Source organism: Macaca mulatta, chromosome 1, assembly GCF_049350105.2.
Source record: "Macaca mulatta isolate MMU2019108-1 chromosome 1, T2T-MMU8v2.0, whole genome shotgun sequence".
In the NCBI taxonomy this organism is placed as follows: domain Eukaryota; kingdom Metazoa; phylum Chordata; class Mammalia; order Primates; family Cercopithecidae; genus Macaca; species Macaca mulatta.
Window position 1 is genome coordinate 130,403,763 of NC_133406.1, and position 60,948 is coordinate 130,464,710.

A 60,948-nucleotide genomic window follows, 5' to 3' on the forward strand; every position below is an offset into this window, starting at 1 on the left:
ACTGCATTTGAGAAACTGAAACAAAACAAAACTCAGTGTGGACCTTGTGGGCTGGGCTGAGGACTTCAAATACAATCTCTAAGAAATGAGGATTGTCCGATCAGATAAGCCTTGGGAGGCTGTGAGGGAAGAGGCTGGGGTCGGGAGGCTACTGGACACTTTCTCTGGGTTGGGGCTGTGGAGATAGAAGTGCTAAAGTTCAAGAGATATTTGGGAGGTGGTTGATAAAATTTAGAGGGAAAGAGAAACTTGTTAAGAGAAGAGTCAAGGATGAAACACTAGTGAGCTGATAAGTCTATGAGTAAATTATGATGTCATGGCCAGAGGAAACAGACGTGGCCAAATTCAAAGGGAGCTCAGAACATAGAAAGGGGATTAGGTTTGCTAGTAGGTGCCTTTGAGCATGCCATCTTCCACGTCTTTGTCTAGAATGTGAAAATTATCATGACTCCGTCTATGCTACAGGACTCTTTTAAGTATAAGGATGATGCTTGCATTCATTCACCTAAAAAAACTTGTGGAGAGTAGTGCCTACAATCTACAATAAATAAGATTGGCTAGGTGCAGTGGCTTATGCCTGTAATCCCAGCACTTTGGGAGGCCAAGGTGGATGGATCACTTGAGGTCAGGAGTTCAAGACCAGCCTGGTCAACATGGCAAAACTCTGTCTCTACTGAAAATATAAAAATTAGCCAGGTGTGGTGGTGCACACTTTTAGTCCCAGCTACTCAGGAGGCTGAGGGATGAGAATGGCATGAACCTGGGAGGCAGAGGTTGCAGTGAGCCAATATCATGCCACTGCACTCCAACGCCTCCAACCCAGGTGACAGTGCAAGACTCCATCTCAAAAAAAAAAAAAAAAAAAAAAACTACAATAAATAAGATTAATACATAAAGTATATAGTGTATTCATGAGAAGTGCCAAGGAGAAAAAATTAAGTGGTGGTGGCTAGAAGGAAGAGTAAATTCTTAGGTAGAATGTTCAAGGTATATACTCACTAGCAGGATGGACCTAGGTTCTGTGGAAACTGAAGTTTATACAATGAGGGGATGCGAGATGCTCCTTTATTAAAAGAAGATAAAAACATCTTACCTTTGCAAATTTTACAAAGATATGTGACCATCTGAATAGATTTCTAGGGCCTTGGAAAAGGCCCCTGTGAGTGCAGGGCCCCAAAGCACAAACCTGCATATTTCTCCGGGCGTCCACCCCTGCTCAGGAGTAATGGAGCTACAGAGCAGGGCAGGGGGTGGGCTGTGGGTATCACAATAAGAACCTGTTTTCAGGCCGGGCGCGGTGGTTCACGCCTGTAATCCCAGCACTTTGGGAGGCCGAGGTGGGCGGATCACGAGGTCAGGAGATGGAGACCATCCTGGCTAACACGGTGAAACCCCGTCTCTACTAAAAATACAAAAGAAATTATCTGGGTGTGGTGGCGGGCGCCTGTAGTCCCAGCTACCGGGGAGGCTGAGGCAGGAGAATGGCGTGAACCCGGGAGGCAGAGCTTGCAGTGAGCCGAGATCGCGCCACTGCACTCCAGCCTGGGTGACAGAGTGAGACTCTGTCTCAAAAAAATTAAAAAATTAAAAAAAGAACCTGTTTTCTGTGACTTAGAGCAAATCATCCAACAATTCTAACCCTCAATTTCCTGATCTGTAAACAGGGACCACAGTATCACATCTTTACAAGGTTTTAAGGAGTAAATAGCGGTGTGTATGTGCTCAGCTCATAGTAAAACGTGGTAGCTATGTTTAAAACTTTTAATTCCTACTAAATACAGATGGCAAACTACAGTCTCAGTCTCTGGGAGGGACCAGAAAGAACTCAAATAAAAAGGGAATTGCAAACTCTGAGAGCAGGCAGGCAGGCCCCAGGCTGCCTGTGAGTGCTGGGCTCAGTGGCGCCAGATGTATACACTGTTTGCGTGGCCTCTGACATGTGGAATGGGTCTGTGGCAATGACCCTCACATGCTCCACTCTGGAACAGAATCTTATGGAGACCAAACATCCAGGAAAGACCCAGCTGTCCCCGTAGGCGTGGGTGTTCGCATGGAAAGAGCAGAAAGAGCAGAGGCTGTGAGCTCAGGAGGACCTGGATCAGAATCTTGCCTCTGCCTCTGCCAGCCTTTGAGCACCTGTGAGCGCAGCCAGTGACTGCCCGGTCTGGGCGGCTGCCTCCTCACCTGCAGCCTGGCAAGACAGTCCTATCACTGCTGCACAGGGGGTTGTGAGGATACGATGAGGTGAAGTGGCAGGCACACACAGAGTGAGATAAATCCTCCTTCCTTTCTTCCTCTTCCCCATCAGGCATTCCAGGGTCTGCAGCAAAAAGGCCAAGCTGTGATGCCTGGAGCACTCGGTGACTCTGGAAGTTCTCCTCAGGCCCTGGGTGTGTGGCTGCCTTGGCAAATGCTCACTGGCAATAACAAAGCCAGTTTGACCCGCAGTGGGTGCCCATGACGTTCAATGACCTAAAACAATTAAACCCATAATCAGAGAGTGCTTAGACTTGGCTGCTGTGGGTTTGCCTACCCACAAGTCACAATCATCTTGCTGGGCTTCTATGTCGGCCGTTAGCCCTCAAAGTCCTGTTGCTAAGAGATTATGAACCAAATGATGTTTCCAAAAAACAACCACTACAGAATGTCCCAGGGGAGAGCCATAATAACAGCCTAAATGGAATGGACCTGCTGTTATTGATAAAACCTTATAGAGTTGAAGAATGGGGTAACTGAGGTAGCCTCGCCATACACATCCTATGTAAATTACTGGTTTGCAAAGGTTTTGAATAGAATAAAATGGACTCAGTGATACAACTGTGATGGATGTAGTCTAATGTCTTCATAATTCCAAAGGTTCTTCAGTCAACCAAGATGTATTTGTTGGTGGTCTATTATTTCATGCATATTTACGACCATCTCAGCTACATTTAGTTGCAGGCAGTGACTAAGTCTAACATAGCTGTAACCACCCCCGTTTGGCAGAGTGCCTGTTTGCAATAATTAAGTGATTTAACATAGCCATTCACACCCCCCTCCATTATTGCTCTGTTGCTGAGGCAACAGGAACCAGTCAACTAACAGAAGCCAGGTTAGAGTAGGACAGAAGGAAGTCAGCAAACCGGGCACTTGCCAAAAACTGGCTGTTATCTGGCAGCTGGAGTCGTTTTGCCCATGGGATTTTCCTGGGAAGATGCAGTCGTTTTGTTCTGTGTCTTCACCAAAGGCTGCTGGGTCACCCCCAGATGATCTCTATCAGGCAGATGGATTAGTGCAAAGTAGCTGTTCCATAATCTGTTATGAAAGGAAATCCTGATCTCTGCTGGCCTCTCTCCAGACCTGGGAGCCTAGTAGTGTGATACCAGCCCCCGACACTCCCTTCCGGCCCCCGGCCCTGATCTCCTCCCCTCTCCACCCCCGCCATCCACTGCTGATTTCCATCTTCTCAGGCCCCCTGGCTGCAGCCGACTTAGGGTCTACATTTGATCTCCCTGGGGCAGGTCATGGAGAGAAAGTTTTTGTATTCTTCTCTTCTGTTTTGTAGATGAGGGAACCAAGGGGGAGACAAAGCTAAGTGTCAAAGTCACACAGCTAGTAAGTCAGGAGACAGGCTCATGTCTTCTAGCCCCACATCTCAGGATCTTCACTGCTCACGAGACCCAAGCCCCCTGTGGTAGGTGTGCAGGAAACTGCTGGATGTTGCAATGCCTCCTAGAAAGGGTCAGTGTTTCCATGGGCTGGCCCTGGTGACCCTCAATCACTGCGTGGCACCCAGGGGAGGGGGCAGAGCCACAGGAACTCTACACTTTTTCCTTCCTCCAAGAGGTAGACGATCACGCAGAGCATTTAAGATCCCAGTCTTGGAAATGTATTCTGCCACAACCAGAGTGAACTTGGACAAGCTACTTACCCTTCTGCAAGGCAATTTCCTCTGCAGAAAATGAGGGTAATACTGGTACCTACCCACCTGATAAGGCTGCCCTGGGGAGCACCTGGGTTTAAACAGGTAGCAGCGGTCAGCAGGATGTGTGGGAAACAATGAACGCTAGCAGCTGCAGCCTGACTCTCACAAGATGCGCATTTTCACCACCACCATCATCATCCACTTCTGCTCAGGACCTGAGGTGCAAAGTGGGGCAGGAGCCTGTGTTATGAGGGGCCTCTGGTGACAAGGAGACAGATTTCCCAGGATTCCTGAGATCTTTAATCCTTGGGAAGCTGGGCTGGAAGAAGCAGCTTTGTGGGTTCCGTGCCCATCTAGAAACACGTGCTTCCAGTTGGCTCTCCTGGGCTGGAATTCCCCAGGGCCCGGCCCAGGCCAGCTCCTGCCACTGCCCCATGCACCCCTCACCCCGTACTGGACTCCCTTGGCAGGCCTGGGGGGTCTCGAAGGCTGGCTGCCTCCCTTCACCAGTTATCCATTCCAGCCTCAGGACCCTTCCCAATTCTGTCTGAAAGTTGGTGGAGGGGGTGAGTTCTTGCCGCTCTGAGAGTCTGAAAACCCCAGCCCAGAGAATGGCTTCTAAAAGAGGGCTGGGGGAGTGGGAGGCGGGATGAGGTGTGGGAGGGTGGAGATGAAGCTGAGGCGGAGGGGTCATTAATTCAGCAGCTCTGCCACTTGGCACCAGCCCCCAGGGCAGCGGCTCCAGTTGTCCTGTGGGGCCAGGAGGCTGTTTCTGCCGAGTCATCCTTTCTTGCCCAGAGGGATCCTGGCCCCAAGCCACATTCCTAGTGGGGTCTGAGTGCTGCAGAGTAGGAAGCTTCCTTTCTCACCAGCCCCCAGCGCTCCAGCCATGCAAACAGGCTGGTCTCTCAGCAGCCTCTGCCGGCCGCGAACATGCTTCTCCAAGTTTGTCTGCATTCCCCCAGCCCCCCAGCCCACCTGGATCCCAAGTTCTGGGAGCTAAAAACACTCCCCAGGGAGGTACAGGAGGCGAGGTGGGGCCTAATGGGAGGGGGCCAGAGGGAGATTAAGGAACGATTTTAAATGTCTGCCTTCCCACGAGGGGCCCTCCTGCTATAAGGGTCCAGTAGCCCCATTGAAAAGCGCTGAATCTCAGCCCAAAGGCAGAGGCAGCAACCCCAACCTCTCTGTGTTGTGTGAAATGTCAGCGTCCCCAGACAAGCAAGGTAGCCACACCTGCTGCAGAGCTCATGTATCAGGAACAGGTTCAGAACACCTACTATGTGCTAAGCACTGCTCTGGGCACTGGCCTTGCAGCAGTGGGCAGGGCAGATGCGGCCCAGACCCTGGCGTTTCTCCCAGCCTTTCCAGTCCCACCACCACTGCTTCCACTTGTGGTCTCCTCCCAGATTGCCCAGGTTCAAATCTTGGCTCCCCACTTCTAGCGATGTGATCTTGAGCAAGTTACTTTACCCCTCTGTGCCTCCATTGCCTCATCTGTAAAGTGGAGTGAAGTAATGCCTATCTCATGGGAATGATGAGAGAGGTAAATGAGTTACTCTTTGTAAAATACTTAGAACAGTTTCTGGCACAGAGCTCAATCCATTCCTGTGTGTTCTGGACTCTGTGCCTGGGCTCAGCCCTCCCTCGTCCTGGAATGCCTTCCCCTCTTCCGGAACCCATAAATCCAGCCTCTTTGCTGAGTTTCCAGGTGGGAAGACCAATTAGGGGCAGGCCCACAGTCAGCCCACAGCCTTACTAGGGCCACCAACACTGGCTGAGTGTTTTCCTATTTGCCCAGGGTTTTAAACAGCCCTGTGAGGTAGATAGGGAAGGGAATTCGGGGAGGGAGACACGCGCCTGAGGGTGCAGAACCAGCGAGTGTTGAATCTGAGAGTGGAACTTGGATCTTCTGACTGGAAGTAGCACTGTCTCTGTCCCACCCAGTGGCGTTGGTCCTAAGGAACCTTCAGACATCCTGAGGCTATCACCAGGGTCTCTGAAGCTAACCCAAGGCTCGGCACCCAGAAAATGGGGCCTTCCTGGCCCTTCAGAGGCCCTGGAATCAGTTGAGCTTCTCTCAGAGCCAGCTGGGGCCCACGAAGGCCTCAAGACAGGGGGCGCTGGCTAGCAGAGCCCTGAGGAGGGCCCTGCAGGAAGAGCTCAGCGGAAACTCTGAGCAATGCTGGCAGCCACAGGCCTCCGGGCTTCCTGCACCCTCCACACAGGCTGCCCTGTCAACGTCAATGTGTTTGTGAAACCCTGCTGGGTAGGCAGTAGGAATTCAAGGGGCCCCAAGGGTTCATAGGCTGTGGTCACCCTGTTCCTTTGCAGCCCGGGAGAAGGTGGCTTTCTAAAGACTGCTGTCCACAGTGTAATGGGATCCAGCTGCTGCCGAAGACAGCTACCTGAAGGAGGCCCTACGGTCTCCTTAGGCCTTGGGCCTCCAGATCCCATGGCTTCTCCCTGCGGGTCCATATCTTCCGGAGTCCCCATAGATTCAGGGAACCCCCAGACAGAGCAATAGAGTGAAACTTGTGGTTGAAGGACTTTGGAGTGAAAGATAATGTGGGTTATAAGCCCAATTCACAGCTTTGCTAGCTGTGTGACTTTGGGAAAGTTAGTTAACCTCTCTGTAGAGAGCCTCAGTTTTCTCATCTGTAAAATGGTGACAGAAAGTACCTACCTTGTCATGAAGATTAAATAAAACAATGTAAATGGGAGATTTGGCACAGTACCTGGCACACCACAAGCTTTTGATAAACAGGAACTGATGATTTTGTGACCACTGAGTGACAGCAGTTATTGGAGGTACAAATACTATTGCATTTCTTTGATTTGTATAATTTTAATTAAAACCATCCAGACCTAATTTACTATACTTGAAAGAAAAACATACCTTCCTCTGGAATCTTCCTCTCTTTTCAAATTGCCCAAGAACCTCCAGGTCTCACGTACTCAAAAAGTGGAAGGGGAGGTGGAGGCTCCAACTTCTGCACCTCGGCCAGAAGAACAAGGACGCTGACCCATTCCCACTGAGGTGGCACCTGTTGATAACTGCTCCCACGTGGTCAGAAGGCGGAGTGTCCCGTGCCAACCAGAGCACCACACAGGCCACGTGCATCTTCTGGGGGCTGACTCCAAGGATGGCTGAGGATGGCTGACAGTTTGCTGGGGCTTCTGGGTCCACCCCTTGCGGTCAGAGTCTGGGTCCCTTTTCCTTCCCCAGGATCCACACTGGGGTTGGGGCTCCTTCTTTACAGACCCCAAAACACAAATGGCCTCCTTACGCCTGTGTCTGAAAGTCCCCAGAAAGCTGCTCCCCTCTGCCACCCCCAGACCCACCCTCCACAGTAAACCCCAGTGCTGAGTCACCTAACTGAGGACTACCAAGGTAACTCTTGCACAGAACAGAGGGGAAAAAAATGGTCTATATGGGGCGTCCTGCCGTATTTTTTTCTTCTCAGTAACTAGGCAGCGGGGAGAAGCCAAAGTGAAGCCAGCATCCAGTGGTGGAGTCTTTGCCTTTTCTCTTTACGCTCCAGGTGCACCAGAGGTGAGCAGGGGATGGGAGGGTTTCATTTCTGTAGCCCCAGGCGTCAGGCTTCAGAGCCTTAGCTCTCAGCCAGGACGTCTCTACAGCTCAATGAATGCTTGCTGACTGACTGAAAGCACAGTGATCTCTCTGAGGGGGTGGGATCAGGCGGAGATGCTGGGATGGGCAGAGAAGGGGAAGTAGACCAGGGAAATGGCCAGGGGTAAGGGAGATAGGTCTGCAGAAGGGCCGGGAGCAGCCTTGTAGGAGCAGAGGAAAGAGGGTGCAGTTCTAGGGTGGCCTGAGGGTAAGGGGCAGTGAGGGAAGCGGCCACTAGGGTTGCTGCAGGACACCAGAGGCATCTCTGGGAAACCTGTGGAACCTGCTGGATGCCTCCAGGTGCGCAGTGGGGGCCGGGGAGCAGAGGCCTTATGGATGTAGCAGCACCGGAAGGGCAGGTGCATGGGGGGTGGTCCCCGGGGGAGTTCAAAGGCAAAAATCAATATGGCAACTCCCTCTGTGAAGAGACCACTGGGTATGGTCCAAACTGATTCAACAGCAAGCACATTGCCCTTGACAATGTCCAGAGCCCAGGTTCCCACCACCTAGAGGCCGCACCAGCACTCTCTGGGCCCATCTTGGTGCCCTATGCCCAGACTCAGGCCCCTGGAGGCATAAGCAGCCTGGAGCTGACCTGGGCTTCCTCAGGAGCAACGGGCACATGGAGTGTCTGAGAGGCACAGGAGCAACAGCCAGTGCCCCCTGCAGAGGACTACTGGGGTCACGGACTTCAGACCTGACGACCTGGGCTCAAATCCCAGCTCTGCACCTACCAGCCGTGTGATCAGGTGCCCTCTCTGAGCCTCAGTCACACACTCCCTTAACAGTTGGGCCTCATGGAGCTGTTTATGAGGATTAAATGGGAAAACATAAAGCACTTAGCACAGAGCCAAGGACATGCTGAATAGTATAATAGCGGCCTCCTTTGGCATTGTGCTGGTGCAGGTGTGCCGAGGAACTGGGCAGGGGTGACAGACACCTCTTCTAACCTAGTTCCTTTCCAAGAACCTAATTGGTGTCTCTCCCTCCCCCAGGCAATTGGAAGGAGGAGGCTGGGCTCCAGCCCCGGAATATGGGAGGTTTCTCACCGTGGTAGGGAAATTGCTGGGTTGGGGGTGTGGGCAGCCACAGTGACCGTCTCTCTGCAGGACGGATGCGGCTTTGCTGACAGAGAGTCTGCGGCCTGGACATGCCAGCGGTGCAGGTCTGAGGTCAGCACTGGGGAGCCGGGCTGGGCCCCACCAGGGCGAGACATCTGCTTTCAATCAGCTGCCCTTCTGCCCGAGAAGGGGATGGGGGCTGAGACCTCCCCCCAGCTCAACTTCTCACCACACAGAATGGACACTGAGGGCAAAGGAGGCAGGAGAAGCTCTAGGGACCCAGGTCAAAGAGATAGAGGTTATTTTTGTTAAGCCACTTAAACTAAATCCTTCAATAGCTCTCTTTTGCAAGGCCATGCCCTGTCCGGCCATTCAGCCCCCCAGCCTCCCCCCGCACCGCCCTGGCTCATGCTTCCTTGTCGCAAGCCTCTGGCTTGTCCCCCACTTGAGGGCTTTGCACTCACGCCCTGGGGGCCCCTGCCCTGCCCTGCCCTGTGCAGGCTGACCCGTCATCCTTCAGCTGAAATCCCGCTTACTCAGGAAAACTGTGGACCCATGCTCCATCCCTGTTAACAATCTTGTTGAACACAGTTTGCTTTGTACCTATGTGTTCATCTGCATGACTACTGAATGTCTGCCCCCCACCCTACTCTAGACTGTAAGCCCCATGCAGGCAGGAGCTAAGGCTGTCTTCCTTAGGACAATATCCCTAAAATTCAGAGCAGGGCCTGCCACAGAGTATGCCCTCAATAAATACTTGCTGAATGAATGAATGACTCAAGCCTCTAAATATTTATAGTAGTTTCCTTCTGTAGTCTTCAAAGGTTTGAGCTCCGCTAGATCCCTGCAGGATAATCAGTGTTTACACCCATTTGACAGGCCCAGGTGAGTTAATGACCTTGGCTCCCAATCCAAGCTGACTCACAGTATCAGGCTACCTTTGTCTAGGAGGAGGAGGAGGGGGGATAAACTGGGAGAAGAGAGGCACGTGCCACAGAGTCGGAGACCAGAGAGGGGGCTGGGTGAGAGCCCAGCAAAGGGTGGGGGTGCCACGGGGCCACACACCAGCAGCCAGGCCCATCACACCGCATATCAGCCAGTGCAGAATCACTCCCCATCCTGGAGAAAGTCCAGGAAGATGTCCAGTGGGGATGTGCCCCAGCCACTACCCCCCCATCCCTGCCAGTTCTCACACCCTACTCCTGAAATGGCCGTGCACTAAGTGGGCTTGCAGTCAACCACCCCAGGGTCAAACCAATGTGCTGCCTCTGACAGCTAAGCAATCTCAGACAGTCTAGTCAACTCTCTGAGCTTCAGTCTCCTCAAATGTGAAATAGTACCATAACAGAGCTGGCTTTAATGGGCGGAGGTGAAGCACCCATGAGCCCATAAAAGTTAAGCACGCAGCACTAAGAATTGGGTCTCTATGTTTCCACGGCCCCCACTGGCTCATGGGGACTATCCATCGGGTATTGAGTGGTCTTGCTCTTGGTGGTAGACAGGGCTTATTCCCCTATACCTGGGAGTGCCTTGAGGACAAAGACCCTTGCATCCTGCAGGCTCCCAGGCCAGCCCAGACCCAGGTTGGGCTCTCAGCTAGGTGCATGAACACATGAGTGTTTGTTTGGATCCAGAGTAAAAGCTCTGCAAATTTCCTGCTGATGACAAGAGCAGGAGAGCTGGGGAAAGGAGAGCTCCTCTTCTGCCACACCCAGGCACTGAAGGATGGGTGTGCAGAGGGCAGAGCTGTGAGGAGCAATAAACGCCAGAGAAGAAGAGGACAGAGCACGACTGGAGTGGGGGCAAAACCCAGAAAAAAGGCTGTGTTGGAGTTCAGGAGGCCCTGCAGAGAGCAGATTTGGCCTGGGACTGAGAAGTGTAGCCTCAGAGCCTGGGAAGAAAGGACAGGAGGCCTGGGAAGGCATGGCAGAATTAGCCTGGACCTTGATCTGTGGGTTGGAAACAGGCTGGGTGTTCTTTAATAGCACCTGCTTACCACAGTGCCTGGCACACAGCACATGCTCAATAAACACTTGTTAAATGAATGAATGAAGAATGAGATTTTTCCATAACTTCTGTACTGGTCTCTCCAGCTCTGTCCATCCAGCTGTTTGTACAGCCTTCCTCAGAATGCCCACCACAGGAAGCAAACTCTAACCCACCCACTCCCACTTGGAAGCTGTGGACACATCCCCCACCATCACAGGCAGTGGCCACACAGGGCCTGAGCGCCCAATGAGACACCCAGACCTTTCCTGGTGGGCCTGAGCCATGTGTTTTGTTTCGTTATGTATTAAATTTGAATTAATTGCTAACGTTTAAAAATAAATGTGCCCATGTAAAAACCCAGACTGCCAGCTTCTCTGTAAGAGCTAGTTAGGTGACATATTACTCTGGGCCTGTCCCCCCAACCTGGGACAATGACTGAACAGAGGGGACAAGGCCTGCCTTCCCCAGGGTAACCTCTTTCTGCACTGGCATCTTCATGCCTCTCCTCCTAGTCTGGTCCCTGCAGACAGCTGAGTTTAGGACCCCTGCCCACAGGCTAAAATCCAAACTCCTCAGTCAGGCCCCCAAAGCTTCAGTGGTGACCCTCAGGATAAGCTTCTCATCTCTCCCCACTGTCCTTGTCCCCAAGGTTCTGGCTACCCCATGCTACATCTGGTTCTCCAATCACCAGTGTTCTTTTATGCCTCTGAGTGTTTGCACCAGCAGCGCTATGGCTTGTGGTGCCTGTCCCCACTGTGGGGACTGCACTGGTGCCTACCTGGTCTTTGGTGCAAGCTCAAGCCCTCCTTAGCAGTGGAGCCTCCTGCAGCTCCTCTCTGGGCCACCACAGCCCCCAACCCCACAGCCACCCAGGCATAGGACTCCCCACACTCTGCATTGCACCACGGGGCCGTGGGCTCGGGGGCATGGAATCACGTCTTATTCTTACTTTATCTCTGGTACCCAGCACAGGGCCAGCCTCTGGATGTAGAGCACGGCCTCCTGGGCCCAGCTCAATACATTCCTTGAAAGAATGAATTAAATAGATGCCCTTGGTTTTGTGGATGGCAGAGGCATAAAATATCCGTAAATAACCCCAGAGAAATTGAGAAGCCTTTGTTTTATGGCTTTTTCAAGGGCTACGTTTTGTCACATCTACCCTCAGCACGCACAAACAAACACACACACACATGCTCCTGGCAGTCCTAAGACAAACCCTGCTTCAATCCAGCCAGCTCTAGAAAAATGAGAAAATGAGACAAATGTTATTTTGAAAGACTACTTCTCACTTCACACACACACACACACACACACACACACACACACACACACACACCATGTCAACTACCATCAAGCACCTCCTCCTCTCTCACTCCCAGCAGGAGGCCCACGCCACTTGCATGTTCCAAGCCTTTTCCGACCCCTGTCCTACCGACACAACTGTGTCCTGAGTTCTCGGCATAAGCCTACTCCTTGAACCCAGCCTGCAAAACTATGAAGTTGGACAACCCAGGCCTGAGTCAGTGATCAAACTTCAGAGCTGAAAGGGACTTCAAGACCCAAGTATTTTATGAAGGGGAAAGAAGGTCAGCCAAGTCATATCTAGAGGGGCCTGATGGTCAGGCCTGGCTGGAAGGACTTAGCTCCCAGAGGAGGCGAGAGAAGGGCCTCCAGGAGAGTGAGAGCATAGGCACTGAGCCGCTCCTGACTGTAGCACTGGTACACCTGCTGGAACTTCATCTCTGCAGCAACCTGAGCAGAGCGGTTCCCACTTACAGATGGGGAACCAGTCCATGAAGCCAGCTCCCGTGTGTGGCCAAGTCTGCCCTTCATCCGCTTGGCTCAGAAGCCACATTCTTCACTACCATGTCCCAAATATCAGGACTGGTGTTCCCTCAGTCTGGCTGGGATGGTTTTGCCAGGGCCCAGGATAGAGGAAACGGGAATAATACACCTATTGCATCGCACTGTACATGGGAGGGCCATTCAATTGCATTGTCAAGATAGATTTGTGTATTTAGTGAGACAATTTTCCTGCAGACCAAAGCAGAACATTTGGAAGAAGGAGCAGCTCTTTCTTGCTCCCTTCTCAGAGACTCGATTTGGGCTCAGGCGGGGCAAATGGAGCCAATGAAACAAGGTTTCATGGAAGTCAGAGCAGGCACTGTCTATGTCATCTCACCAGCCCTGCTTTAAAGAAAAAGTAACATGGAAATTAAAGTGAAAAGACCTTTACATGGAGAAGTAATTTGCATGCGTAATATAGGAAGGTGCTCCTTAGGTATGTTACAGGATTACTTTAAATCATTTGACTTATGCTCCAAAGTAACTGTAATGTTGGTAGTATAACAAATTCTGATGAATAGCTTTAATTGCATGTTTAAAAGTCTCATCATGTGTTCACATGCTTAAATCCGGGTATCAGAATTTAAGCAATTCTTGAAATGTATCGTCTCCTTAAGATACTAATTACAAAAACAAAGAAAAAAAAAGAAAGAAAGAAAAAAAAAGCTCAGGCAGCTCTGGGGAGTCATTTGCCACTGAGGCATATTTCCAGGGGACAGACCCAGGTCTGCCAGCCTCAGCCCTTACCCTTTCTGTGCCCACTCCCAGGCTTGGGTTGCCCCAATGGGGCAGGAGAGCTGTGCCCTGAGGCAGAGAACAGGGCAAACCAGAAAGGCTGGAGGATATTCATGGGAAGAGACAAGGGGATTTTTCAGAGCCCAGGGTCTCCTTCCCCACCCACTAGGGTCAGCGGGAGTACCAGTCCTCCGACAGGACGCGTGGCCACAGCACTGGGAACCTGGGCTCCCGGGTGTCAACTTCGAGTTCTTGTTGACTTCCTCAGACTCTGCCTCCTGCCAACCCCATTCATCACCTTCACTTGCCAATCCCTTAGGAATGTGGCAGTCTCTTAAAAGGCAGCCCTGGGTTAAAACAACAAATAAACCTGGAAGCCTCTAAGTCAGCTGCAGAGGCTCAGACAGGTCAGGAATCAGGGGCAGGCTTCCGGCCTCTCTCCCTCTCCTCCCACCCCAACACCTGCAAGCTCAGCACTACCACCCTCACCCCACACACATTCCCGAACAAAGTGAAGCTGCTTTTAGATTGGGGGTGAGTGTCCAGAAGCCCGAAAGCTACCTCCCTTCCCCAGGACACCCCCTCCCCACCACCCATCTATGCCTCTAACTCCTACTTAGGACACACAGGCCCATATTTGGAGAGTGGTGTCCAGCCCTCCACTCTCCAATGTGGGGCTCTGCAGACCCCCTCCCAACCTGCCTGGAGGCCTACACCTACCCTCAAGGGAATAGAACATGGGTCTGGCAACATTTCTTCAAGGAAGTAGGGAGGCTGAAGGATGGGCAGCGGGGGTGCGGGCCAGCTGAGCGGCTCTAAGGGTGAGCCCCATTCTGTCCGCCCCACACTGTACTCCTCCATCTCCTCCTTAACCCCCAGTGAAGTCCCACTGGGCCTGGCCTAGGGCAGGTTCAGTGCTGCCTCAGGGACCATCTGCTAAAGGGAAAAGGGACCCACACCTATAAGTGCCTATAAACAAAGGGGAAAATATGCAAACACCCGGCCCATTCACCAGAACAGAAGAATCCACAGCTGGACAGTGGGGTGCACACAGGTGCTGACCACACTGCTGGCTCAAGTGAGCTGGGCTGGCCCAAGGAAGTGCCAGCTAAAGGGCTAAATCAGAGGCTGTGGCTCCCACTCCAGGGCCCCAGGCCTCTAGGGTTCCTTGAACCACTTAAAATATTTCAGAAAACCAATGGATACTCTACATTTAGCCATGGTGAGATTTCTGGGATTAACAAAAATTCCAGTGCTTTGCTTTTGGCTGGAGTTACATCAACTCAATGCAGAAACATTGGCTATCTGAGCAGATAAATATTTGAGGTTAAGTATACATGGATCAGATGGAGAAAACAGAAAAAGAACTAGTAACTTGGCAACTGCTACTTAACAAAACCTTTTCAAACATAGAATTTGTAATGAAAGAGCTAAGAAAATGAATTTTAGACACATTTCCTTAATACACAAAGAGCTTCTACAAATCAATGAGAAAAAGATTAGCCATCTCAAAAAATCCCTCTGCACGTGGGTTTCACAAAAAAGAAAGAAAAAGAAGTTTAAATAGCCAGGATATATTTTTTTAAATGCTCACCCTCACTTTTAAAGGCATTTAAATTTTCAAAATTTAAAAATTTTTACCATTTTTCATCTGTCAGATTAGCAAAGATTTAAAAGTTTGATAGTATTAATGTTGGTGCTAATATAAGGAAATGGGCACTTTCATACACTGTTAGTGGAACTATAAATTGTTACAGTGTTTTTGAAAGTCAATCTGGGAACACATGTTCACATTTTAAATACACACATTATTAGTCAGCTGGCAATTAATCTACAAACATAGTTGTTCATCTTAGAACTGTTTGCCTTAGCAAAACCTAAGCAGCATAAATCTCCATTAAAAAAGGAACTGGTCAGTCATATCTTTACAATGAACTTTTTATAGTCACTAAAAAAAAAAAAAAAATGAGTAGATCTACAGATATCAACATGAAAAAGAGGTCCAAGATCTGACATTAAGTGAAAAAAGCAAGCTGCAAAATAACATGGTTACACTATGGTTATGATATGATCCCACTTGTATATATTTTTTACAAAGCACATACAGTGACTTGTAGCTATATGTGCTTCTCTATATATATAGAAATATCTTAGGGATAACTAAGAAATTGTTAAGAGTGGTTCCTTGGGGAATAAGATGAGGCAAGGGAAAAGGGTAGAACATTTCTAATTTTTACATATCCTTCTCTGCTATTATGGTATTTATTATAATTTTTATTATTTTAAATTGCTTTTTTTCAATGATTGCTGGCAAGAAAAAGGTGAGTGTCCCAATTTAAAAGGACTGGATGATTGCTGAGAAGGTGTCAGCTTTGGTGTAAATGTTTGTGTCCTCCTACCCCCAAAATCCGTATGTTAAATTCCCAATGCCCAAGATGATGGCATTAGGTGGTGGGGCCTTGGTGAGGTGATTAGTGACCTTATAAAAGAGACCTCAGAGTGCTGTCTTGCCCTTTGACCATGTGAGAACACACCGAAAAGGTACCATCTATGAACAAGAAAGCATTTCCTCACCAGACACCAAATCTGCCAGGGCTTTGCTTGTGGACTTCCTAGCCTCCAGGACTGTGAAATAAATTTCTGTGGTTTATGAGCTACCTAGTCTATAGCATTTTGTTATAGCAGCCTGAATGGACTAAAACAGAAAATTAGTACCGGGAGTGGGATGCTACTGTAAAAAATACCTAAAATGTAGAAGTGGCTTTGGAACTGCATAATGGGTAGGGGCTGAAGGAGTTTGGAAGTGCATTCTAGAAAAAAACCTAACCATTGCCATGAATGGACTGTTAAGAGCAGTTCTGGTGTGAAGAGTTGTAGAGAAAGCCTCAATCTTCTTAGAGGTTACCTAAGTGGTCATGAACAGTCTATTGGTAGAAATATGGATGATAAAAGCCATTCTGATAAGGTCTCAGAAATGAGGAATGTTTTATTGAAAACTAGAGGAAAGACGATCCTTATTAGAAAGTAGTAAAGAACTTGGCAGCATTATGTTTGCATCATTGTGCTTTTGTGGAAGGTAGAATTCGTGAGCGATGCAATGGGATATTTGAATGAATAAATTTCTAAGCAGTGTTGAAGGTGCAGCTTGGCTTCTCTTGAGTGCGTATAGTAACATTTGAGAAGAGAGAGATGATCTGAAGATAGAATTGTTAATCAAAAGGGAAGCAGAATTTAAAATTTTGGAAAATTCTCAACCTACCCATATTGAAAAGAATGAGAAAATGTGTTCAGAGAAAACACCAAGAATGTGGCCCCACAGTGATTTGAGAAAGGGATTGGGATGGATGGGCCATCTCAAGGGAAGCCAGGTGCTATTGATGAAGGCAATGGAAGGCTGTCCCCCAAAACATTTTGGAGATTATCAGAATTGTCCCTCCCATCACAGGCTCAGAGTGCAAGGGCCTGGGGGACAGAATGATCTCAAGGCTCCACTCCCTGCACTTTAGCACAGTACTAGTTGGACACCCCAGGTATGGCTCCAGTGGGCCTAGGTACAACACAAGCCAAGGTGGCCACCCCTCTGGAGGGCATAGGTGATAAACCTTGGCAGCTCCGTGAAGTGCCATCCCTGTCAATGTGCATGAGCTATGGGGGCGTGGCTACCTTCACCTAGATCCTGAAGATTGGAGCCTCCAGGAGACTCAGTTATGTGACCCAGGCAGAGAGGTACGGCAAGGGTGGGGCCTCTACAGAGAGTCCCCACCAGGACAGTATCTAATGGAGCCATGAGGGTGGGCCAACACCAAGATCCCAGACCACAGACCCACCAGCGTGCAATTCCAGCCTGAGTGAGCCACAGGCACCCAACAATAACCTGTGAGAGATGGAACATAGGCAGTGCCCAGCAAAACTATGGGGGCAGGGCCACCCGGAGCTCTGAGGGCCCAACCCCCACCCCAGTGTCCAGAGGGCAGAGCATCAGCCAGAGATTATTCTCCAGCCTTCAGATTTCATGTTGTTTGCCCTGTTGGGTTTGGATTTGGTTGGGACCTGGTATCCCTTCTTTCCTTCCTATTGCTCCCTTTCGGAATGGAAATGTCTATCCTCCACCTGTCTCCCCGATTGTATTTTGAGTACATATAACTTGCTTGATTTCACAGGTTCATAGCTGGAGAGAAATTTGCCTCAGGATGAATCATACCTTGAGTCTCACTTATATCTGTTTTAGATGATAGTTACATGAGACTTTGGATTTAAACTTAAAGTTGATACTAGGATGAGTTAAAACATTTGGGACTATTGAAATGAAATCAGTATATTTTGCATGTGAGAAGGACATAAATTTTGGCAGGCCAGGGCAGAATGCTATGGTCTGAATGTTTGTGTCTCCCCAAAATTCATATGTTAAAACCTTAACCCCTGATCCTGGCTAACACAGTGAAACCCCGTCTCTACTAAAAATACAAAAAAAAAAAAAAAAAAAAATTAGCCGGGTGTGGTGGCAGGTGTCTGTAGTCCTAGCTACTAAGGAGGCTGAGGCAAGAGAATGGCGGGAACCCAGGAGGTGGAGCTTGCAGTGAGATCACGCCACTGCACTCCAGCCTGGGCAACAGAGCAAGACTCCGTCTCAAAAAAAAAAAAAATCTTAACCCCAAGGCAATGGTATTAGGCATGGGACCTTTGTGAGATGAGTAAGTGCTCTGATAAAAGGGATTAGTGCCCTTATAAAAGAGATGCCAGAGAGCTGTGTTGCCATTCCACCATGTGAGGACACAGTGAGAAAGTGCCTTCTGTGAACTAGATAGCAGGCCCCCACTAGACTCCAGATCTACCGGTGTCTTCATTTTGGACTTCCCAGTCTCCAGAACTGTGAGAAACAAATTTCTGTTGTTTATATATTATCCAGTCTATGCTATTTTGCTATAGCAGCCTCAACAGACTAACGCAGGGACCTCTGGAAGATGTGGGAATGGCTTTACTGAGACCAGGGAAGGGAGGTGGTTCAGAGGATATTTTGCAGAGGAGGGGAGCCCTGGAGGAGCAGGCCTCTCTTCCATCTGGAAGAGGAAGTTCATGGCTGGAGGTCTGCCCTCTCAGCTACTCCATCCCACCCAGACAGAGGAGACAAATGGAGAGTGGGAAAAGACCCCAACCTTTGTTTTTATTTATGTATCTGTTTTAGAGACAGGATCCTTTGCTGTCCCCCAGACTGGAGTGCAGTGGCATGATCACAACTCACTGCATCCTCAAACTCCTGGGCTCAAGTGATCCTCCCACCTCATCCTGAGTAGCTGGTACTACAAGCATATGCACCACCATGTCCGGCTAATTTTTTTCTTTTTGTAGATACAGTGTCTGTCTTCATTGGCTAGTCTCAAACTCTTGACCTCAAACAATCCTCATGCCTCAGCCTCCCAAAATGCTGGAATTATAGGCGTGAGCCAATGCACTTGGCCGGAAGCCAACCTCTAAATACCAGCGAAAGGCTTGCAAGGGCAGGGTGATGCCCCCTGGGGGTCTGGCCCAGCCCCTCCTCCTTTCACCCTATTTCAGGGCCCCTCCTTCGTCAGTGACCCAGACCTAGACAAAATCTCTGACCCGCAAGAATAAAATTTGCATAAGAACTTCTTCCTAAAAGGAAAAGTGAAAAGGTAAATAGCTGTTTGAGAAAAGGTTTCTGACCAGAAGATCTTACAGACTGGCCAGAGATGCTAGGGCCAAGGGGAGAGTCCCTTGGGAGAGAAGGACTTTACTGGTCTTCGTGGCACTATCAGCCCTTCCCACCCACCCCTGCTCTGCACACTCCTTAACTTCCATCTTTCGGAGGCAGAGTGGAGTCACATGGACCGGGACTAGCATGTCAGCTTCTATGCTCTTTACCAGGGCTCTCATGCCACTTCTCTGACCCTCAGATGCTTTATCTGTAAAGAGGGGATCATAACACCTTAAGGGTTGATTTGAAAATTGGAAATATAAATATCATAGCACAATGTTTGTCATAAGACAAGTGGTCATGGAAAAGCATATAGAGCTGTATCTTTTCACCGATATTATCTAAACACAGCCCCACTCCTGTGCCTTTGCTCACGCTGGTTCCTGCATGGAGATGCCCCATCTTCTTCCCCATCTGGTAAAATCCCACCCATGTTTCAAGGCCTAGATCCAGCAGCAGCTTCGTCAAAGCCTCTGCAGCCCACACTGTGCAGGGGTGTTCCCTCCTCCTCGGGGCGTCCACGGCACTGTGTTCATAGCACCTTCCAGCCATTGCCAGCTGAGTCACGGACTTGTTTACTCTGTGGCCCGGGGACCCTGAGTGTAATGGTGCCTTGGCCTGATGCTCTTCTGTCTTCATGTCCCTGTTCTTAGCACAGGAGCTGCTGAATAATGCCAGTCAAGTACCAACATGCATACCTTGTCATCAGCCCAACAACCTTTCCTCGTTCTCTCTAGGGAAGGGAGTGAGCAGAGGAAAGAGACTCTCTTTAACCACAGTCCTGGATTTGGTTTGATTCTAAAGGAGCTGGGGTGCCGGAAGGCCCAATTCACCTCATGGTGACAAGGGTTCTTCTACTGGAAGGAGGGGCTGGGAAAGCAAAGGCAAGGGGGCACAGGTGGAAAGCAGCACTAGTACCAGGGAAAGGTGTATGCTCACCCCAGGGCTGTCCAGGTCAGGTCACCAGACCACGCAGCTTCAGGGGCCACAGACCTCCCCCGGTCCCCCATTTATGCACAGCTGGCCTGTTTCCTCTGTGCCTGGTGCTCCTCCCCACTCTCCAAGAGACACCCAACCCAGGTCTCTCCCTGGACACTGAGCCCTGACGGGAAGGCCTGGGCTAAGGGAACGTGAGCGTGTCCTGCCCCCTGCTGGTCACTGTAGGGAATGGCTCCTTAACTGGAGAGGCGGGGAAGAAGCAGCCAGGGGCTGCCTGGCTGGCCCCGTGGGATCCACCCCAGCCCCATATTTCATCGTTCTGGTTCAAGTTCAAACTCTTTGCCTTAGCAAATTCCCCCAGGACCCTGTTCCAATGCCTCTTTCCAAATCTATTTCCTACCACTCCATCCCAAAGCCTCAGGTCCAAGTAAACCAGCTGTTCTTTGTCCCTGTGTGTCCTGACCTCCAGCCTCTATACAGGTCATCCCTCCTGCCGGCAATGCACTTGCCTTTCCACTCTGCTTCAACACCCAGTCCAAGTTCCACCTCCTTGCTGACTGCATAGCCCTGGCATCCTCACCCTTGTCCCCTGACACTCATTGCCCAGAGTTCACTCCAGCCACCTGTGGTTTGGGCCCACCTTAGTCTCATCTGAAACTAAGCCAAAGAATGGTGTCACATTGGGATATGCACAACCTTGGAGTTTCAGTACAGGCCCCAGAACACAGCTGGTGCATAATCAGTGCTGGGCAGGAAAGGTGATCGCATTCCAGCACTCATGTTTCCATGCCATCCACCAGCCTTTGGGTAGTCTTCTTGCAGAGGCTGGCAGCGTCCCTTGGGAAGGGAGAAGGATGGTCTCGGTGTGGGTTTCTGACCAGCCTCCAGGCCCCTTGCCCTCCCAGTACTGGTGTCCAGGAGTCACTGGTCTGCCACGGAGGGGCAGGAAAGAGCGGAGAGTCCCCCTAATGTGCAGCCAGGTAGGAGAGAAATTTGTGTCTAAGGGATGCTGATCCCTCCTCCAGGTTTCCAGGCCACTGTCTCCATTCCCAGCCACTTCTGCTCTCCTAACTTCTGTTTCCTTTCTACCTTCTTCATTCATTTGTTTACTTATGTACTCAGTCAGCAATCACCTATTAGGTGCCAGGCACTGGCCTGACTGCGGGTATCACATACAAAAAACGTAAAACCTGCTCACAGTAACATCATTTAGTGGAAGAGAAAATTAAGGTATTCACCAATGTCTTACATTAAGGTTTTGGACAGAGATATAAGAAGAGGTGTGCTGTCTCAGATCACAACCCCCGAACCAGCTGAGGAGTGAGGGGAGTCCAGGAAGCCTTCCAGAGGCAGAGATGATTGAGGTGAGATAGGAGGGAAGATGAGGTTTTGGCCAAGCAAAGAAAGCAGGGAGGCCGACGCAGCAGCAAGGTGTGGAGAGGCAAAGTGCTGCAGGTGCCTTCAAGGAACTTTGGCTTGTCTTTGTGTCTGGGTTTGCAGCAGAAAGGTGAGACCTGGTAAGGCAGCAGAGGCAGAGCTCAAATGCCATGTGCAAAGTCAATAAAGCATGGGAGCAACTGAAGGATTTATAAGCCAGGGAGTGACATGTACAGATCAGAATTTTAGAAAACTCTGTTGGGCAAAGCTGGAGAGAGATCAGAAGGGAGTATCCCCTGGAAAGGAGATGGCGGGAAAGGCTCGAGAGGGTGTGGGGGAATAAGGAGCAAAGGATTGTGGCGGGAGGTCTGAATTAAAGCAATAACAACAGAGAAGTAAAACAGTCAGCACATTCTGGAGATTTAAGGAACAAAAATAGAGGACTCAATGGCTGCATGTGGGGAGTGGATAGAGGGACCAAGGACTGAGATGGGGACACAGGGGAAGCGCGGTGTTGTGGAGACAGCAGCCCCAGTCTGCAGCATGATGCACTTGAAATGTCTTAGGGACAATGGCCAAAGGTGGGCAAGAGATGGTCATGTAGCTGGATTAGAGATGCAGAGACAGGGTGTTGGAGGCATCAACACAGGCATCTTCGGCTCCCAGACTGTAGCCGAAGCACTCGCTGAGGGGCAGTAGGCGAGGGAGAGAAGGGAGGTCAAGTGAAAGCTCCCATTCTTTCTAGGAGCTCCATGGCTATTCACTGAGGGTACAGAGACAAGAACAGACGAGAGGCAATGCAGTTAGTGGAAAGCCATTCACGTCAGAGGACATGGGTTCATGCCAGCTCTTCTAAATACCTGACCATTTCTTATGTCTCCAAGCCTCAGTTTCCCCATTCATGAAATGGACTAGTTTGGGAGGCCAAGGCAGGAGGATCGTTTGAGGCCAGGAGTTCAAGACTAGCCTAAGCAACATAGCAAGATCCTGTCTCTACAAAAAAAGTTTAAAATTAGCTGGGTGTGGTGGTACACCCCTCTAGTCCTAACTACCCAGGAAGCTGAGGTGGAAGGATCACTTGAGCCCAGGAGTTGGAGGCTGCAGGGAGCCGTGATCACGTCACTGCACTCCAGCTTGGGTGACAGAGCAAGACACTGTCTCAAAAAAGAAAACAAAAATGATAACCATAAAGCATATCACATAGCTCCTAGCAGAGAGCTACTACCATGAACAACAAGCACGGAGAAGCTACAAGTTTCCAGAATCTTCCAAGTCTGCCAGTGTCCCCACTGGAAGTCCCTTTGGACCTCTCTATCCATCAGTCATATTACCAGCTGGATGAGCAAATGCAGGCTGGACCCAGACGTCTGTGCAGCTCTCTTTTGCTTCCCTGAATGGCACCGGCTGGGAGACCCCAGCTCTGTGGGTTTTGTCCTTCCCAGGCATGGTGTGGGTGGGTGGACGCCATAGCCCAGCCCTCCTGATCCCCCACCCTCCTGACCTCCTGCCCTGCCCTCAGGACCTTCCCTGGAACTGCAGCTTGCTGGGGGAAGGAAGTGCACAGCTGGAGCTTCTGCCCCTGCCCTGTGCCTGCATCCTGGCGGTGTCCTTCCCACCACTCCACCGAGTAGTCCCAGAGGGATGAGGTGGGTTGGAATGGAAAGTGAGATTCAGAAGTCAGGGCGCCCATTAGAATCAAACTGCCCAGCTCCTCTCTGCAGCGTGTGGTTGGGGGGCGGGAGAAAGTGCCCCAATCTGGGACCTGTCACAGGCACACTTCAAAGAGGTCATCCAGTGAGGCGGCCACCCTTGGCCTCAGTTTCCTCATCTGTAAAACACCAGGTTGGGTCAGGTCATCTCTGAGGTCCCTCCCACCTAGATTGCAATTCTACATTGTCCTCTCCCGTCCTGACTGCGATTCACCATTTCCAGCAGAGGGAGCCCGCACCTCTCCACAGACAGCCAGGAACCAGTGCCGCTGGTCTGGCCAAGGATCTGGAAGCCATAATAAACATCTATGTGCTGGGCACGTGACATGCTTAGTGCAATGCCTGGCCAGGTCACGTGTCCCATAAATAGAGGCCATGGTTGTCTCCATCTCATAGATGAAGAAACTGAGGTTCCAAGAGTTTAATTTGAACCCGGGGGCTCTGGCTCTGATGGTGCTCTGGGCGGCTCCAGGAGGGTGTGATACCATCTCTAAATATCTGAAGGGCTTACCATCAGAGAGGGGCACATTGCAGGGACGCTCCAGGAATGCAGGTCTGCGCTTGGCCTAAGGAAAAATGTTCTAATGGTCAGAGCTTGCCAGTTGAGACAGGGCCTGCCTGGGCTGGCTGTGAGCACCCTGTCTGAAGAATGGCCTCAGGGCATTGGGAATTGAGGGATGGTGGGTCTCCTTTGTCCCCCTCCAGTCCAGAAGGTCACATTCTGAGAGGACGGAAGGGCCAGACACAGTGGATGCCTGCCTTGAATCACAGAGGTCACCGCCCTCCCCATGGTCTCCCAGCTGCCTCGGGGCTAGAGAGGCCCAGCATTTTCTCTGAGGGCCTCTGGATCTCAGATCACTGGCAGGGGGGCGGTCCCCTACCCACTGTTCCACAGTTGCCTACTTCCACTGGGGACGGTTCTGGAATTCTGGGTAGGCCTCTCAGGGCAAGATCTTTGGTGGCCTATGTTCTTCACAGGGCGGGACCCCTTCAGCCTGATGGGAAGGTCAGCAGAGTCACAGGCCAAGCTCACCAGCTCCTCCTGGGAGCCCTTTGGGCTGTCTGCACAGGCCTCTATATGGACACATATTCCTGGCACAGAATCCACTGAGGGGCAGAGTGGGGGAGGCCAGGGCTCCTGGCTCCAGCTGCTGCCCACTTTCAGAGAGAGCACTGTAGAGCAAGAGTCTCTGGAGTGACACTGCCTGGCTGTGACACAGCACACCCCTGGGGCACCTAGGAGGCTGGGTGGGGAGAGCAGGGGCAGCTGCAGGGATGACTTCTCAGGTTCAAGCTGGTTGGGCGGCAGCCTGGCACTGGTCACTTCTGGGTGACACTTAAGGCAGGACATTGCCAACTGGAAGGCGGTAGAGCACGGGCTCCCATTAGAACCACTGGGAGATTATAAAAATTTAGATTCTGGAGCTCCTTCCTGAAACTCCTAAATCAGACTCTCCACGGATCGAGTCTAGAACTTTGCATTTTCAACCAGGCTTCCCAGGCAGTCCCATGGAGCCAGGCATTTGAGAAACTACTCTAGAGAGATGAAGATGCAGTGAGCCTGGGCAGCCTGCTATCCGGGGTGGCAGAAGAGCCAGGGGAAAGCCTGCCTGGGGAAGAGGTGCCTCAGAGGGATCAGATCTATTCTGGGCAGCATCACAGGGGCGGCTGGCAGCAGAGGAAGGCTTTACAGGGAGGTCGACTTTCAGGAGCCCGTTTATGGAGCCTCTCCCCTGCTCCAGACATGTGACCAAGTTGTCTTATGTAAACCATGCAGTCATCATCAGCCCTTTTGACAAATGATGTACCCGAAGTTCAGAGAACTCAGGTTCCAAGGCCACATGGCTAGGAGCCAGAGATAGGATTCACACCCTGTGTTCCTGACGCTGAGCCGCTTCCTCTGCGCGATGGAGAGCGCTCCCCATGGCCTGCGTTGCTGGGGAGGTGGTGAGCTTCTGGTCCCTAGCAGGGTTCCTCGACAGCTGAATCCTGCAGGGGGAGTCTTGCTTTGTGCTGACCTGGGAATATGTGTGGGGTGTGGTGCCAAGAAACCAAGGAGGGGCTCCCAGACTCCTCCATGCTGGCTTTGTGTACACACCTACACACACAAACGCACACACACACACTCACACACACACACTCACGCACACACACGCAGACGCACACCTCCCCGAAGCTCAGGAAGGCTAGGAAAACTCAGTACCAACCGGGATGAGGCCTGGCTCTGGCCTGAGACCTAGCTCTGGCCTGAGACCTAGGAATTCCTCAGGGACATAGCCCAGAGCCTCTGGGACCACAAAGAGGCCACACATCAGACAGAGGGGAGCTGAGCCCTCCTACTGGCCTTCCCAGTCCTGGGGCCACTGTTCTCACCCTTTTGACAACCCCTCGGGAGCAGGACAGAGTCCCAGGGCTGCAGAAGGAGTTCCTTTCTGGGACATTTTTGTCTTGTTTTCTTACTTGAAAAATTACCATTTATTTTGTGTGGGGTGACGTGGGAATGGAGATGCACTGATTACAAAAGTAGCATAACATGTTCTTTGGGGAAGAGTTGGAAAATATAGAAAAGCACAAAGAAAGTAAAACCACAAAGAAGTCCCCTCATCCCAACACAGACACACGTCTAAAGATAACTAACATTCTTTCTGCTCCTGTCTCTTCTTCAAGACAGGCTGCTTGGGTGCAAACCACAGGCCTGCTATTTTCTGGCTGTGTGATCCGGGACAAGTTACTTAACCTCTCTGTGCATCTATGTGCCTCAGTTTCTTCATATGTAAACCGGAGGTGAAAATAACAGTGCCTATCTCAAAGGGCGGTTGTGAGCATTTGATATAAAGACTTAGATGGGTGTCTGCCACTGAGCAACTGCTGGATAAATATTTATATTTACAAGGTTAACATTTTCTGTTTAGATTTTCATTACAACTTTTCTTAACAAAATTGAGTATTACCAACTTGTAAGAAGCTTGTTTCACCGTATACTACATCATGAACGTTTCTATGTTTGGGTATTTCCATAATTGCAATGTTTCCTGTTTAGATGTCTATGATTGCAGGTTTCATTTAGATTTTTCTGTTTCATTTTATATGATTTCAATTTCCCTATTTGTTTGTGTGTTTGTTTGTTTCACAAAACTAGGATCTACATTTTGTAACTTGTCTTTTTCATCTACTGCTAATGGGGAGCTTTTCCACATCACTGAACATCCCTTCACTACATGGATCTGAATGGCCGCACTGTTGGTCTTGGGAAGTGGTTTAAACTGGGGGCAGGAGCAGAAGTGTCTAAGGGAGCGGGCAGGATTGGTCAGGCCCTCTCCCCTCCATACCCATGGCTGCTGGCCAGGCCCGGCCCAGGAAGAAGACTCAGTGCCACCAGCTCCTGGAAGGGGGCCCAGGGCATGGTCCTGCATGGTGATAGGACTGCCTCTCCCTGTCTCTCCCCACTTGCCCCACAGACTGAGCTGGGCCCAACTAAGCCCCTCCCCTGAGATCCCCAAGGGCTTGCGTTTCCCGAAGGCTGCTCTTTCCTCAGCAGCCACCTCCCAGCCTGGCCCTGGGTTCCTCTCCTCCTCTCCAGCCCAGCTCTCCTGAGAAGCCTGCTCCAAATCCCAACCCAAGGCTGGCCTCTGGTGAAGGGCTTTCCAGATGTCCTTGAGGTCCCTTCCTCCAGGGCTGTCAGGGCAGTGGGGCCAGGGTAATCAAGGCTCCTGGGACTGCCTACCTGGATGGGATGGGATGCAGAAGAGAGGGAAAGAAGGAGGGGGTGTGTGTAGAAGTCACCAAGGGGATCCAGGGCTGGGGAGGTGCGGAACCAAGGCCCAGAATCAGGAACTGAGAGACGTCTGGACCGACACCAGCTGCCAGGGCAATGAGGAAAAGGCAGGAGAATTCAGAGCCCTGAGCACTGGCTTCAGGTTTGGGGTTTAAACAAACGGAGGCACCCAGGAGAGCTAGGAAAATGGGGGCGGGTCTGAGACCCCAACCCCAGTCCGTCCCCAGACAGAGCAGCTTCCAGAAGCACGTGAGGCCTGGCCTTCTTTCCTGAAAACTCAAGCCACTGAGCCTCTTGTAATTGTGGGACTACAAATCACCCACCTGCCTTCAAATCACCCACTCGTGCTTCGTCTGCCTTTATCGGGCAGGGCAGGCAGGTGGATGGGTGGGCAGCATGGCAGAGTCTAGCCCAGGCCTGACCAGAGGCTCCAGAGACAAGCCCGCCTTCTCCCCTGCCCTCCCACACAGACTGCCCTCCTGCCATGCACCCAGGATCTCTGTTGTCTCATCTGTCTCTGCAGTAGCATGTTGTTCCCACTAGCCATTATGCCAAGATGTCTTCCATCCTGAACACATCTGAACAAGTTTCTGGTATCTCATCCCTGGCCCATCCCACCCCCAGCAAAGCCTCCCATGCCCTCTGTCTACACTCGGCAACTCACTCACAGCCCACCTCCTCGTCCTCACACTCTTCAGCCATCCCCAGCTGGCTCCAGCCCCTACCACAAACACACAGATGGTAGCCATGCCTCCATCTCCCAGCAGCACCTGGCCCAGGCTCCTTCCTGAAACACTGTCTTTTCCCAGCAATCCTTGCTGTTCACTGGCGGCCCCTTGGTCTCCCCTCGTCCTTCCCAATCTCTTAATGTTGGAACACCTAGGTTGAGTCGTGAGCCCACTTCTCTTTATCTATACACTTTTGCCCATGTGGTCTCACGAGTCTTAGGTCTCTGAATGTTATTCATGTATTTACAGCTGTCAAGTATCTACTGTTTTCTACACTGCAAACGTTCCCCGCATCATTGAATCATCTTTCTCCACATGCTTCTGAATGCCTGTAGGTGGTCATCCCGCTCTGCTGAGGTGTGACTCACACCTGCCCTGGCCTTCCTGCTACTTCCACCCAGAGGCCCAAAACGCCTCTCAAACTAAGGCCGTGCAGAATGGAACAGAAACTCTTCATCTCCAATCGCCTCCCAATCCCTTTCGTCTTCGGTTTCTCCATCTCACCAGATGTCACCATAACCCACCCGGTTGTCCAAGCCAAAAACCTGGGTCCTAATAGGTCCTCTTTCCCCTCTCAACCCCCATTCTAATCCATAGCATGTCCTGTCCGTTCCACCTGCAACCGAAGTCTCCATCCTCACGGCCCTGCTGTGTCCAAGCCCCACTGCCCTCCCTGCAGCAGCTGCTTGTGGTCTCCCTGAGTCTGTCCCCACTCCCACCACAGCCCATTCTCCCCACTCCAGCCAGAGTTGTGACTAGAACACAAATCCAATCATGCCACTCCTCTGCTTAAAACCCCTCCGTGTCTTCCAACTGCCCTTGGAATAAAAGCCAGGCTCCTGGCCATGGTCTACAGAGCCCTGTGTGCTCTGGCCCTGTCCACCCCATCTCGGTCACCTCTCTGCCAGCTCATTCCTTCCCAGCTGCAAGCCCTTTACATAGATGGTCTCCTCTCCCAGGCTCCTTCCCATCCCTGGCTCAGCTTGAAGCTCCCCTCCTCAGAGAAGCCTTCTTCAACATCCTGCTTCCAAAACACCCACCCCCATGCCATCGTCCACTTCACTCTCTTTATTTCTCTTGTGTCACTTGTCAGGACCCTGATTATCTTCAGATGCATTTGTTTCTTCTACCTCGGCACGTTAGCTCCAGAGGGGAGGACATCATCTCTCTTGTTTATTTCTCCATCTGGCTCATAGAAGCCACTTACCCAGTGCCAGGGCTGGGGAAAGCAGGGGCAGGGATGGGGGCTGTCTCTGTGATTCCCCAGCAGCCCCAGGACCAGGTGTCAGTCCCTGGACAGGACCACCATGACTCAGGGAATGCAAGGATTGGCCCTTAAAGGACACACAGGAGTTCAGTCAAGGGGTGAAGTGGGCAAGGAATTGCAGGCAGAGGGATTGCAGTCCTACTGGATGAAGCGGCCTGGGGAGAAGATGGGTTGTCAATCAGCCCCTGATTGACATTGAGGCTGTGCCTCATCCACGCAGTCCACCAGCAAGAGGTTCTGGCTGGACCTTGCTCTGGGGTCTGGTTCTGCGGGTGAGGCGGCAACCATTTACCTCTGAATGCCAGAGCCCTGCCCTACCTCCTACATGGTCATCCATGAACACGGAGCTCTTTTCCCCAGAGCCCTCCAGAGTTTCCCAGCTCTGACCAGGGCCTGCTCTGGAGCTTCCAAGGAACCCACCCTGCTTCCTGGCCCAGGCCAGGGTGGTGGGAGGGGTTCCTTGGCCCCTTAACCTAAAGCCTATGCACCTGGGTCCATCCGATGCCCCACCCCACAGAAGCCTTTCTCTGTATATGTTGAGAACCAGCAAGCGGCAGGGTCTTCCAGAAGACAGAAGACCCAGCAGCCTTCTTGTTGCTTCTCCGTGCAAAACCATTCAACGGCTCTACTCACCACCAGGTGATGAGGGCATACATATGCTGTCATCTGCCACCACCTCCCTTCTACACACACATGTACATGCACACACACATGTACACACACACACACGTGCATACACACAGTTTACGCCATACCCATCTTCTCCCCAGGCCGCTTCATCCAGTAGGTCTGCAGTCCCTCTGCCTGCAATTCCCAGCCCACTTCTTGGCTGAACTCCTGTGTGTCCTTGAAGGGCCAGCCCTTGCATTCCCTCGTCTGAGAAGTCCTTCCTGACACCCCCAAGCCGAGTAGGGTTCTTTACGCCTGCATACTACAGTGCATGTGTTTACAAGGCCTTCTCTCCTCTAGACAGTGGCAGAAAACAATCTGGGTCCTCAGGGACCTGAAGGGGGCCTGCCCCTCCACACCTGTGGGTATTTCTCATCAGGTGGGATGAGAGACTGAGAAAAGAAATAAGACACAGAGACAAAGTATAAAGAACAGCGGGCCCAGGGAACCCGCACATTCAGCATGTGAGGACCTGCACCGGCGGGGGTCTCCAAGTTTCCTCAGTATTTATTGATTACTATTTTCACTATCTCGGCAAGAGGAGCGCGGCAGGAGAGCAGAATGAACAGGGTGATGGTAGGGAGAAGGTCAGCAGGAAAACATGTGAATAAAGGAATCTGTGTCACAAATAAGTTCAAGGGAAGGTACTGTGCCCAGATGTTCACATAGGCTAGATTTATGTTTCTCTTTACCCAAACATCTCAGTGTAGCAAAGAGTAACCGAGCAGTATTGCTGCCAGCATATCTCGCCTCCAGCTACAGGGCGGTTTTCTCCTATCTCAGAATAGAACGACTTCGGCTTTACACCGAGACATTCTGTTCCCAGGGGCATGCGGGAAACAGAGACCTTCCTCTTATCTCAACTGCAAAAAGGCCTTCCTCTTTTACGAATTCTCCTCAGTACAGACCCTTTACGGGTGTCGGGCTGAGGGATGGTTAGGTCTTTCCCTTCCCACAAGGCCATATCTCAGGCTGTCTCAGAGGGGGGAAACCTTGGACAATACCCAGGCTTTCTTGGGCAGAGGTCTCTGTGGCCTTCCGCAGAGAATTGTGTCCCTGGTTAATAGAGAATGGAGAATGGCAATGACTTTTACCAAGCATACTGTCTGCAGACATATTGTTAACAAGGCACAGCTGTAAATCCCTTAAACCTTGATTCAATACGGCACATGTTTCTGTGAGCACAGGGTTGGGGCTAAATTTACAGATTAATGGCATCTCAAAACAGAACAATTTTTCTTTGTACAGATCAAAATGGAGTTTCTTTTGTCTTCCTTTTCTACATAGACACAGTAACAGTCTGATCTCTCTTTCTTTTCCCCACAGGGACCTTAGTCTCATGGGGGTATCCCCTTCAATGTGATACATGCAGTAACAGAGGGACACATGTACAAGGCGTCTGGAAGCCACGGGCCAGCTCCACCAGCCCTGGGCAGTGGGAAGGCTACTGAAGGAGGCTTACTGGAGACATAAAGGCATAATGTTTCCCCCAGGGCATTCCAGACACAGAACAGTGGCTAGCCAGGTACCAGGGCGTGACTCTTCAAGGAATTACAAGCCATGCCCCAAGCTGAGTATAAAGTACAAGGGGCAGGGAGTTGGGGGGAAGATAAGGCCAGACTCAGAAGCAGGAGACTTGAGTTCATCAAGGACTTCAGCTGCCCTGAGAAGGAGTTTAGGTTTTGTCCTCTGAGCAGTGGGAAGTCAGTGAGGGGTTTTAGGCAGAGGAGTGGACAATCAAATCTCCAGTTAAGAAAGCTTCCCGACCAGCAACCGGGAAGGATCAATGAGAAAAGAGTGAGGCGAGGGCGTGGGTGAGGAGACTGCCACAGGGTCAAAGACAGAAGGTGTGATGGGGTCTGAGGAAGACAGTCGCAGTGGGGTGGAGAGGAGGGGGGACACTTAGGGCTTGCCACAGAGCTGGGTCTGCTAGGAAGGGTAGTCCATCGGGTGTGAGGATTGAGGGAGGACTCAGGGAGGACTCCAGCTCCCTGCTGGAACACATGGCTGGTGGCTGGTGCCTTCCCTGAGATAGGAGCATGAGAGGGGAGATTGTTTGCTGAGAAATAATGAACTCAGCTTGAATTCCAAGGTGTCTGTAAGCCCTCCAGAGGGATCCTAGCATCTCTCACAGTGCCTAGCAGGCAGAAAGCCCTCAATTCTACAGGAAGCTGTGGAGTGAGTGAACGAATGTGGTCCCACAGCCTTTTAACTCCACAATTTCAAGGATATGCGCTTCGAGTCCTGCTTCCTGGTGCCTCAGCTGGAACTCCTTTGCAGAAGAACTGCTGTGGCACCCAGAGCTTTGTGCAGAAGCTTTAGTTATGGCCCCAAGTCCCCAGGTATGGGAAGCTTGGCCTCTCCCTGTTCCCTGAGGGGGCTCCACAGAAGCAGAAGTCCCCAATACCTGGCCCCAGGCCCCAGACCCACCCAGGCCACAAAGGGTTTCTGTCTGAGGAGACCCACACTGCTCCCAGGGGCATCCCTAAAGGGCACTGCAGACAGCGAGGTGCTGTGAATGCCACTCATTGTTTTTCTGCCCCTGCCCATCCTGACCCAGGGCCCCCATGGGAGTCCCTGCTGTGCTCACACTGACTTGAGGAGGGGCCTGTGGGAAGGACAGGCCTGGCCTGAGCTGGGCAGAAATGAGGTGTTGCCTGAACCCCAAGCTAGGGCTGGGGTGAAATATGACTGTGGCCTTCATGGAGCTGGGGGAGGCAACGAGGGTACAGGCTATGTATCCCAAAAGAAAGTGAAGGGCCACGAGATGGAGACCCAGGGAACAGAACCCCAGGACTGCTTCCCATGGGGCCATGGCTGGGTGCCGGCCTCACAGGCACCTGATCCCTGCGCCCCAGCAGCTGGCTACCCGCTGGACTCTCCCAGAGACACACACAGCCCAGTCAGGGAAGGCATCTCCCTAGGAACTGACCTGTGGACTCCAGGCCATCCAGGGCAGCGTTGGTTGGGTGGTGATGGGAGAGAAGGCTGAGATCTCCTGGGATAGTTCCAGGGAAGCTAAAGATGGGAGTGCTCCAGCCCTCAGACTCCACAGCACACTCCATCACAGGGCCCAGCACTGGGGCCCTGCACTCTGCTCACAACGGTCCGAGGCTCACCGACACTCCCCTGCCCCCGCCTCCCCTCCTGCCCTGCTCCCTGGTTTCTGTTTACACCTGGCCTCACTGGTTAGACTGTGAGTTCCCAGAGGGCGTGGGAGCCTGGCCCACCCTGAGTGCCAAAAAAGAGTTTTCAATACCATGAAGTGCAGGAAGTGGGTAGGTTCATGACTACAGATAGACGCAGGTCTCTGTTTCCCATCTTTGCTGAAGCCGGCCAGGCATCCACCAGGGGTCTGGGCACAAGATGGGGTAGAGAAGGAAAGAGAGTAGAAGAGCAAGAATGGGCTGGTACAGGGGCTCCTGCTGGAAGGGACAGCAGTAGGGACAGAATGAGGGCCCTGCCGGAGGGAATCTGAGTCCTCCATGTAGTGCCCCATGTGGCTCTGTGCCCCAGTTCCCATCTTCTCTGAAAAGATCCATGTCTTGCTCACAGGCACCACCCAGGCACACAGGATCACACATCTATGGGTGCCACCCATGCACAGGCACAGCACACACACCAGCCCACAGCTTCCCCCAAGCCTGGAGTCCACCTCCTGCCAGCCTGTGCCCTCACCACAGAACCCAGACTCTGGGCCATGCATACTCTCTCCTTCTGGTCCCAGGCCCGTGCCTGATGCTGACCTGTTCCCCAGAGTAGGCACGCAAAAGGCAGAGGGAAGAGGGGGCCACGCCCCAAGGCTAGAAGTGGGGAAACAGGGAAGCAGTAGCCTCTAGCTAAGCTGGGGACACCTGTCAGCACAGACACTGCCGCAGGTCCAGGTTGATGTTGAGTGGTTAGTGGCCAGGAGGCCTCCCCACCCGCCAGAGTCCAAAGAACACAGGCGTGGTTGCCTCTGTAACCTCATCAAAGGCAGGCTCTGCCTGTGGCCACTAGCAGAGAAGCTGCTGTCCTTCTGCCACCAGCACCGGACCACCTGCTCCAAGACCAGCCCCCTGGGAGAACCAGGCACCTGGTCTTCACTGGCACCCAGGTAAGGGCCTGGCCCCCAGGGAAGATCGGGGCCCAGCCCAGTCACAGGGGATCCCAGGGCAGGTGGGGGCAACTTAGTGGCTTCCCAGGCCAAGTCTCCAGCCTGTTCCCAGCGGCAGCCCAGGGGATCAAGCCCGAGGAGGGGCTTGGGACTCAGCAGCTGGCTGGTGGGCTGGAAAGCAGAGCAAGGTCCAGGTTCCGGAAGGACCTCTGGGATGCTTGCCCCAGGGTCTGTGAGGTGATGGCCTTCCCTGCTCCAAACCCCTACATCTAGGGCTTAAAGGGGGAAACTGGGCTGTCACAGCTCCCCTACCCCTAAGGGGCAAGGCAGGCCGAGCCAGCCCCCTCTTCCCTTCCTGGGGTAGGGAATCTTTGGAGGCAGCTGTTTCCCCACCTTGACCTACCAACCCACAGGGCCCTACAGGGCCCTACAGGGCCCACTCTGGTGCTGAGGGAGTGGGGAGTGGGGCTAACCAGGGCCAGACCTCACTTCCTCTTCTGCATGGAGAGCATGGAGAAGCAGGAAGTGTTACAATGGGGGTTGGGGGAGGCTGGGAAAGGGGAGCAGGCTTCTAGCCCAGCCTTACCCCTGGAGAGAAAAGCGGTCCTCTCAAACAAGGAAACCAGAGATCCAGCCGTCCCTTCCACATTCCCTTTGTTGTTCACTGGCAGCTTATTTCCTTCAACACTGAGTCATCTTATCAGATCCTACGTCATTTTCACAATAGTCCTAATAAACAAGGGTGTGGGTTGCTCTCTTACATGTTACCCGGGGTATTCCAGTATCTCTGCACAGCTGAGATGTACCATGAGGACCTGTGGATATCCACAAACCTCATTCAGATTAACACATACCCTTGACCTGCACAGACTAACTCCACTCCCAGCCGGCACACACACACCACATTTAATTCCACTCCATTTCAACATGTATGTTCTCTAGACTCCCTCCATGACTGCGCACAGCCCAGTGGCAGAGGCATGTTTACAAACCATTAAAACATGAAGCTTGCAATCAGACAGATCTGGGTTTGCTCTCTATTAAGCACTCATTTGTGACCTCAGGCCTGTTACCATCTTTGAGCCTCAGAGTCCTCATATGGTAAATGGGGACAATACCAGTACATGCCTTGTGAGGTTGTTTTGAGGATTAGAGTGACTAAAGATAAAGCTGTTAAAACAGTGCTAGGCACACGGCACCAAGTAAGTGGACGGCAGTGAGGAGGAACTGATAGGATGCTGGTAAGGGGCTTGGCACCAGGCTCACAGCACCGTGGTGGCTGATATGACTATCGCTGCTGGAGAGAAATGTACAAGGTCCAGTGCAGCATTCCAGCGCAGCTGGAATTTAAAGGGTTGGGGCCAGGAGAGGACCTGGGCAGAGGATACAGAGTACAAAAAGCAAAGAGCCAGGAGGCCTGGGGAGACACTCGTGGAGGTCAGCTCACTGGCGAGTCCTGCAGTGCCATCGTAAGTACACACACGCATGCATGCAGTCTTCCCAGAGGGTCTACAGCTGAAGAGCCAGCATCAGTGTCCTCTCAGTTTGCAGAACTGTAACAGGGTTGAACAAGAGGGCCTACTCTGGCAGAGTCAGCTACAGAACCCTCAGCATCTTTCATACCCAGGCCTAAGATAGGATCTGAACGCAGGTCCCTATCCATCCAGGTTTCCTGGGCTCCTTGGCATGAGCTTTATTGGCCAAACAATGGGAGGTCTGAGCCTTCCCTGGGGCCCAGCCATGCTGTGGCCTCCCTGGCCCTCCCTTCCCTCAGCCTGGGGCCTCCAGGCCCAGCCAAGACGGAGGGCTCCTCAGTGGAGGACACTGGCTGCAGATGGCTCTGGAAAGGGCCCCTGGAGCCAAGGGCTTTGGGTCTGGTCCCAGAGGCCCCCAGTCAGAGCAATAGCAACTGTCCTGCCCTGCTGTGCCTGGTTCCCCTTTCCCCAGCTCTGAAGGCTGCCTCTGGTTCACTTTGGGTTCTAGGGAGCCGTCCTCAGCAGCGTCAACATGTCAAGGCCCAGCAGCAGAGCCATTTACTGTAAGCTCCTGGCAGGCCTGTCTCCCCTGCCCTCCCACTGAGCCCCCTGAACGTCCCATCCTCCACTCCCTCTTCCTCACAACAACTGCCCCCAGCAGTTGCCTGAGTCTCACCTCGCTCTTCTGCCTGCTTCCCACCCCTTGCTCTGTGCCCCTGTAGTGCACCGGAAGCAGTACTCCCAGAACCTCACCTCAGAGCCCACCCTCCTGCAGCACAGGGTGGAGGTGAGTACTTCTGCAGCCCTGGGCATTGTCCAACTAAACCCAAGTGTTCCTGTGTGCCCACTGCCCTGCCAGAACATGGACACCTCACACAAGTCCCTGCCCTGGAAGCCAACAGCCTGTCCCAACCATGTCCCATGGATTCAGATCCAGCAAGCCTGCCAGAGCATCTGCTCAGTGTTGGGGAGTAGGAGGGGTGGTCGGAGTGGGCAAAGCAGGCCTGGCTGGAGGTTGAGCGGGTGGGTGTCCTGTCCCCAGACAGGAAGAAGTAGCAGCGGGATGGGATAGGAAGCACTCGCAACCACCCACCCACCTACCCTCACCTGTCTCCCAACTCCCTGCTGCCCGAGTCCCCAGGGCACTGCTCCATTGCCCAAGACCTTGCATGGCTGGAGGCGGGAGTGTGCGAGGTCTTTGGGCCCTGTGGAGGATTGAGATGGCCACTGTTGGAGAGGGGAGCCACGTGGGCCCAAGCCTCCAGGGTGAGTGTGAGCAGCTCCAAGGCTGCTCCAAGGCTAGAAAGGAGTCTCTGGCTCTGCCAGGGAGGATGACGCAGGCACTGCAAGATTTAGGTGCCTGAAGGGCTGTCGACACCAAGGTGAAGGCGAAGCACAGGCTATAAGGGCGTGGTGGGGAGAGCAGGCACAGGGTCAGGCTGGAGCTCTGGGGTAGAAGAGCTCCACTGTTAGGACTCCAGTGGAGAACAAGCAGGGAGGGAGCTGGGGAGATGGTCTAGAGGTCCCACAGGGCAGCAGAGGCAGGGCTCCCACAGCCAGCTGAGGAGAGGCCAGGAGGACTCAGCTTCTCTGTAAAGTGAAGGTTGAGAACAGGCTTACTTTAGGCCCAGCAGGCAGAGCAAGAGGAGACATGTTCAGGAGGATGGAGTTTGCTCACAATGCCAGGGTCCCCTGAACATGCTGGTAGTGTGAACACAGGGAGAGGAGCTGGGCCCTGGGCAGGGGTGGGGGTCAAGGGGCAGGAGGCAGGCTGCATCTTCCCCTCACAAGAAGCCTGGGTGGCAGGGGCCTTGTGAAGGCAATGTTTGACTGGGAGAAGGGAGGGGCTCCTAAAGGAAACTGGATAACAGCAAAAAACTCCTGAATGGTCAGCCTAGCAGTAGGCAAGGACTTGAGCAGAGACTGAGATCACAATGGATGTCTCCAGGCATGAACCAGGGAGAAAGAGACAGGAATTCTGGGTGAGTGAGGAGGAAGACTGGGCTGAGACTGAGTTCCCAAAGGGAACAAAGGAAGCCAGGGACAGAATCTGAGGGTCCTGTATCCCCTCCAGAGGAGCTATTTGTTGGGTGGCTGGATCGCACATCCACCACCACCCAGCTGCCTCACCTGGCCTGGACTAGTAAAGGCCATGCCTGTCCTTCCTCTAGAGTCTTCAAACCCCTCCTGCAGCTCCTCAGACTCAGACTTGGAGCCCCCATCCCTGGCCCCAGTGCTTCGACACCGGCCCTCACATTGGCCCTGGAAAGTTGCTTTATCTGAAGCCTAGAACCTCCCACCTCAAGGGGGCCGAGGACATGTCTTCTTCCTCTTCTGCTTTTCTCTACCCAGCATGCCTGTGGTCCCCCTCTCTGAGCTTTCTCCCAGTCCTGCCCCTCTCCCTGCAGCACTTGATGACATGCAAGCTGGGGAGTCAGAAAGTCCAGGGGCCCAAGGATGCCTTGCAGAAGCTGTTCGAGATGGATGCGCAGGGCCGGGTGTGGAGCCAAGACTTGATCCTTCAGGTCAGGGACGGCTGGCTGCAGCTGCTGGACATTGAGACCAAGGTCAGCCCTCCCAGCAAACCCAGCCATAGCCAGCGTGGGCTGTGGGGAAGCAAGCACTAGCTCTTGAACTCCACCCTCCATGCCCCAAAGGGCAGCCACCCTCCCCAAATACAACACACACCCAGGCCTAGGAAGAGACAGGGGACAGAGGCACAAGAGTCAGGTAGCTGACACCCCAGCCCCAAGTCACCAAAGGGCTAGGACGAGCTGGTCAGGAGCTCCCAGAAGCCACACCTGGCTCTTGGTGGCCTCACAATTGACCTCTCCACCTGGCCCAGGAGGAGCTGGACTCTTACCGCCTGAACAGCATCCAGGCCATGAATGTGGCGCTCAACACATGTTCCTACAACTCCATCCTGTCCATCACCGTGCAGGAGCCAGGCCTGCCAGGCACCAGCACTCTGCTCTTCCAGTGCCAGGAAGTGGGGGTGAGTGGTCAGGGGTGATTGGTCAGGGGTGGGGTTCATCGACTATCACCCCACCACACACACACACACACACACACACACACACACACAAACTTAGCCTGCCTGACTGCTGCTTCCCAGGCAGAGCGACTGAGGACCAGCTTGCAGAAGGCTCTGGAGGAAGAGCTGGAGCAAAGGTAGGCAGCCTCGGCCCAGCCCACCTATGGGGCCTCCCAGCTCAGCCTCGAGGGCCAGACCCTGACCCCATATCTTGGGGGACCCAGAAGGTTGTGGCCCAACCAACCTGGGCCTGGACTGAGGAGGAGCCGGGACAGAGGTGGGCATAGGGAAGGAGCTGGGCCCAGGGGGCACTAGAGATTGTCCTCAGAGACTGAGATAGGACCTGAGAGGGCCCAGAGGGTAGGCAGATGAGGCAGGGTGGAGTCAGGGGTGGGTCCAGAAGGAGACCAGGGAGCAGGCGGTACGACTCCTGGAGAGAGGTGGTGGTGCCCCCGGGTCCTGGAGCAGAAGTGTGGGGAGGGCCTCTCTCCCAAGAACCTTGTCAAAGATGTGGCCCCTACCATGTCCTCAGCAGACCCCAACTTGGAGGCCTTCACCCAGGCCAGGACAGATGGAGGGGGCCTCCTATGGAAAGGCCACTCCCTCTGGAGCAGGCACTCTCTCTGGAGCGGGGGCTCCCTCCAGAACAGCCCCACCAGAGGACCCTAGAGCACAGTAAGTTTGAGGCATGGGGGCAGGTGGAGGAGAAAGTTTCGATAAAAAGTCAAAGATCTAAGATCTAGATCCATGGTCCCCTTACATTGCAGGCCTCCTGCCATCCCCAAGGCCCCTGCCACACTACCCCAGTGCCCGAGAACCAAGTGTCTTTACTCCGCCTCCTCCAAGGCGGCCCTCTTCCCCCGAGGACCCAGAGAGGGACGAGGTAACTGCAGGTGGTCTTGAGCTTGCTGAGGCTTTCTGGGCCTGGGAAAAGGAAGGACACAACCCTCCCTCTTTTTCTAGGAGGCCAGGGTCCCAGGATGGCCAGGGCCTGGGCCAGGAGGCCAGAGAAGCTTGTTTATACTCCAGGCCCGGCCTGAGGCTGGGGCTTGTGGTGGGGAGGGGTGCGGGAGGCATGTTGGGAGTTCTAGAGCAGGCCCAACTGCCCATTCAAGGCCATGCGTTGTTTGGGGCCCAGGAAGTACTGAACCATGTCCTAAGGGACATTGAGCTGTTCATGGGAAAGCTGGAGAAGGTCCAGGCAAAGACCAGCAGGAAGAAGAAGAAATTTGGGAAAAAAAGCAAGGACCAGGGAGGTGAGTACTGAGGGCCAGGAGAGAGGACGAAGGGTGTCTTGGGGTGATCTGTGGCCCACTGCCTTGCCCCTTCTCCCAGGTCTCACCCAGGCACAGTACATTGACTGCTTCCAGAAAATCAAGTACAGCTTCAACCTCCTGGTAGGTGGCTCCCCACAACTTCACCAGGCCTCTCCTCTTCCCCTTCCTCCCCACTAATCCTCTGCTGTCTGGACTCAATCATCCCAAGCCTTTTTCTTCTCCATCTACTCCCCCTAGAACCTCCCCTCCCCTCTTGGGACTTGTGGGAAGTGCCAGCCTTCTAGCCAAGGCATAAAACAATTATGGTGCCCTGGTGAAGATGGGGTGGAGTGAAGGGTGGTGACAGGCATTGCCCTGTGTCCCCAGGGAAGGCTGGCCACCTGGCTGCAGGAGACAAGTGCCCCTGAGCTCGTGCACATTCTCTTCAAATCCCTGAACTTCGTGAGTCAAGGGAGGACAGGGTGGTGAAGAGGCACAGGCTGAAGTCAAGAAGGAGTAGAGGGAGGAAAGGAGGCTGGTGGAGGGGGACGGGGGAGCAGGGGCCAGGGTGGAACCAGATGGGCTGGGGTCAGAGCCAAGGACGCCAAGGCTCCAAGGGAGACAGGAAGGAGCAGCAGGCCCAAGGCAGATGGGGACACTTGCAGGAATTAACATCCTACGATTGCAAAAGTGGGAAGCCAGGGACTCTGGGCCTTTCCCACCCACACTGGGCCCTGTGGGAGCCTAGGCTTCCTGACATTTTCCATCTCTCCCCTAGATCCTGGCCAAGTGCCCTGAGGCTGGCCTAGCAGCCCAAGTGATCTCACCCCTCCTCACCCCTAAAGCCATCAACCTGCTACAGTCCTGTCTAAGCCCACCTGAGAGTAACCTTTGGATGGGGTTGGGCCTGGCCTGGACCACTAGCCGGTGAGTGAAGACAAGGCCTGAACTGAACTGGGGGTCGGGCATGGAGGCATCAGGCAGGACATCAGAGGTGGCCAGGCTCTACGTTGCCACAAACCAGAAATATTTCAGAGCTACTTGGGGGACTCTACACAGAGCTCCCAACTTCTTATTTGGCTAAGTGCAAACAGTTTATTAACAAAAGAAAAGTGCACATTTGCCATCACCCACTACTGAAACATGTTATCTCAGAAAAAAGAACAGTTTTTCCCAAGAAAAGGGAGATGGCAACCTTCTACTAAAATATTTTCTCATTTTTGTCAAGGACAAAGTGAAAACTTTGTCTCAATCCAGCCCCAAATTTAAGAATTACTGACGTAAGAGATGCTGCAAATGTAATATCAGTAAGACTTGGCAACCAATGAGCCAGGGGTTAAGAAAGAAAGAGATACTCCCTGCAGGGGTAACTGTGAGATGGGCAGCTGGACAAAAAAGCCAAAGGAGGCCAGTGCGGTGGCTCATGCCTGTAATCCCAGCACTCTGGGAGGCTGAGGTGGGCGGATCACCTGAGGTCAGGAGTTCGAGACCATCTTGGCCAACATGGTGAAACCCCGTCTCTACCAAATATACAAAATTAGCTGGGTGTAGTGGTGCACGCTTGTAAACCCAGCTACTTGGGAGGCTGAGGCAGGGGAATCACTTGAACCCAGGAGGTGGAGGTTGCAGTGAGCTGAGATCGCCCCGCTGCACTCCAGCCTGGGCAACAGGAGGGAAACTCCATCTCAAAAAACAAAACAAAACAAAAAGTCAAACGGATGAGAGCCAGGGGAGTGGGAGGAACCAGCTTGGGCACGCTGATCTGAGGCATCCTTGGAACATTCCGCAGAGGCCTGGTGGCTGGGCAGCTGAGAGGGGATGCACGGAAGTGATGGCTGGAGGCACAGCTACTGGGGAGCACTCCAGAGGGAGCCCCTGAACGTACCTTGACAAGCATAGTTTGTTCTGTTCCATGAAAGAAGAGGCAAGGGCCTTGGCAAACTTCTACATGGCGAATGCAAAAAGGGTTAAGAAGGCAGAAGAGTTAAGGAGAACCTGAAGAGCAGAGGGATGAAAACCAAGAGAAAAAGCTTTAGAAAAGCAGAAAAGCCAACAGGGAAATGAATCTTTCCTTGGAGTTATTTGCCTAATAACCACTTTTATTTTGTTTGAGACAAGATCTCGCTCTGCCACTCAGGCTGGAGTGCAGTGGCGTGATGATCTCATCTCACTGCAGCCTCCACCTCCTGGCTCCAGCAATCCTCCTACCTCACCTTCTTGAATAGCTAGGACCACAGTGTGCCACCTGTGTGCCACCACCATGTCTGTCTATTTTTTGTATTTTTTTATAGAGATGGGGTTTCGCCATGTTGCCCAGGCTGGTCTTGAACTCCTGAGCTCAAGGGATCCCCTCACCTCAGCTTCCCAAAATGCTGAGATTACAGGCATGAGCCACCGCACTCCACCATGACCAGTTCTTTTCAATTCAGCCCCATTTACAAAATTTTGTGTCCAGTTTGTCTGAAGACATGAATTATAGTTCAAAACTATCTGTTTTTCATTATGGTATAATATACATAGCATGAAATTAACCATTTTTATCATTTTAACCATTTTAAGTGTATAATTCAATGGCATTACGTTCATTAACAATGTGTGCTACCAACACCATTATCTACAGTACTTTAAGAACTTTTTCATCATCCCAAACAGAAATTCTGTACCCATTAAATAATAATTCCCCATTACCCACTCCTCAGCCCTTGGAAACCTCTATTCTACTTTCTGTCTCTATGAGAAATATGTTGCCTGTTCTAGGAACCTCATATAAGTGAAATCAGACAATATTCGTCCTGCCGTATGTGGCTTGTTTCACTTAAAATAATGTCTTCACGATTCTTCCATGTTGTAGTATCTATCAGAACTGCCTTCCTCTTTATAGCTGAATAATACCCCGTTGTTATGAATATGACACATTTTGTTTATTCATTCATCTGTTGATGGACACGTGGGTTGTTTCCACCCATAACAATCTATTTTTATGCATCCTCTGTGCAGTCACTAAAATGAAATTACTTATCAGTTCTGGACCTCCCATCTCATACCAGTGTTCCCTTGTCCAAAACCCTGGGACTAAGAGTACCTGAATAAGCCAGTCTCACAGCTCTTGGGGCTGTGCTGGGCTCCCACTGTCCGTGGGAATAGCTCTGGTATCTGTCTAGCACTAGCAGGAGAGGAAAACAGAGGTTCTACAATAGACTCAAATAAGAGGGCCTCAAATTCCTTCATTCAGCCACTTTAACATTGAATAATCATGTCGAACACACCATTTTGTATTTCAAAACCCAGCCTTACTTCTACAATTTCAGTCCTTATAAAAACAGATTAGCACATATAATTTTTCAAATACCCACAAAGATGCAAAACAACTTCAGTATTCATAAAATGATGTACAATTGATAAATACTTCTAAATGTAATATTAAGTCAGATGTGCCCTTAGATGTTTTCTAATTTCTTAACATAACCAGAAATAAATGAAAGAAACATAGAAAATAGAATACCTAAAGATATGTAAAAACCCTCAAAAGAGTTCAATTTCAGGCAAATTATATTTAGATAACTTGATTTTTGGCAAATTGACCCAAAGCTATAAGTAACACTAAATGTTGTGGTCATCCAGAAGAACAGAGACCATACAAGGCCATTGGATTTGGCAATCAGGATTTTAAATGGACTAGTTTCAATAAAGTAATGGCAGAAGTAGAAACCAGGTTGCAGGAATAATGAAAGAAACAGAGATAAGAATATATAGGCAGAGGATATAGGCATATTCTCAAAAAACTTGGTAAGAAGAAAGTAATAGGATGACAGCTTATAAGGAGTAGTATTAGGGTCAAGACCCAAGCATGTTTCTAAGGCACAGAAGGAACCAATTAAAAAGATTCAGAAGAGGGAATCTTTCCTTTGTTCCCATTGAATAAACACTTAATAGCTGCCTCCTGTGTATCAGCCACTGTATTAGGGGTACAGCCCACAAGGAGATCTATATATAGTAAGAAACAAAGAGAAAAGAATCATGAGCAATGCAGTGTGAGAAGAGCAATAACCCAGGGATGTACCAAGTTCAGCAGAATATTTACTTCTGCCCCAGTGAAGCAAGGAAGGGAACTTCTTCAAGGAAATGAATGGGCATTTCCTGGACAGACAAGAGGAAAATATTCCAAGCACGGCAAGCCTGAAGGCCACAAACAGCATGGTCCTCCTGGGCCCTGTGCAGTGGGAGAGGGGGAGGCTGAGAGGCAAGGACCAGCCCATCCCAGAGTCAACGGGAGCAGCTCAGCTGCAGTCTACTTACAAGGTGGAAATCCACAAACAATTTAGCTAGAAAGAAAAGGATCTGCTGCCAGGAAACTAAAAACAGCCTAGAAAAATACTGCACAAGCCCCCTGGGGTGTTGACCAGCCCAAAAGCTCTTGTAGTTCCACTACTTCAATCCAAACGCCCAATCAGGGCAATGAAGCGTCCATCATGTTCTTACGGAGGTGGTGTATCTTTACCTCACGGGCAGAGGTGAGGCTGGCCCCCAGACACCTGCTCTGTGGGATGTGTCCAGGCTTAGCTGTTTGCTCCTTTGTGGGTGTCGGGGCCTTTCATCTGTGCACATGGACCATGTCACCTATTAGCCAAAAGATTCCTGAGGCTAGGCCCTGTCATCCCCTCCCTCTCCACATCCCACAGCCTGGCATCAGAGTTCACAGAGTGGATGTGAACTCAGCTTTGTTTCTCTCTTCAGGGCCGACTGGACAGGCGATGAGCCGCTGCCCTACCAACCCACATTTTCAGATGACTGGCAACTTCCTGAGCCCTCCAGCCAAGTAAGGGGAGCTTGGCACAGAGCCCTACCCACAGCCCTAGTCCCTGGCTAGTTTCTGCCCTCCCCATCCAAACCATGGTCACACAACTAGTGTGACCTAACACTGGCAAGCCAGCAAATTCCATGGAAACCCAAAAGTCACCACCAGACTACAAACAGGAGATATTTGGGGAGACTCTCAGGGCTGGGACATAGGCTCAATTTCTGAGGCCCCATCTCCAAGTGGTGGGTGGGTGGGTTCATGTGGGCACCTGTATCTGTATACTGGGGGAGACAGGAAAAGGGACAGGAGGCAGCTGTGTGTGAGCTGCTTATGCCTGTGGTCAGATACCCCAGCTCCCTCCCACCATGCTGGCTGCCTCCTGCTCTTACTCACTCTCTGTTCTGTCCCTTACAGGCACCCTTAGGATACCAGGCCCCTGTTTCCCTTCGGTATGCTTTGGGCTAAGTAGGGACCGTGTGGTCCTGGGGAGGGAGGGACAGGGCTGTTCCTTTGGATCTCTGGCTCTCTACATCTCAAGAGAGCCAACAGGGTCTCTTTTAGCCAGACAAACATGTACAAGGACATCCCTCTCCTACCTTGGGGGAAAATCAGTGTTCTACCCTCCTAGGCTCCCATAGCTTCTTCTCATGAGACTACCCACACATGTTTCTGATCTCCCAAACTCAAGTATAAAGTGCTTAGGGCAGAGCTCAGATGTAGAAAATTCCACTCCCGGAAATGTCTTCAGAAATCAATGACATTTCAGACCCCTCCTGCCGTCAGAAAGCCCCGCTCCAAGCCCCACCTAACATTGACCTGCCAGCAAACTCTAAAGAAACCCAAAAGTCACCATCAGACTGCAGGCAGGAGATACCTGGGGGGACTCTCAGGGCTGGGACATAGGCTCAATTTCTGAGGCCCCATTCTCCAGCCATCCTGACTCTATTTCTTAGGAGGGGAAGTCATAGGTTAGGGAGCACCTCACACTTTCCTCAGGAGAAGACACACAACGATGACCCTCAGCCTGGGGACCCCAACTCCAGACCCTCCAGCCCCAAACCTGTGCAGTCAGCCCTGAAAATGCAAGTCTTGTATGAGTTTGAAGCTAGGAACCCACGGGAACTGACTGTGGTCCAGGGAGAAGAGCTGGAGGTGAGGCTTGGGCCAGAGGCTAGAAAAGGAGGTGGTGGTTAGTGGGAGCTACAGGCAGCCAAGGGTGGGTGGTCCAGGGAGGGGGCTGCCAAGGTGGGTGGCCTAGAGAGGGAGAAGGAGGGTAGGAAAGGGCCAGAGGGAGAAAGCCTTGTGTGGGGAGGGCAGGCTGGCTGGACAGAGGCTCAGGGGACTGAGGTGGTGACTCTTGGCAGGTTCTGGACCATAGCAAGCGGTGGTGGCTGGTGAAGAACGAAGCAGGACAGAGCGGCTACATTCCCAGCAACATCCTGGAGCCCCTGCAGTCGGGGACCTCTGGGACCCAGGACCGGTCACCCTCTCGGGTACTACCCAGCCTGGACTATCCAGAGCCCTAAGTCCTGAGTTGGAGGTGGGGGTGAGGAGGATTCAGTGGCAAGTGGAGGAGATAGTCTTGGTTTGATTTAGACCGTATTATTGCATGCTTAGTGTGTGCCAACTTTATCATGGGGCCAGAGCAGAGAATAAGACCAGCTCCCCGCCAGACCAGAAAGCCACAGAGTAAGAGAAGTGATTTGATGGGAACCTAGAGAAGGGACCCAGATGTTAGGGGCTATGGTTGACTGTGAGATGAGATGGACTCTGACCCCTGGTTCCCCCTGATTCTAGGTTCCAATGCTTCGACTTAGCTCGAGGCCTGAAGAGGTCACAGCCTGGCTGCAGGCAGAGAACTTCTCCGTTGTGTGAGTGCCTGGCCCTACCGGATGTGGAGGGAGAAACTTTATAAAGGGCTAACCAAGGAAACCCAGAGACCCAGAACATACAACCTGGCCTACATTGTACATGACCCCGATCCAGCACTGTCTCTGCTGAGTTAGAGGACAGAGCAGAGGCGTGTTCAAGCCTACATTAGAGATTAAGTGGGGAACCCTGCTGTGGCAAAGGCAGCAAGGATCAGGGGAGTGGACTCAGGAAGAACCCCAGCTGCCAGCTCAGTCGCCCCTCCCCAGCCAGAAGATTCTCTCCCAGAGCACTTCTTTCAAGCCTGGAAGTTCTGAAATTGGCTAAAGCCAAATGCTGACTTTACTCCTTCACTCCCAGACAGCCTACTCCATGAATTTTTCTGTAACCCCAACCTCCAAGCCCAAAGAGCCCCTTTTCTACCCAAATGCTCAGGCCTAGAGTGCTTCCAGTGCACCACTGATGGCTTTTGCTGTTTCGTTCACAGCACGGTGAGGACACTTGGGTCCCTGACGGGGAGCCAGCTACTTCACATGAGACCTGGGGAGCTACAGATGCTATGTCCACAGGAGGCCCCAAGAATCCTGTCCCGGCTGGAGGCTGTCAGAAGGATGCTGGGGGTGAGGACACCCTGGGGTCCTGACACCCATTGGGACTGTCTGGTGCTCCTGGGTGAGAGAGAGTGCGAAGTTGACAAGCCTGCCGGCCCAGCCCTGGGGCAGAACTGAGTGTGGCGGGTGCTGGGCACAGGATATTCCCCCAGGGGCTTAGCTTCATGCATTCAGGCTTACCTTGAGGTTCCAAGCTTATTGGTGGCATAAGCTCTGCAGATCCCTCACCTGCCACCAGCCTCATCTGAATCTTTTTCTTTCCTCAGATAAGCCCTTAGGCACCAGCTTAGACACCTCCAAGAACCAGGCCCTGCTGATGCAAGATGGCAGATCTGATACCCATTAGAGCCCCGAGAATTCCTCTTCTGGATCCCAGTTTGCAGCAAACCCCACGCCCCAGCTCACACAGCGAAAACAATGGACAGGCCCAGAGGCTGAAGCAAACCGTGCCTATTCTGGCTGTGTTGGAGTCTCCCCAGTAACCACCTATTTATTTTATCTCTTTCCCAAACCTGGAGCATTTCTGCCTAGGCTTGTCAAGAATCTGTTCAGTCCCTCTCCTTCTCAATAAAAGCATCTTCAAGCTTGTCATGTGCCTCCCTCGCGGCTTCTTCTGGGCCTGAGGGAGACCAAAGGCAGGGAGGCAGGAAGGGCTGGAACACTTGGCATGAAAACAGCAGCAAGCCTACATCCATCACTGAGCCAGATTGTTTGAATGTGAGTGGACATTCACACAGCAACCTGGAGCTGGGAATCAGAATTTGAGAATCATGGTCCAAGCTCTCCTGACTCTCTTTCCAAACAAACTCCAAAATAAAGCTATGCTCACCATCTTTTTCGCACACGCGTCTCTCAGTATATTCCAAGGCACCCAGCACAGCTGCAGGCACACCACTTCACAGTAGCAAAGAGCACAAGGATCGACAGCTGTGGGCTTTGGTCAGTTGCACCAGCTGGCTGGGTGAACTCCAGCAAGTCATTCCACTCTTTGGGACCCTGTTTTCTCAAGGGTTAAGCAAAGAATCTGGACTGTCCATAGCTTTGTATATCTTTTAGTAAAAGTAGCTTTCTTTAATTTCAAAGGAGTCCCCTCTCTACATACCAGTAGCTATATTTGTATTAATTTAGTCAACAGATAAGGCCCAATGTACTTATGGATTTGAGGGTTCTTAAGATGTTCCCTTAAATCTCTCTTAGCTGAATTTGTCCATGACCCTAACATTGTCTGGGCCCCAGACTGCCCTATTTTTAGACTGCCTATGTCATTCCCTTAAGTTCCTGGCCTCAGAAAATGTTCCTGGCCTCAGAAAATCATCTCTCATAGCTGTTAACAGAATAGGAAAGCAACAATTTTCCCTCACAAAAGAGAGAAAAGGTGAGACCCTTTGGGTGTGACTTGTCAAGGGCAAAAGTTACCCAGAAAAGTTAATTTCTTGGGATGAGGGAGGAGGTATTAACCCATCACCCTCCATTGCCTCCCAGAGCTAAAGGAGCCTAGAAGCAGGGAAACTGTTCATGACCAGAAAAAAGTGTTTTCACCTGGTGTTCCCCAGACTTCCCAAGAAGACTGCCTTGCAGCAAGAGGCTGTTTAGATGGCCAAGTGCAGGGAAACTAGCACCAACTGTGTTATTAGACAGATCTAGGTTTGAATCCCAGACCATCTGTGGGACCTCAAGCTTAGAGGAGCAACTCCCCTAACCGCTCCAGAAAGTTTCTTCTAGAAAATGGGCGTAACACCTACTTCCTAAAGTTGTTGTGCAGCTTAAATTGGAATAAATTAGCTAACATACGTAAACACTTAGATATTGCCTGGCATATGATAGGTACTCAATAAACGCTAATCTTAAACCTCAGGTGAATTTGTGACTGGCCTTTTGCTTTCTTGGGAATGAGAGACACAGGCATTATAAATTTCACCTGTCCCTGTGGTTTGTACTCTTTTCCTTTCTTCTGTTTAGCAAAATGCCCTTTTTAAAAGTCCCAACCTTGCTTCAGTTGAACTGATGGGCAAATGTGATTTCCCACACCCAAGCTAGGGGATCTAGGAGCTCAGAGTGCCCTGAGGGCTATGCTGTGGAGGCCTGGCCAGAACCCTCAGAGCTGCTCAGGACTCCTTCCTCTGTCACTCCTCCACAGTCAACTAGAACCCTATCTCTCCCGAGTTGACCCTGCTGCAAATCTGTGCCCCGTTTCATTTGCATGGGCCCTGCTGAAATTCAGAAGCTTAGTTCTTCCCATGACTATAGGGGCCTCCTGCAGGTCTCTTGCTCTGTCAAGGTCAAAACCCCTACTTTCCTAAATTCAACCATTGATTCTCCATCTTCATCTTACTTGATCAGCCACACTTGACACAGTTGATCACTTCTCCCTTTAAACATCTTCACTTGGCTTCCGAGGCCCTTTGTTTTCCTCCTACCTCCCTGGCGATTCCTTTTCAGACTACTTTGCTGGTTCGCTCTCATTTTTCCCTAATCTTTACATGTTGATATGCCAGAGCACCTCAAACCCTTAGACCTCATCTCTGCTACTCGCGCTCCCATGGTGATCTCATTTAGTCTCTGGTTTCAAACGCAATCTACAGAGTGATCACTCCTGTACTTGGTGTTTCCCTTTTCCTGGAGTTCTCCCTGCCTCCTGCAGGTAGGAAGTGATTCAAGATAAGAGATGGAGAGAGCTCTTCTGGCCAGGATAGAGGGTGATTCTGAGAAGGCTTCAAGGAATAGGTGAGCTTTTGAGCAAGGCTACTTGAGGAAGGGTAGGCCGTGGACATTAGGGTGCAGGCAGGAGCAGAGCAAACATGCTTGTAAAACGAACAGCAATTATTCTGTTTTATATTTATATCAGCCCATGGTGGCCCCTACAGCAGAGTGGCTTGATCTCTCACCTCCTTCAGGTCTTTGTTTAAAGATTAACTTCTTCATGAGGCCTTCTATGAACATATCCTTTAAAAACACAAATCCCCTTCCTGCTAGGACTCCCCCAATTCCCACCCTGAGACCCCCCTCTTCTCGATTTTATTTCTCTCTATAGGATGTGTATCACCATCGGACTTACTAGATATTTACTATATATTAGTTTATTTATTCCCCATTAGAATGTAAACTTCCTGAGGGCAGGGATTTTGTCTGTTGAGTTCAATTCTGTATCCCCAGTACCTAAAAGAGTGCCTGTCCATAACGGGCATGTTAAACATTGTTGGACAGATGAATGAGTGAATGAAAAATGGTAGTACCTTTCTTCCTCCAGTCCATGCTACACAAAGGGGCAAGATTAATTTCCCTAAATGCGTGAGCATTAGGAAGTGGGAGGGGTTGGAGAAGGAGGAAATTATAATAAGGAAACCATAAACTACTTAAGCCCATGAAACAAAGGGAGGAAACATTCAAGATAAGAGACCTCTTCTGGCCAGCATAGAGGTTGGTTCTGAGAAGACTTCAAGGAAAAGGCAGACATTTGAGCAAGGCTGCTGAGGAAGGATAGGCTGTGGATATTAGGCTGCAGGCAGGAGGATCACAGGGCAAACACTCCAAGGCGGGAAATGCAAGTGTGTGTAGAAGGAACAGCAAGCATTTTTGGGTTGGGCTGGCTTATGAAGTTGTGACGGGCTGACGGCGAGATAGGACTGGAAAAGCACGTTGGGGTCAGGTTGCAGAGGTCCTTGACTGACAGAGAGGGGAGCTTGGTCTGTGGGGAATCCTCTGCTCTGTGTGGTCAGAGGCTGGTCCGACTCTCCTGCCTTGCCCCAGTCTCCCTATCCCACATTCCAGCCCCGGCTGGCTCGGTAAAAACGGCGCGAATCTCGCTCTCCCTGGGTAACTAGGGTCCCAACTGCCTGGCTAGTGTTGCTTTTCGCGTCTTCACTGACACCATTAATGAATGAAGTCTGGCTCCCACCCGTGGGGAAGGGAGGAGCCTCAACCTCCGGTCCGCTTGCTCGCCTGCAGCGCTCCCGCCCGTGTCCCGCCTCGGCTTGCGAGGCCCTGAACCCCAACCCCGACAGAAGTCGCGCCTGCGCACGGCCCTGTGGAGCCGCGGAGGGAGGGGACCGAGAACGGGGCGGAGGCGGAGTCAGGACGCCAGCGCGTGGGCCCCGCCCCCTTATGTCGGGTATAAAGCCCCTCCCGCTCACGGTTTCTCCAGTCCGCCAAGGCTCGGAAATCTTTCACCATGTCGTGCGAGTCGTCTATGGTTTTGGGGTACTGGGATATTCGTGGGGTGAGTGCCGTCTCAACGGTAGAGCCGCTCGGTCAAAGAGACTGACGCGGAGACGGCGGGTCTCTGGGTTCGCGGTCTCCAGTAGGAGCAGCTCTACGCGGGAGCATTTTCGAGCTGCCGAGCCACAGACGTCGACCCCTGCCCAGCCTCTGGGATGGCGGGCCCTGTGGGGAGGGGCCGAGGAGACCACGCCGGGGCCGGGCTTGGGGGGCAGCTTAACCACCGCCCCGGCAGGATGCAGGGGCTCGGCAGCCCCGGAGCCGGGGACGTTAGCGGGCGGGCGTTGGGAATGGGTGGGAGCTGCGCAGTCGCTGAACCGCTGTTTCCCCCAGCTGGCGCACGCCATCCGCCTGCTCCTGGAGTTCACGGATACCTCCTATGAGGAGAAACGATACACGTGTGGGGAAGGTAATGCCGCTCTGCGTGCCCTTGTAGCCAAGCTGGCCCTCCACCTGCCCAGGTCTTCTTAGGCCCAGAGGGTGGTGGCATCGCGCCAAGGCCGGGTGGGACGTCTGCCCCAGTCTGGATGGATAGCGACACATCCTTTATCTGGAACTCGGAGTTCTCTCTTTAACATAGCCCAACCGCATCTTAATGCTTAACCAAATAGGGCTCAGAGGCTCAATGGTTATGCGTTTGGGGCCCGGGAATTTGAGGTATTGGGACCAAGTCATTTCTTTAGATCTTTCGCTCTTGTCAGGTGAGGTATTAAGGAGGTTGGGTCCCACTTAATTCTGTCTCTTACAGCTCCTGACTATGATCGAAGCCAATGGCTGGATGTGAAATTCAAGCTGGACCTGGACTTTCCTAATGTAAGTGGCTTTAGTAGAGGTGGCGGGCAGAAGGGAAAGCCTTCAAGTGTATCCATCCTTGCCTCTTTCCTGCCTGGTACAGAAGGATGCAAAATAGGGGATCTTAACCTGGATAGAATAAATAGAATTCAGGGGTCCTTCAACTGGATGGATATGTATTTTCATTCCCATTAACCACTAGCAACAGTGATTTCCTTTTATTGTGAAGAGAGACAATAAGTGACATTGGTTATTAGCCATGTCTGTCACTTTGTCACTAGTAGAAATCAGGTATTTTCTTTTTTGTGTGTTTTTTGTTCTTTTGTTTTGAGACAGGGTCTCTGTTGCTTAGGCTGGAGTGCAGTGGCACAATCGCAGCTCACTGCAGCCTCAACCTCCCAGGCTCAAGCAGTCCTCCCACCTCAGCCTCCCAAGGAGCTGGGACTACAGGCACAGGCCACCATGCCCAGCTAATTTTCGTATTTTTGTTAGAGATGGGGTTTTGCCATGTTACCCAGGCCGATCCTGAACTCCTGGGCTCAAACAATCCTCCCACCTTGGCCTTCCAAAGTGTTGGGATTATAGGCGTGAGCCACTGTGCCCAGCCTGAAATCAGGTAGTTTTATATTCTATTAAATGCATTGCAGATATTTTAAGTGATATTTATATACGTGTAAATAAATATATACATATGTTATTTACTTTGAGACTATGTTAGTCATTACATCTGCTTACTATTTAATGCATTAATAGGCATATTACGCTATTTGAATTTTTTAAAATATTTTTTGGTTGTGTAAATAATCTATTTTGCTTCATGCTTTTAACAACTTTATTCTGAGAAAAGGTCCATGGCATGCACATACACCCACACATACACACACTGATTTAAGAACCCCTGTCTAGAATCTCGTGGACCCAGTTGCTGCCTTCTACTTATTTTCTTTTTTCTCCTAATGCAGCATCTTCTCTTTCTTGTTCACTGCCCTGCAAGTATTCTTTTCCCCAGGAGAGAGAGGTAGGGAATCAAGAGAGAGGTAGGTTGTTCATCTGGCCTGTCCTTTTCCTTTCAGCTGCCCTACCTCATGGATGGGAAGAACAAGATCACCCAGAGCAATGCCATCTTGCGCTACATCGCTCGCAAGCACAACATGTGTGAGTAGGGTAGGGCTGGGGAGGGACCCCAGGCTGGTAGTTTGTCTGAGAGTAGACAATGCCAAGGGTGATTTGTTATCATTTGGCCTACAGGTGGTGAGACTGAGGAAGAAAAGATTCGAGTGGACATCATAGAGAACCAAGTGATGGATTTCCGCACACAACTGATAAGGCTGTGTTACAGCTCTGATCACGTGAGTTTCTTTAGCACACATCTGCTGAATGGAGTATCAGAAAAAGGGGTATTTAGGAACCCAAGGGTTATCTCTGTTTCATTCTGCTGCTGCTACCTTCCCACCAACCCAGATTATTAGAATAAGAAACAGAACTTATAATTTTTGGTTTGTTTTGTCATGTAATTCCGGTTCTGGTGCCTCTTCTTTCCAAACTCCTCCTTCCCACCCTGCCATCCTCAAGTGAAGGCAATGAGAAGCCACCTAGAGAAGGGGCTACTAAATGTCCATCACTGGCCTGTGCCCTGATTAACTACAAAAGTGATCACCACTATTCTCATTCTGTTTTTTCCTCTTAGGAAAAACTGAAGCCTCAGTACTTGGAAGAGCTACCTGGACAACTGAAACAATTCTCCGTGTTTCTGGGGAAATTCTCATGGTTTGCAGGGGAAAAGGTAGGAAGAAGGGAAAAGAAGAGCATACCTTCTATCTCTGCAGGCTACTACTCCTCAGATCCAAGCATCTTATTGCTTTTCTTCTAGCTCACCTTTGTGGATTTTCTCACCTATGATATCTTGGATCAGAACCGTATATTTGAGCCCAAGTGCCTGGATGAGTTCCCAAACCTGAAGGCTTTTATGTGCCGTTTTGAGGTGATGTTTCCTGCACCTTTCTCTTATAAAAACACTCACAGGCTTCCCTGGGCCCTGTAGGATCCCGTTGTGGTGGATTCTTGCCTGGCTTTTGCCTAAAGGGATCAATGGTTGGACACCTCTAGACCTTTAAGTCTTGGGAAAAGCCTGACTTCTACACCTTGAAGGCACTGTCTACAAAAAGTGGAGGAGGTAGACATAGGCAACATGTGAAGGTTGCTGTTTTGGTATGCATCTGTTGGACTGGATTGGGGTCTTTATAAGATTTGGTGTATTTTCCTTTCAGGCTTTGGAGAAAATCGCTGCCTATATACAGTCTGATCAGTTCTTCAAGATGCCCATCAACAACAAGATGGCCCAGTGGGGCAACAAGCCTGTATGCTGAGCAGGAGGTAGACTTGCAGAGCTTGTTTTGTTTCATCCTGTCCCTAAGGGGTCAGCACTCTTTCTTTGCTCTTTTCAATAAATAGCATTTAGGTTACTGGTGTCCAGCTGAATTTCTCTTGGGTATAAAGGCTAAAAGGGAAAAAGAATATGTGGAGAATCATCAAGATATGAATTGAATCACTGCAACACTGGCATCCCCCTACTCCCCAACTGAGTTCAAGCACTGTAGGTTCATGCCCAAGCCTTGAGAGTGGGTACTAGAAAAAGAGATTGCACAGTTGGAGAGAGCAGGTATGTTAAATGGGACTGGAGTCCCTGTGAAGACTGGGTGAAGTAAAACTGTGGTACTGATGGACTTAACTGGAGTTCAAAAACCGTCCTGTGTACACATGGGAGTTTAGTGTGATAAAGGTAGTATTTCAGACTGGTGGTCTAGCCAGTAGAGTTGGGACAATTGCTTACTCATTAAAAATAATAGACCCCCCACTTGACACTATTCACTAAAATCTGGAATTTAAGGCCCAACATTAAACACAGAGCTGTTGAAGTATTGATGAAAATGTAAGAATTTTTGTGACCATGGGGTAGGAGAAGTTTCTTTAAAGACATAAGAAAAAACCATAGGCTGCTCTGCCTGTGGAGTAGCCATTCTTTATTCTTTTACTTTTTCAAACAATAACAAAATCACAAAGGAAAGATTTACCAATTGAATAGGGTCAAATTCTACAACTTTTCCTAAGCCACACACAATAAATGACAAGTGAGACAAAGAGCACTAGTATAAAGATTATATAAAGACCTGTAAATCATTAAGACAACTGAGTTCTTAAAAATGGACAAAATCAATGAATAATTTGTAAAGTAGAAATGTGACCAAAAACATCTAAAAGATGTTTATAATGCAAGGAACTATAAATTACAACAGTGAGAAACCATATTTCCTTCTATCCGATGAGTAAAAAGTTTCTAAAGTGTTGGCAAGGCTTGGGAAAGTGATATGCATTTCCTGCTGGTCAACTTGTAAATTAGTATAGCTACTTTGGAGGATAATTTAGCAACATCTGCTAAAATTTAAATCATATCCTATGACCCAGCAATTCCATGCTATAAAAACTCATCCATGGCTGGGCTTGGTGGCTTACACCTGTAATCCCAGCACTTTGGGAGGCTGAGGTGGGAGGATCACGAGGTCAAGAGATCGAGACCATCCTGGCCAACATGGTGAAACTCCGTTTCTACTAAAAATATAAAAATTAGCTGGGTATGGTGGCATGTGCCTATAGTCCCAGCTACTCAGGAGGCTGAGGCAGGAGGATTGCTTGAACCCAGGAGGCAGAGTTTGCAGTGAGCTGAGATCACGCCACTGCACTCCAACCTGGCTACAGAGCAAGACTCTGTCTCAAAAAAATAAAAAACCTCATTCAAAGAGGCATATACTAAGATGTTCACTGTGGCATTATTTGTAATGACAGATGAGCGGAAACCATGTAAATACCTGTCAATACTATGGAGTACCACGTGGCAGTGGAAGAATGAGACTGAACTGTGTGAACTAACCTGCAAAGATTCCCAAAACAGGCCAGTTGTGGTTGCTCCCAGCTGTAATAACCACACTTTCAGAGGCTGAGGTGGGAGGATCACTTGAGGCCAGGAGTTTAAGACCAGCCTGGGCAACATAGTGAGACCCCTGTCTCCCAAAAAAAATTTTTTTAGCTGGGCACAGTTGCTCATGCATAGTCCCAGCTACTCAGGAGGCTGAGGTGGGAGGATTGCTTGAGCCCAGGAATTTGAAGCTGCAGTGAGCTGTGTTCTTGCCACTGCACTCCAACCTGGGTGACTGAGCAAGACGCTATCTCTTAAAAAAATAAAAAAGATCTCCAGGCATAGAGAAGAGTCTGGAGGGAAACACCAAACTCATAACAGGCTTACTGTAGGCAAGTGGGATAAAGGCCCAGACGCCATGGTGGGAGTTAAAGGGCATTTCCAAGTTAAGGCTAAGACTTGCTTTTCTAACTAAGAGAATGTACTTATGCATTGCTTGTGTAGTAGAAACTAGTTTTAAGAAAAGAAAGCAAACTTAAGAAACACTGACTCCTTTGGAGATGACTTGGCACCACTCTCCGTTCACAGAGCAGAGTCCAAATAGTCTTCAGAGACAGGCCTGCAGGCCAAATTGTCATCCCCTATGGACCAGAAGCCAAGGATCTCTCTAGTGATGGTTAGAGGGCCCAAATGGCAGGGATACCCAGTGATGTCAGGAGGAATAGTACAGACAGAAGGTGCTAAGCAGACAGTTCAACTGCCATGTTTTGCCACCCCCTGTGAGAAGGGATTAGGTGTTCAGGCCAGTTTCTTGGGCATGGGGAGCCTTTGGCCAGAAGAGGTATAAAGCTCAGAAGTTTTTCATTCTGATAACTATTGATATAATTTTCATAGTGTGAGGGAGTGGTATGCTTTAAGGTAAGGCCTTGTGTATTTAAGGGAGGCCAGAGAAATTGAGGATGTCCCTGGGGCTAGATCGGTGCTATGACCAGAAATCAAAAAGGGAATGCATTATTTATTGCTGTGTAACACTATTGAGAGAGGAGGTAGTTAAGGGATGGATAGGCACATAGAGAGGGAGGGTCTCAGGAGAAGGGATAGAAAGGAACTATGTTCACAAGAACAACTGTGGGACAGCCCCTATACTGCCTCTACAGTTAACAGGAAAAATGTAAGAACTTACCCTTAAGCTAGGATGTTGCTCAGAAGTGACCATCCCAACTTTGGTGCAGGCACAATAAATCAACCTAAATTTCCCTAATTTAACCCAGCTCATTATAATGTCATTAAACATGACATTAGCATTGTGGTTTTAGCACCCCCATGGGTTTTGCTTAGGCACTCATGGGTAATAACCAAGATGGAGTCACTTTGGCAAACCTTAGGCATGCACAGCTGTAGTACCCCAAGGAGAAAATGTTACCTCTCCCATCTGGGCAAAACCCACAGAAGACTTCCTGGCTTCTGCCACATAAAAGACACAGAACACAGATGTCTTACTGACAACCTGCTTTCAAGACCCCTGTCTTTGCTGAGAGCTTTCCTTTTTCCCAGTAGATTCTACTCTGCCCTACTCACTCTCCACGTCCATGTGCCTAATTTTTCATGGTCATGGGACAAGAGCCTGAACCTTGCCATACTCCAGGGGCAAAGGAAGACTTCTAAACTATTCCCACAGATGTAGCAGCCTAAAACAATACATGTTTATTGTCTCCAAGTTTTGTGGATTAGGAGTCTGGGCACAGCTGAACTGGGTCCTCTGCTCAGGGTCTCATCTGAAAACTGCACTCAGTGGGTCAGCCAGAGCTTTGATCTCACCCCCACGCTCAGTGGGGGAAAGATCTGCCTCCAAGTTTGTGTAATTATTGATAGCATCAGTTCTTTGTTTCCTGTGGGACAGAGGTCCTCCATTTATCATTGGCTGTCAGCTAGGGCCACCTTCAGCTCCTTGCAAAAGGGGCCTCCTCAACATGACCACCCATTTCACCAAAGCTAGTTAAAGGCGTCTCCTGGAAGAAGGAACACTACAGTCCTATGTATTCTAATCACAGCAGTGACATCCCATCACCTGTTCTTATTCTATTAGAAGCAAGTCACTGGCCCCATCCACACTCAAGGGCATGAGTACTAGGAGGTGGGATCATGGGGGTCATCTTAGAGTCTGCTCACCACAAGAGAAGAAGGAAGGAAACGGGAGATTGGTCCTGCAGTCCTATGAGAAAAATATCCCGGGAAAGACAGATGACAAGAGAAAGCAGCAAGGTAGGGAATGAGCAATTTGCAAGGGAGAAGTTTTAAAAATTCAAGTCTGCAGGTGAAATGTATTTCACATGAATTCCAGATAGACAGATCACGTAGGCAAATCACATGTTTCAATTTTTTTAAATTATTATGTTTGTTAGTGAAAATCCACTCAACAGTTATGTAAAACCTGGACCTTACTGGTCCAGAAAGCAGGGAACAGGGAACACTGAGAGGAACAGACCCTTTCCACAAGAGAGATGGATCCCCAGTTCTCAATAAGCTCCCAGTTCTAACTCTAATATGGGCCAAGAAAAGAATGCTGTCACAATGGCTGCCTTCAAGCAAGTGGCAGAGGTAGGGGAGTGGCTGGGAGCACATCCAAGGCACAGAGGCACAATAGTGATGGGTTTATACAAGTAGCATCAGTAAGGGCTTAAAAGAAAACTTGAAACAGGTGCGTTAGATTTGGTGGAGCAGTTCCCCAATGTGTTAGGGAAACTGATTTGTATTCATTGTTGCAGGTTGAGCAACTGGGCATTTCTAATTCAGAAAGAAATAGCTTATGTGATTAAAGGAAAGTTTGTTTTAGAGTTTTTTTCACTGTTATAGGGAGAGAGGGACAGGTGTAGTCATGGACACAGATCTGCCTTTAAAGCCAGTTTAAGAAGCACTTATGAAAACACTTGGACTGTGTATAGAAATTGCACATTCCTTATCCTTCAACTGCAGTACAGGTGGAGCAAATGAGCCACACAGAAAAAGAGGACTTAGAAAGTTCAGATGGTTGGTGGGGGAAGGGAAGAAATAAAATTCAGTGGGTGATTTTTCTAATGTGTAAATTTGTTCACATCACTCCCCTGCTTAAAGATGTTAGTGGCTTCTAAGACCTCAGGGGAGGCGGGGGAGGAAACTGTCTTCTCAGGCTTACCTTCACAACCTCACCTCTGCTCACTTTCCAGTGGCATCCTTGGCATGTGCACTCCCCCTGCTGCCCTGGAGAACTGGGTCCAGTCCTCCCTTTATGAATTTCCAAGGGAGCAGCACTATATGGTGCTCAGAAGCATGGACTCCAGAGCCAGGCCATCTGGGTTCAGATCCTGGCTTTGCCCCAGGTAAATGGTGGCCTCCTGTGCTCAGTGTCTTCTTTGTTAAATGAACCCTCTCTCACAAGGTTGTTATAAGGCAGGAGACCACCCCTCATATTGTCTTGTGCCCAATTTCTGCCTCAAAGAAAAAGTAGGAGTTAAAGAAAAGACAGAAATGAAATCAGTAGTCAGACAGCCTGGCGCTGCATTCCAGGCCTGGTAGTTAAAGATCAACCCCTGATCTAACTAGTTCTGTTATCTATAGATTCTAGACATTGTATGGAAAAGCAATGTGAAAATCCCTGTGCTGTTCTTTTCCGTTCTGATTACCGGTGCATGTAGCCCCCAGTCACATACCCCCTGCTTGCGCAATCGATCATGATCCTCTCACATGGACCCCCTTACAGTTGTAAGCCCTTAAAAGGGACAGGAATTGCTCACTTGGGAAGCTTGGTTTTTGGAGACGTGAGTCCACCAGTGCTCCCAGCTGAATAAAGCCCTTTCCTTCCACAACTTGGTGTCTGAGGGGTTCTTGTCTGCGGCTCATCCTGCTACATGTCTTGGTTCTCTGACCAGGAATTGAGGTGATTAATGGACGGTCGAGGCAGCTCCTTAGGCAGCTTAGGCTACCCTGTGGAGCATCCCTGTGGGGGACTCCAGCCAGCTTGAAAGATGCAGATCCTGAGAGTGCTCCCTGAGGGCAGGCAATTGCCCCAGTGGAACACCTCACCAGAGAAGCACATGACAGGCCCCCATGGAGGATCAACGCAGTGGCTGAACACCGGGAAGGAACTGGCACTTGGGGTCCAGACATCTGAAACTTGGTAAGACTGGTCTTTGGAACTTGCCCATGCCATTTGAGTGGAAGCATGGTCTGATCACCCATGATGTGCCTGTACCAGCACTTTGGTTTTTGTTTTTGACTTGACTTGGATTGCTTGATACTTTGATTTTGGTTTTGATTCTGGTTTGGTGTAAACTGTAAAAGTGTGTGTGTCCCTCTTTACCCATTCTTTGTTCTGTGGTATGCATGTGGTGTGAGTGTGGTGTTTTGTCTCAAGGAAACATGGGTCAGGCACAAAGTAAGCCCACCCCACTAGGAACTATGTTGAAAATTTTCAAAAAGGAATTTAAGGGAGACTATGGAGTTACTATGACACCAGGAAAACTTAGAATTTTGTGTGAGATATACTGGCTAGCATTAGAGGTGGGTTGGCCATCAGAAGGAAGCCTGGACAGGTCCCTTGTCTCGAAGGTATTGCACAGAGTAACCTGTAAGCCAGGGCACCCAGATCAGTTCCCATATATAGATTCTTGGTTACAGCTAGTTTTAGATCCCCCACAGTGGTTAAGAGGACAGGCAGCAGCAGTACTAGTAGCAAAGAGACAGTTAGTTAAAGAAGGTTCTCGCTCCACCTGCTGAGGGAAGTCAGTGCCAAAAGTCCTGTCCGACCCAACTTAGTTCCTAGTAGGGTGGGCTTACTTTGTGCCTGACCCATATTTCCTTGAGACAAAACACCATACTCACACCACACACACCACAAAAGAAGAATCATGGCAGGAATTGGTACCAGCAGTGACCCTTACTTATTGAGAGCAAGGGCTTCCCACTCCTGAGTCCACAGTACCTACATCTCCACCAGATATCCACACTCCTAGACCACCCAGAGTAGACAAAAGAGGAAGTGAAGCCGTGGGAGAAACTCCTCCCATGGCAGCTCACTTATGGCCCAAGAGTGGAATCCAAATGCCCCTGAGAGAACAGCAATATACTGGGGTAGATGAGGACAGACACCTGGTGGAAAGGCGTGCCTTTTTGTATCAACATTTCTCCTCTGCTGACCTCAATTGGAAAAATAATACTCCATCTTACACCGAAAAGCCTCAAGCTTTAATTGACTTGCTCTAAACTATTATACAGACTCATAATCCTACTTGGGCTGATTGCCACCAGCTGCTCATGTACCTCTTTAATACAGATGAAAGGCAAAGGGTGCTCCAGGCATCAACTAAGTGGCTAGAGGAGCATGTCCCAGCAGATTACCAAAACCCCCAAGAATATATAAGAATTCAGCTGCCAGGAACAGACCCCCAGTGGGACCCAAATGAGGGACCAGACATAGAGAGGCTAAGATGGTACCATGAGGCATTGACAGAAGGTCTAAAGAAAGGGGCTCAAAAGACTACAAATGTAAATAAGGTCTCTGAGGTCATCCAA

At 50.7% G+C, this 60,948-nt stretch overlaps 2 protein-coding genes and 1 long non-coding RNA gene across 11 annotated transcripts; 2 read left to right on the forward strand and 1 right to left on the reverse strand.

Moving 5' to 3' along the window:
- Positions 1-1,450: 1,450 nt before the first annotated feature.
- On the reverse strand, positions 1,451-9,394 carry LOC144338429 (uncharacterized). The gene is made up of 3 exons (XR_013412523.1): positions 6,804-9,394; positions 3,968-4,119; positions 1,451-3,294 (listed from the first exon to the last, which is right to left on the reverse strand). It is a non-coding gene; the product is annotated as an uncharacterized LOC144338429 (long non-coding RNA).
- A 23,624-nt stretch (positions 9,395-33,018) lies between these two features.
- On the forward strand, positions 33,019-47,073 carry EPS8L3 (EPS8 signaling adaptor L3). 8 transcript variants are annotated; one of them, XM_028830591.2, is made up of 19 exons: positions 33,019-33,441; positions 35,425-35,479; positions 35,639-35,703; positions 37,325-37,483; positions 37,762-37,911; positions 38,032-38,087; positions 38,483-38,625; positions 38,718-38,833; positions 39,089-39,206; positions 39,286-39,347; positions 39,594-39,668; positions 39,985-40,133; positions 43,941-44,022; positions 44,419-44,453; positions 44,958-45,156; positions 45,369-45,497; positions 45,802-45,875; positions 46,361-46,493; positions 46,751-47,073. In XM_028830591.2, the coding sequence occupies exons 2-19, from the start codon at positions 35,449-35,451 to the stop codon at positions 46,760-46,762; spliced, it is 1,788 nt and encodes a 595-aa protein (XP_028686424.2). In that variant the 5' UTR covers positions 33,019-33,441; positions 35,425-35,448; the 3' UTR covers positions 46,763-47,073. The 8 variants fall into 8 exon arrangements, 7 of the variants coding, with proteins under 7 accessions (XP_028686424.2, XP_077807924.1, XP_077807921.1 ...); XR_013399935.1 differs by having other exon boundaries at positions 33,301-33,441; positions 37,088-37,483; positions 45,001-45,156; XM_077951783.1 differs by having other exon boundaries at positions 33,301-33,441; positions 37,088-37,483.
- Positions 47,074-49,900: 2,827 nt separating this feature from the next.
- GSTM3 (glutathione S-transferase mu 3) lies at positions 49,901-53,956 on the forward strand. 2 transcript variants are annotated; one of them, XM_077952448.1, is made up of 8 exons: positions 49,901-49,986; positions 50,430-50,700; positions 51,448-51,512; positions 52,565-52,646; positions 52,740-52,840; positions 53,179-53,274; positions 53,362-53,472; positions 53,759-53,953. In XM_077952448.1, the coding sequence occupies exons 2-8, from the start codon at positions 50,586-50,588 to the stop codon at positions 53,855-53,857; spliced, it is 669 nt and encodes a 222-aa protein (XP_077808574.1). In that variant the 5' UTR covers positions 49,901-49,986; positions 50,430-50,585; the 3' UTR covers positions 53,858-53,953.
- Positions 53,957-60,948: the final 6,992 nt, after the last annotated feature.

Coding starts and splice junctions, on each gene's coding strand:
- GSTM3 (XM_077952448.1), top strand. CDS start 50,586: ATGTCGGGTATAAAGCCCCTCCCGCTCACGGTTTCTCCAGTCCGCCAA. Junction 50,701..51,447: donor GGTACTGGGATATTCGTGGG/GTGAGTGCCGTC, acceptor TGTCTCTTACAG/CTCCTGACTATGATCGAAGC. Junction 52,841..53,178: donor TGTGTTACAGCTCTGATCAC/GTGAGTTTCTTT, acceptor TTTTCCTCTTAG/GAAAAACTGAAGCCTCAGTA.
- EPS8L3 (XM_077951783.1), top strand. CDS start 35,449: ATGTCAAGGCCCAGCAGCAGAGCCATTTACT. Junction 37,912..38,031: donor TCCAGTGCCAGGAAGTGGGG/GTGAGTGGTCAG, acceptor GCTGCTTCCCAG/GCAGAGCGACTGAGGACCAG. Junction 45,498..45,801: donor AGGACCGGTCACCCTCTCGG/GTACTACCCAGC, acceptor CCCTGATTCTAG/GTTCCAATGCTTCGACTTAG.